Here is a 72,089-nt window from a genome sequence, read left to right as displayed (position 1 = left end):
TGGTTAGACAGATGGGAATAAAATGTATTTTGGTAAAAGGAACATGGCTATACTTAGATGAATGAATGAATGACCTCCAGTTACCCACTGTAGTACAGTCTGCCTAGGAGCCTACCATTATTTAGTTTCAGACCAGTCAGAAGCCACTTTAAATATAAAGCCAGTACTAAGCACTCTTCTTTAACCTATTTGACTTATGTTTCAATTTCTCAAACTTAAAGAGGGAGATGGCAAACTGCCTTCCCAAAACAACTTCAGAAATCAAGCTAATAAAATATTATAAAATACACTTTCTAAATATTTGCAAAACTATTTACAGGTCTTACTGCTCTTAATAGGAATTCCCACGCGAAAATAAGCAACGGACGTAGACCTTTGTTGCCAGATGGATGCAGAAAGTGTAAATTAAGCCTAACCTGATTTGAAGTCATTTGATTAATTGTTAAATATATTTCTTAATTAAACTTTATAAAAATTGAGCTGTAGGTTCTATTGTAACTTAAGCTGTAATAAGTACTTTGGTGATAAAAAAAAAATGTCAAGGTAATTTGGTAAATACCATGATGGTACAATGCTGTAGTAAATTTTACCTGTAACATGGTACTGTACCATTACCATGCCAGTGTACTTCCATAGTTCAACAATACCTTGATACTTTACTGACATGTTAATTACTGCCATTGACCATGAGTTGCTCTCCTCACAACAAAAGAGTACCTGTAATGCTGGGAAGGAGCTGATGGTGAAGCCGTCTCACCTCATGCAATGAAAATTGGGGTGAATCACCTAATAAAGTATCATGAGCCATAAAAGTGAATCAACACTTCACTGACATAATCTCAACAAAAGTGTAATATTTTAAATTTCACGATGTTAGGATTTATGGCTGGGTTCTTGTGCAGGGTGGCATTATATTGTTTCTGGACAGTGACTGTAAAATATTTGGACTGTAAAATGTATGTCTTTGAATTTGGCTAATCTTTTATCACATTGTCTATGCATCTTTTATCCTGAACAAGCTTTCAGCAAAAACAGTAGACTTTCTTATATAACAAGCAGAAGCTGCCCTTTTCCCTAAAATTAGTGTGATGATGCCCTTTCTAGTTTTTGCAGTGAACAGGAAAACCAAATGAAATGGTGACTATACGTACCGCGTATATCATCTACTTACCAATTTTTCACAATTATAGCACGGTAGGTCCTCTATAGGCATTTTGCTGTGTTATTTTTGCTTCCTGCTGTGTGTTTTGCAGTCTTCAGAGGCCATTATTTTTACTAAACCATGAGTGGGAAAGTTAGTTTTTGTTGAAGTCAAATAGGACAAAGGCCATCACCTGAAAAAAATAATGCCATTTTAGGTTTACAATTTTCAACGACTTGCATTACTCAAGTTTGACAACTTAATGAACTTCAAGAAGTTTGGGTACCGTTGCCTAACAAAGTATTAGGAGTATTAGCCCTGTCACAACAGATTAGGTTAGCTTTATCCACCCCAAAATATAGCTGTGACATAGTACCTTTAATCTCTAAATTAGCTGGTTAGTAACTTTAGCCTTTAGCCAACATTAAATTAACATTTTAAGAGCTGCATTATCTTAGTGTTAACATTTATAAGCACACGCTCTCTTAGCTAACATTGAGTGAAAACAGTCCCTCCATATTTTGATGGTAGCTGTAGTGGCCAAGCTTTTATGCTATTTTAAAGATCAATAGTCTTTAATCTAACAAAAGCTGAGATTTGTAAGATAATGCTACCGTCAAAATGTGGATGGGTTTTTTTTAACAACACAACCGGAATTTTCTTACCATGCGTTTGCAGATGGAGCTGCTCAGGGCCAGCTGGTTTCTCTTGAATGGTCTGGTTGTCAGCAGGACGTCAACAGTGATGGAAAAAAACCCTATACAAAGCTTAAGATTAAGGCCAGCAAACACCTACAGTTTACCAGCAACTTGTGGACCATTTTTTGAACAGTAGGCTATTTGTACTTTCTTTGTATTATTTAAACATAAAATATCCATGTTGAATTTATGCAATGATCAATTGCTCAGTGACTGCAAGGCACTTATGTTAGAGGAAGTGGAGGTATTTTCCACTCCGGAATCCCCCGAAGTGGACATTGCATGTGGACGACCATGGTGGTCCCAAAGCTGTATCAATTTGAGCCGTTGGCCCCAGCCCCAGTAATGCCCGAAGCCGAGGGAGTCGAGCATGTGGTTAGAATAGTACTGTCGCAAAAAATGCTGAATGCAAACGTACATAGCAGTGTGTTGCTATGGACCTGCTGCATTCTGCAACCACTGCTGAGCCATATGAGGGTCTGGAGGGAAAGAATGCAGTACGGTGGTGCTTCTTGAGCCATCAAAAGCGCAAGTCCGAACCAATGCACCAAAATTGACTGTACTAAGTAGGCGGTTAGCAAAAAAATGCCGTTAACTCCTGTAAATGATGAGTCTCAATCAGTTTATATTTGAAAATGAGCGCAATTTCACAGACTCCCACTCAAGGAAGGGTACTGGGGGTGGTGGGCCCCCCACCTCTGTTTAGAGGGCGTTAACATTGTTTTTCTAGTATAAATTTCATGACATAAAGAAGTCATAGGTTGACTCTATGTCAGTATTGGGCTTGCAAGGTTTTTTAAACAGTAGATGTCAAGATGCTCTTTGGCAAACGTCAGATGCGCAGGGATGTGTTTTTTGGAGAACAGCAGTTTCTGCCGTGGGGTCCTTCCATAGACACCATGCCCGTTAAATGATTTGCTTATGGACTCATGAAAAGAGATGTTAGCGAGCTGTAATGATTCTTTTATGACTTTAGCTGTCTCTTTAGCTGTCTCTGGACTTCTTTTTTACCTCACTGAGCATTCTGCGTTGTGATTTAGAGTAATCTTAGCCAAGCTATTTCTAGGGAGCGTAGTACAGTACAGTACAGTACTAAATTGTCTCCATTTGTAGACAGTTTAACTAACTGATCAATATCTAAACTATTTGAAATGACTTTGTAATCCTTTCCAGCTTCATACAAATCAACAATTCATTATCATAAGTTTTCTGAGATTTCTTTTTTGTGAGGCATGGTTCACTACAGTAGATGCTTCTTGTGGATAGCAAAATCAAAATGTTTGAGTGGTTTTTATAAGTCGTGATAGCTCTAACACACACCTTCAATCTTGTTTCATTGATTCGACTCCAGGTTTTCTAACTCCAGACTCCAATTAGCTTTTGTTAATGTCATTAGCCCAAGGGTTCACATACTTTTTTCCAACCTACACTGTGAACGGTTGTATGATGTATTCAATATGGACAAGAACAATACAGTGATTTGTGTCATTAAAAAAGATGTGTTTGTTCACAATTGTAACTTAGGTGAAGATCTGACCATATTTTAAGATAAATTTATGCATAAATGCAGGTAATTTGAAAGGTTTCACTTTCTTTTTATTACCACTGTACATAACTTGTACTGCACAATGAGCCTATCGTGGTAAAAGAAAATGCCATCCAACTTTACATCTAACAGTGCCATGATTCTCTTGGATGATGGTGGATGAACTTAAATTATACAAAATTGTTGTAAATAAGTGAAAGGTTAGCTTGATATTGCCAAAAAAAATCATAAAACAGTTGTGCAAATTTGTAAACTTGAACCTTTATAGCCGATGAATTACAGGCAAAAAGTTAAAAACTTTGAATCAGTTATATTTTGCAAAACAAGATGAACAACATATCTTTCTTAGACCGAGAGCTTACCTGAAGTCATTATAGGGGATACAGCACATACTTTATCTCTGTAGACTAAGAATATTTCTTTGCCCTAATGCTAAAATAGTCAAATACCGAACCACAACATGTGCCCATTCCCCATTTAAATCATCATGGATAGTCTCACATCCCCACAATCAGGTGAAACAGTTGGGTTTTCCTTGTAGGTCTATCAGTGTACCAGCATTCCTGATTTAGAATTTACTTTTTATCAAAGCATGCAAGAAAACTTTATTCAAGGTGACAAAAAAAAATTGATGCAATTTGGCCGACGTTTGGTCATAGTGGTTATAGACATGTGAAGGAAAATGTGTTAATCAATGGCAATAGTAAAGCATGACTTAATTTGAAGTGGAATTAATGAAAATTTTCCACTGATTTTTTATAAACCTTTCGATACATGTAAATAGTGGGAATTTATTTAAATAATCACAAGAATGTCATGATAAGGAGAATTTTATGTTCAATTTGTCATCCTTTAGAATTGATAAAGCACCAAAACCGTCTTTCATTTTTCTTTATTTTTATTGTGATCATTCTGGCATACAGTATATAATGCACAATTACGCGCAAGGATCAGGGTTGTTCAAGGAGGTAGGACAACAATCTTCATCAAAGATGTTAACATGTCTTCTGCTTTGTTAACTTGTATATATCAAGCTAGGTATAGGGATTTTCATTCATCATGTCGCTATTTTTTAGGCTATCCTTTTTTACCACTAGACTCCTGAGAGAGAAACTTCAACAATGCATTTGCCGTTTTCTTTTCATCCTAATGGAAAATACCTTTGGAGCCACAAAAGCCTGCTATTGTACGATAAGCTACAAATGTAGAGAGGTGTCTGAAAATCCATTTAGAATTAATAATACCAAAACCATTCTTGTTAATGAAAAAGTGTAATTTATCTGAAGAGGCTCGGAGTCATCTTTGAAATACAAGATGTCACTGAGCTGGTATAAATTTAGTCTTTAATGGATACATTGACAGTGCTGCGTTATTGTTTTTGAGAGTAGAAAATGATGTGAATAGCTTTTCTTGTCATTGTTGTGCAACTATTAATAGATCTGTAATTATGGTGGGCAAATTGTTGATTTTTTTTTTCCTCTGTGGTATTTGATATACTCAGCACAATGAGGAGCTGAATTAGGACTAATAAACAGGTCTCATGATTCTGTCTCTAATTGGAGGATCATTATATCTCTTCCATAGAGATGCCCACAGCTAAAGCCTTTTACAGCACGATTTCAAACAGGACACAAAGGGCTTAATGAATACTCCTGTGACTTTGCACCATCTCTCACAAAGGGAAGCACATATTCTGTTTTTATCTTACACATAGTTTCCTGTAATTGTTGGATTGAGGTGCAATATCAGCCCTACTTACCTTGAAAATCACAATAATTATACCAAGGTTGTATTTAGGTTAAAGACCTAACGGATCATTTGAAAATGTGTTTGCAACTTAAGATGGAAATTATATCATACTACATTTACTTTAGAGGAACACCGCAGTGTGTGTGTGTGTGTGTGTGTGTATGGGAGGGTGCTGAATATTTTTAAAAATATATCTGATATTGCTCTGCTGTAGTGTCAAGTGTTTTACAATGTCCTTACATGCATACTTATACGTTAACATTACAACACAATAACGAAAATATGGAGAGCAAAGGTAATGCATGCTCAGGGAATGTCTAGAAATCTCTGGGTGCCATTTGCTCCCATCAGTGTAGCTGATAGAGTCATTAGAGAGCTGCAGCGGCTCGGCTCTGGGGTCTCTCTCCTGTAAATGGCCCTGTTGGATGGGTGAACAACCTTCACATGGCTCTGTGGCCTCAGAGGCACTTCACTAAAGCTAATAGGTCATAGCTGCAGAGATGGGTGACAAAACCACGAGCGTTAACAACGGATAATGTGAGAATGGATTGCAGTTATCTAGCGCTTTCTCTGTCTCATGATTTGAAGTGTTTGACATTGCGTCAAGTGAATTTCAAGTGTAAGTCACATTGTTTTTTCTCTGACTGCAATGACAGTGAGGTTTTGGAATTTTTACATTACACATATGACCTCCATGCTAATGCAGGAGCCTCCTCTTTATCTATTAGTGACTAACGTGATCACCCTGGAAAACCAAAAGTGCTGAAATCGTCTAAATGATGAGCTGAAGGATCTGTGGGTTTTTGCATATCACACCTCCTCTATGGCTTTAAGAAAAAGGGTGAAAGAGGTCAGCTCAATATGCATATAATTTGGGGTTACATTCAAAGTTTGGTTTTTAAGCTTCTTGATGAAAGACAGCTATGAATAAATGTAATCTTTTCTCTCACATTTGGTCATTTGCTGAGGGCTAGGAAAAAAGTCTTTGTATGCGCTTTTGCTATTAATATTCCTTATTACTGTTCCTTGAGATTCATTGTCCTTCTTAAACACCCTAAATAATTGAGCAATGTCATTGATTTCAGCTATTTATTTACAGAAGTGAAGTTTTCACTGATGTGCGTTATCCGACATACAGTCAAAAAACAATATTGTAACTGTCACGTTTTATGCCCTCAGTTTGTCATGGATGAATGAATGGGAAAAGTTTAGGCCACACTGGAGAGGAACTTATTTGTTGAGCAAGGGAAAATACAACGAGACGAGGGCAGACTGTCAAAGGACTGAACGCCATTCATCTGCTAACCTGTTCAAGGTGTGCCTGGTTGATGTCCTCCTCCTTTGGTGGGGAACATATGTCCACAGCAGCTGTGCCATCGTGAATAGGCAGTGATTGTATGCTAGCTAACTGCATTCCTGGGAGCCAGGCCAAGTCTGAGTGGAGTGAGCTGCCCCATTTTTTGATACGAGCATCTCCTACATTCCACCTGATTTACATGTCTCTTTTTCCACAGAACTAACAGCCGTACACGCAGGCCAAAATAGCACCTAAATTAGAAGATCTCATTTTTGTCAGACCAAAGATGCTGAAGAGGTGATCCTCAGACATAACTTCTATATTTCATGTGACTTGAACGGCTACTGTAACTGTATCTTCTGCTTTTCAAGAGCTACAGTACAGGTACACAGTAGAGGCTCTAGTGGTGTGACTCTCGTTCTAATGATATATGATGGAAGTTTGATACATGCTAAGTTGTCCAGTCAGGCAAAACTATTTCTGTTTGCATGAGTGAAAGCAGAAGACAGAAATGGCTGTAGCTACATTTTTTATTATGAATATTTTTATAACTTTTTCAGTTTTTCAAAAACACCAATAAGCAGCTGAAAAACAAAAATAGAAAGCAAAAAAAACAAGTGAGAACAAATGATAACTTTCTCCTTATGCCAACCCTTCAACAAATGAGTCATCTATAGCCACGCTAGCAGCTCTGTGAGGCTGCACCCAGTCACAGCATGCAACATCAGCATGCTAACATTCTCACAATGACAATGTTAAATTAGAAAGCATACAATTTACCCTCTTCACCATCTTACTTTACCAAATTTCATGACAATCCATCCAGTTCATGACAATAGTCCAACCAACTCGGCGGTCCAACAAAAAGACCGACATTGCCACTCCTGAAGGCATGCTGCTAGCATGGCTGAAAACATATGTAAAGTTAATTTTTTGTATTGCTTTTATGCAGACATCATCATAAAAGCACAAAGTTTGTTGTGTAATTTCTAAGCTTTTAAGTAATTTTGGGTATATTTAAAAGCAGCTAGTGAAAGCGTGTGCAAGTTATGACTAAATAAAGCAGGTGACAAGCAGAGTACCTTAGCTATAATACTTACGTGACTTAATAACATCAAATAGTTGCATTAAAATAATCAGAGCTTGGTAATGCTGAGTACTTCATCCTTGGATGCAATCATTATTTTCAAATATGGAATTCATTCCGTCTACAATAAACTGAAACACCTGTAATTGTTATCAGACACTTGCACAGGAAAAGAGGGCCTGTAAAGGCAATCTAAATGTTGACATTAAAAGGCTCCTGCGAAATGGAAATCTCATTTCTGTTTGGACTGATGTCTGATCACAAATAAACAATAGACATCTGCAATATTTCTCTGTCCTATCACTGACCTCCATCCCATGAGGAACAAGGTCAACAGAAGAGCTCCAAATGGGATGGTGATCCCAAAATAACAATCCCAAGCATCAACAACCCCCGCTTCTCCAACAACACAATCACACAATCAAAGCCCAACTGCCTTTCCCTCATTGTTTAATTTCTGCTGGCTATCTTAGATATCTCTGAGGCTGTTCTTATCTTTGACCTTCAGCTTGTTGCTTTGTCACCCCCCCCACCACCACCAGCCCACCTACGTGCTCCCACCCCCACGCCAGTGTGCTGCGACCTTCAGAGGGGTGTCATTACTCCCTGACCCATTTGACGATCCCCTCATGTGGAATGTGCATATGCCGAATCGCTGCGGATCTGCGCAGTATGGGGTGAGGTGAAGTACTTACAGAAATATGACTTGACACGCTTTATCAAATGGGGAAAGATGAAGACGAAACAGCTGCTGGTGCTGTCGTAAGCAATCTGGCCGTGATTGAATAAAAGTGTCAGGAAAAGGGCCGCTTGATGGTCTTTTGTTCTCCCCCATCCAGCTTGATGTTAGTTTGAGCTGTCAGGAGGGAATCACAGCTGGGTGATTTATCAATACTTGGAGTGACCTTGCAGCCACACTTCTGTGTGTGTACAATTGTGTCTGAGCATGTGTATGTGTGTGTGTTTTTGCACATGCTCGTATCTGTGTGTGGCGCTCGTGGATTAAAAAGACACAAAGTGGAATATTTTCAAAATAGTTGGCACACACAGACAAAGATTTGGCTTGACTTGGAACAAAATTCTCTCTTCCCTTAGACACATTAAGTGGATTGTTCTGCCAACACGATAAGGGTATTTTTCTCAACATCAGAGCACTCAAAGTACCACTAGCAAATGTTTGGGAAAAGTGTGCCTCTTTCAACTAAAGCTGCTTTTGAACAGGCTTTTCCCTAAATCTCTTTAGTATTTTTTCCTAACCTGTCCACAATGACTCTTCACCTCAGTACTTTCTTTGAGATGTACTAGGACAGTCTGTTTTCACAGCAGCCATTGACTGTCTCTGTTGTGATTAAGCAGATGTTTTATTGCAGACTGGAACAGTCATTACTGCCATAAACCCATCTGTGGAATTACTTTTTATGCAAATTTACAAAGCATCTGCATAAATAAAGTTCTAATTAATACCTTTCTGCAAACCTCTGTGCTCTTTGATTCCTAATGTTCTTAATTGTGTACAAGCAGGTAGAAAGTACAAATCAATGCTCACAACATGAGAGAGTTTTGTTCTCCATGTACACTATTTGTGATTTATTTTTTTATAACTCTTTTGGTAGAACTGTGAATAAATAACAAATTAATGTTGATAAGCAGTATTTTACAGGTTTATAGATTTTTGAAAGCAAACTGTTCAGCTGTTATTTAAAGATATACAATATACAGTATTTAAACATAATTATTTTTTGACAACCCAACATGGTTAATTATTGACAATACTCTGATGAAGAATGAGTTTAAAGCCGTTTCAATCAAGGATAACATTTATGTAAAGTTGCAGTGAGTAGCATTTTTAGCTCCCGGTTTAGGTTACAAGGGAAATAAAACAAAATCTGCTTCTACTGGTTGATTGGGAACTACTGAAGAGTAAAGTTTCCCTGAGAACATTAAAGCTGCTTTATAGATCCCTTTGTTGTGAGGGTGCCAATGGAAGCTCATTAATTTCCCCAGGTTTTTAATGGGGAGTGCTGAACATGTGGCAAGAGTTGTCTTGGCGGGACCCTTATGAGTTGCACCTCTGCTGTTGAAAGGATGCCATGCTTTTTAATTGTAAAGGTGTCTCTTTGCTAAGTAATCAAGCGCATTTTATTGTTTGAAAAATTGTACAAACCAATTTATTTAAGCAGCATGATTGATGACTTATTTTTTAAATTCTAATTCTGTTACCTTTAATGTGCTATATTATGTCAGTCAATTTTTTTTTGCTGTACTGACCAGTTTCCTGTTTTGTAACTCTAGAAAACAGTATAAATAATTATTTTTCTGCTTCCATTCCCCTATTATTATGATCTCAGCAAACTGCATCATCCTAATGTAGCTTTGTTATGGATGTTCTTATGTACTAAAATATACCAAAGCACAGTAAATATTAAAGCTAAAAGGCATTTAGAGTGAACTTGAACTTCCATTCCACCTCTGAAATCAGAAGAAGAAAACTAATTTTGTGGATAAAGAAAGACTTTCTTTAATGATTAAAGGAGGCATCTGAGCCATGAGTGAGGAGGAGGGGATGTAGTCAGTGAGGTCAGGGAAAATGAAGACAGGCTTCAAAAAGTGTGGATGAAGGCAGGGTATTCTGCACTTAATTTTTATTTTGTAGTGATTAAGTAATAGCAGAGTTACCGAAGTGAATGTCTGTCCTAATTGCTTGAACTTCTTCTTGTTCGATTCATGTTGTGAAACAACAGGTCATCTTAAATTGATTCACTAGGTGGCAGTGTCACTTTTTTAAACACATTAGCACTTTAGTAACACAGTGTTTGTTATATTTGGTCAACCGCTGTGTGATTGAGCACTGGATTACTATGCTTAGTTAATTTGTATCGAGACGAAGAGAAACACAACCAAACATTTACAATTAGAAATAAATATCAAATTATAGCCTCTCAGGGATAAAGTCACTGTACGTAAAATTTGGTACCAGTCACTTTATTAACTTGGTTAAAGCACTCTGGTAAAAAGAAGAAAAAAAAGTGCAAACACTGCTAGAGGAGAGCCTGCTTTCATCAACATTGCAATGCAGAGCCAAGATTCCTCATACAGTACAGAATACAAACGCAGGTTATGCTACTCTTTCTCTCTCTCATCAGCCAGTGAGATCTAGCAACTTTTAGCATAATGAATTTAGCAGGGATGCCTTCTCTACACAGTCCATCAGGCCTGCCTTCAAGCAGATTAAATTATGTCTGTAAGCATTACAGCTTTGATGCTGTATTTAGGCAGCATGCGTGCATCCATTTGCAAAATTCTATATAACAAAATTAAAAACATGGACACCTATGGAAAATGGCTTGGCACCAGCACTTAAAGCCGACCACTCCAAACAGTCTGCTGACTAATGCATTTCTAATCATTTCTGTGATCAATGTTAGCTACTGTGCAATAAGATTAATCAGCCATATGCAAAGCTAGGATCACCTTGAACAAGGCAAGAAGAATGAAAAAAAGGGAGATAAAAGGGCTGAAAGAAGGTGTCTTAGCTATTATGTATGATAAACACACCATACTGAAATAAAGTACACCTGCATTATTCACGTTTTTCGTGCCGTTGGTTTTGTGTGTGTTTCAGCGGCATTACACCGTTGTGTTCCCCTCAGCTGTGCTTTGGCATCTGTGCATGGCCATCTCACTGCTGAATAGCTGCCTGATTATTCCAAATCTAAGGGAATATTCAAACAAGGCCGATAATGCATTCTTCCATATGATTCTCCAGAGCTGGGACAGCTGTTCAGCAGCTTTCAATGCCATGTTCAGAAAGGGACAGATTTCTCTGCTAAATTAATAGGCCCCATTAAAAATCAGAGAGAAGTTTGACAAATGAAGCAGAGATTCGGTTTGTCGTAGAAAGAAGGCTACCAAATAACTATCTGATATTGCTGATAAACAGCTACACTTTGACTAAAATGATTGGGAAATTAATGTTAAACTTCATAATCTATAGCCACACAGGATTTCAGTGGCCATGGAGGCACACTGGGCTGATTCATTGAATTTGCCTCTGGAAGCACACAGAGCCTGCACCATATGAGGGGTATCGTTTACATTTCCAGACAATAACTGTCAGTAGCTTCGTCATGAATGCAGTTGTCCAAATCACACAGATTACAACCAGGTCAATTGCACAAACCTCTCCAACAAAATGATAAAGCTTTAATCACAAGATTTTTTTTTTTATTTTTTTTTTCCAGCTGTATCAGACAGGAGGAATTACTGGAGATCAAGTGTGTCTTTGTTCACTTCACACTGGCCACACGGTGATTTGAGAATGCAGAGTGGCGATACTATGCCAGAGCCTTGAAAGTTTCAACTGGCAGATGAATTCTTTTCGTCTGGCTTTCTCCCGTCTCTCTCTCTCTCTAGAACAACGAGGATGTTGTCTGTCCAAAGGCACACCTGTAAGGTGCAGACCCTTGACGGGCTTACCTCAGTGGCCTCTCCTGCTGTATTCAAAAGGCAATTATTCCTCCCAGAAGATAGAGCACCATCAACTTCAAACAGAGAACATTCTTTAGGCAGATTAGACTAAAATTATGTTTTATTATTTGGGCCCTGAAGAATGAATTGGACTCTATTTGGCCGTCTTTGTGGTGAAATCCAAGACAGTTTAAATGGCTGAGGTATGTTTGGAGTCAGGGTAATACGCTGGTGTCTTTATGAAAGGGCAACAGAGAGGATCAGATTAGAAGCTGAACAGCGAGAGTCTTTCAGTGCGGCTGTGCTATCATCTCTGTCTTCTTGTCCGTGCCTGTAGAGAGGTTAAATTAAATGGCTGTAATAAATGTTTTGGTCTTGCTGATGTGGTATGGCTGGCTATCAAACGAAAACACTGTGGAGAAATGGCATGGTGGAAGATCAGAGAGAGGAACAAATGGAGGGTGGGAGAACTATGTCAGCACATTACCAACATTAGAAACGGACTTGTTTTCACTTAAACCTCAATTATAATGGTGGCTCCAGAAACAATTATATTGATGAATGCTTTCTAAGTTACTGTAATTAAATTATTCCATTTAATTAACGAATTATATTGAATTTCTCCCCAGAGGACGGCATTAGCCTCATCTGCTGTTTTACAAACAGGAGTACTCTAATGTTGTGTGCTATGGAAATGATTACTAATGCCTAGTGAAACTGTGTCAGATCAGATAAATGCTGTACAGAGTCAACAAGCCAAGCTTGTAACACAGCCAAACTTGAGACAAAATAATAAAGCCAAAGAAGAAATTATTGATTGCGTTTTTTCAAGGGCAAGCTTTGTAATGCTGACATCAAATAAATTATAATTCAGAGTGCCTACCCGAGGTTTCTGAGAGAATATAGAAAGTCAAACAAAATACGTATTAACCATGAAGGCTTTTTAAGATAAATGTCTTTGAATCAATACATATTTCATGATTTCATTTCATAATAAATATGATCAGTTTAAAGTGAACTTGTGTGTGTCTTCAAAAACACATTCAGACAACAAAATTTGAAAATTAATTTGAAAATTATTGGCACTGAACCAGTTTCCGCTTATTGCTTTAAAAAACATCCCACTGCTGTTTCCATTCACTGCCTATAGTAGGTAATTCTACACAATATAAAGCTGGAATGTGTAACAGTCTTACTTTGACGGTTCAGCAGTTCAAAGCTACAGTACTTAAATGCACAGACGAAGTTCAACTGCAGCTGACCATTGCCCTCTGGTGGGAGTGCCAAGCACCTGCTTGAAGATGGACTAAATATAGAGCATACGTAAGATTTGTTTGTATTGCTTGTATTACACTAAATGTCATAACATTCGAGATAACGCACAGATGAACAAAGATAGGACAGTCGTGCACAAATACACACTATTATTGAGATTACTTTCACAAACAACACATACCAACTACATTTGATCTGATCAATGAGAGTTATTTCACCCTGTCAAAATAAAAATAAAGAACGGCGCAGTGCTTACAGTAGCAATGTGCTGCATGTGTTTATTGTCCTATCCCCCCCTTGGGTTGGCCATATTAGTCCATGTGAGAGCGGAGAGGAGTTGTGATGCTGTAAGCACATACCATGCATTCTCTCTCCTCCGCTGTGCAGTTGTTGGGCATATTGTGAGGTTTTAATACAGGGGATATGGAGGAGGGCTCGGCTCACATTCGCTGTACAGGAAGAGCCACGGCCAAGAATGACAGTTGCTCCTCTTGGAGCTGAGACATCCATGGATTTAAATTGCACTTTGAAAGGTCAGCACATGACAGGCAATCAGTCAGCTCCTAATTGGATGATCAGCAGTCATTTGAATATGTTTCAGGTTTTTTTTACTGCATCATGAAAAAATATGAAAATGCCAACATTTTCTTGGTGCAGACTCATTCTGATAATATAGAAAGTTTTAAGATTTAAAATGAATAGCATCCTTATTATTATCATTATTATTATATCACCACACAATGAACATCAAATAAAAAGAAAAAAAAACAATATCCTATAATAATGATCATTTTCATTTTCAAAAACAACATTACAAAGTGTTTTGCAGGAGTAAATATTAAAGCTAAAATGATAAACACATATAACAAACTACAGTAAGTTAGGAGAAGACCGTCAGATAAAAAGGAGGGATTTTTAAGAGGAAAGATACTTTGCATAAAATCCTCTGAACAGCAAAGATCTGTCACATACTGTATGAACCCCAAATAAAGAGCACTGGGTGAATATGAACTTTCCGTGTAGAAATGATAATACATACTGTATCAACAGTTTTTCTTCAGTATCTGTGGACTTAACCTACCACCCAATCTAACCTCAGAGATATTCACCTTTAAAACGTGTTCAGTCAAGCCTACAGTGGGTGCAGTTGCGATTCTTTATTAAGAGGACAAAAACTGCCTGAAGAAAAACAGATGGGAGTGGCAGTAGAAGTCACATGTAAAAATAAAATAATAAAAACATCATTGCACACACTGATTTTTATTTCTCATGGTGACATGATTCTTATCCTCCACATCTGTGCCAGAGTTGTGTCATACCTGTGTTTCCAGTTCCAGCATGTTGCATTATCACTGACATGGGGTAACACTTCATACACCTGTGTGGGGGGGGGGGGAATATCTCGACAAGTCAACTCTGTTTTGTTAAGCTGAGGTATAAAGCTGCTGTCACTATGATCTCAAAAGGGCTGGAGGTTGGATTACTGATTTTTTTTTTTTTTTTTTGCTTAGCCAAATATGTAGATTATACCTGGGGATATAAAGAATAAAAAGGGGGAGACAAAACATCACATGTCAAAGTTCCTACAAGGTCACGACAAAAGGTAAGTAAGGCGTAAAAAAAAAAAAGTACAAAATGAATGCAGCGTTTGTAGTTTGGTCTATTATAGGACAGAGTTCAAACTACTGCAGGTAGTTTCGGAATCATTGTTGAATTTGCTCTAAGTATGACTGATACAAAGTGTATTTGAGTGAAATGCTGAGCTATTTTGATGGAAACATCTACTGCCAGTATATGTGTGCAGGCTTCACTGCTGGCTCAGGAATGTTGGCATCAAGTATGCAGTCCTGACAGACAGCTGCACTGCAGTGGCGTTTTTAACATGCCAGACCAGGACCCCAAGTGTGCTGGAGGCTCAAAGAAAATCAGAAACTGCATCTGAAAATGACAGGAATACGAACTTGATTCGCTGTGGTGGCGTGAGACATGCCAGTTTTAATTTGCCAGTGGAAGTCTTAGAGGTCAGAAAGGACTGAACTACCTTTGGAAAAGAAAAAAGAAAAAAGAAAAAAAAAGGGTGGGGGAAATTGCATTACTTTCAAGTTTTCATCACGACTCGTCTTTGGCCCCTCAAAGGGTCCGTGAGGCTTATGACCAGAATGAACAAATCCCGAGTCATACGAGAGTTGAAGAGCACACAGACAGCCTGTCCAACGTGACCCCCGAGGGATACCGCGCTGATCAAACCAATGGCTCACTTTATTTCGGACTCTGCGCATAAAACCGCTCATTTATGGACACGAACGCCTTCCTCAATTGCCCCCTCTGTCCCCGCACGTTTGGTGTTATTTCTGCTTATGCCACAGCCATTTTCACCTCATCACACCGCCACAGTGTGCACCACACGAGGTGTATCCCTTTCGCCCAGTTGTCCTGTTTATTTTGTACATGTTCAGCCCCGCCCTGCAGACGCGCCGATACCACGCAGTTGCGTAATTTGACAAGCCAGCGCAAAATAGGGAGAATGGACGTTTGACAGCCGCCGCTTTGCCTGTGCAGATTGTTTCGAAACAAAATAATACCTATGCTTAATTTATTTGTTAAAGATTTCGGATAGTTAGATAGCACCTCCGCTTTTATGGCCGCTGCCGTGAGGAATAATGTTTGGGTTGCTCCGGGGCAGGACGCGCAGTTTCTCCACAAAACCACCGCACCACTGACAGCCGACGGTCTGAGAGGTGAAGATCATGGACAAGTGCGCTGCAACACGAGGGACGCCATCCCGGGAACTTCATCTTTTCATGATTACAATTTGGTAGGGGGGTTGCATTTTTTTTTTCTTTTTTCTGTTGCATCTGCCTCCGAGCATCACAGTGTTTGCTGATGCCTGCTGGTTTGACGTAGAAAGATTAAATGTTGCTGATCAAAGCAAAACAGCCTCTCTCTCTCTCTCTCTCTTTTTTTTTTCTCCTACATTTATAGATGTAAGCCTCATATTAAAGGCAGGCCGATATGTTTACTCGTCGTAATATTTACGGCTGCTGCCCCATCCCGTGAGCGAAATCCCGAGCTTTGAACGTCTGTATTGATGCTGACATTCACCGACTGCGCTGAATCGAAAGCGGGGCACGGCTGGGATGTGAAACGTTGCACCCGCTCCCGAAACTTGTGAGGAAGGGGATGCATAGCGCTGCAGAGCAACTGGATGTTCTAATTTCAGCCATGTATTTCCAAACAGCTTAGGCTGGTGCGTTTCAGAAGGGCGTCTGCTGCTTGTAAAGGGGGGGGGGGGGGGTGTTGGTGGCGTCTTTGATGTGGCAGCGTGTAGACACAAGTGCAGGCCCCAAACGCATCCTTAAATACACGCACAGTAGCTGGTTTGGTCATTTTTTTTGAGTTCTGGCGAGGCTCTGGCGTCGGTGGATGCTAAAGAATTCCACACAAGACTTCCTCCCTGGAATCATTAGTTTCACAGGGAGAAGTGAAACCAACCAGTGGGGCGTTCAAATGTCCCTGACAAATTCAGCGCTGACTATAAACGCAAATCTCCCCGAGTTCACAATATCAAGTGTTAAAGGAAAGAGTATCGCAGAATGAGGCTCTTTCAAGCACCCACGTGAGAGCCTGAACCAATTACTGGACACCTGTGCTTTTCTAACACTGCTGCATTTAGATGAACGGAAACAATTTAACCGCGGCTGACCTGATCATTTCCTGTGCTTCTGTCTTTCAGGGTAAATCAGAGATGGACAGCTACCTGTCTCCGCACCCGCAGGACATAGCAAATTCCAAAATGCTGTGCAGGGATGGCGCTCTGATGCTAGAGCCGCCCTTCACCGAGGACTTCGCCTCCCCTTACAGTGTCAACATGAGCCTGCTCCTCCCTGACGTCACATACCTGCACCCTGGTCTCTGCAGGGCTATGAGACAGATTAAAACAGAGTCGACACACTCCCTGATGCACCCCACCTGTCAGGGCAGCGGAGTGCCACCAGCACTCCCAGGCGTTTTCAGCGCAGCTGACACAGCAAGTGGCAACTTTTTCATCAAACAGGAAGTGCCGGATTTCCAGGATGTTCCCCTGTTTCAGCTTTTGAACTCTGATTTGGAGCAGCTCGTTCATGGATCGCAGCTGAACTCCATCCCCATGGCCCCCTTAAGTCTTCCAAGTGGGAATGTCCACGTAGGCCCAGTGCAGAATTCTGCTAAACCCACAAGCAGTCCTCAGAGCGAATGTTTTCAATTCAATCAACACTTAGGCCATCAGCAAAGACCAACCTATTTGCCACCTTCTCCGCCAAACTCTGAGCCCCCGAGTCCAGACAGGGGGAAGGAGCTCTTTCACAATCTGTCCCCGCCACCCTCTTATGAAGCCAGCATCGCCTCCAAATTAACTTTTCAGACCCGTAACCCCATTGATCCAGGACAGACTTCCAGTGTAGCACCAATCCAAACTCCAGACCAAAATTCCAGCGTTGGATTGATCAAAAGCCCAGGTGCTGGACCAGTCCAGCGTTCAAGCCTGACACCAGTTCCGACGACGCCGGGCGTTGGCCCGCTGTCCCCAGTGTTGGCCCAGTCAGCTCCGGTCAAATACAATCGAAGGAATAACCCTGATCTGGAGAGACGGCGGATTCACCACTGTGATGTCCCAGGTGAGTCTTCATTTCTTTTGCAGCATTAAAACAAAAATGTTCCTTTTTTAATCATAAAATGAAAGTAAGTAATGAGTATTCTCTCTCTCCCCCTTTTTTTTTTTTTTTTTTAGGATGCAAGAAAGTATACACCAAGTCTTCTCATTTAAAAGCCCATCTACGGACCCACACAGGTAAAATGTTGGGAGTTGCATTCTTATTTTGGGGTGAACACGGTGACGTTGCCAGGCAGAAAAATGTACTTGGCATGCAGATGCATTCTGTCCACTGACAGACCTGGCCCACATCTCACTGCTGTCAAATCACATAAACCCTTCGGCTCTCATGAAGGGGGGCAGGGAGAAAGACAGGGCGAGCTGTGATTTATGGCTCACAGTTTTACGCGTAGTATCAGTTCTAGCATCAAGTCCTTCGTTAGTCTGTTGAGAAACGGAGAAATAGTCTGTGCCTTTAAATAATGCGATTTATTAAGGGAAATGTATCCAGATATGTGTTGTCTGTCTGTCGTTTTGTTGCTGAAGGAGAGAAGCCTTACCAGTGCTCCTGGGAGGGATGTGAGTGGCGCTTCGCGCGTTCTGATGAGCTGACCCGCCATTTCAGGAAACACACTGGGGCGAAGCCTTTCCAGTGTGGAGTATGTAACCGCTGTTTCTCCCGCTCTGACCACCTGGCCCTACACATGAAGAGACACCAGCGCTAGAGACACACCTCCTGCAAATCAAGTCAATCTTTTCTGTTTTTTGTTTTTTTCAGTCAATCTTTTTGTTTTTCGTGGACAAAGAACTAGCACTTACATATCAGCAAACAGACAAATTAAAAACTGTGGGTTATTCCACTCCCTTCCCAGTGGAGATATTCTTAGCAGTGGCCCACATGTAATTGTTTCTTTTATTGTAAAAAGATTAAATATTACTGTTGCCTTATTTTATTTCCAAATTTGTGCCCCGGTATTGGGGGGGGGCATTTCCCAAGGTGTCAGTCAAAAGTCATTAGGCAATGTAATGATGGAATAATATTTAATCTTTTATTTTCATTTGATTATGTTGCTAAGTACAGGAACAACATGTCAGGAAATATCAATCTCTCATTTTCAAGGTTTTCAGTGTACAGATTATATCTATAATGTGTTATATGGGCAATTGTTTGATTAACTTAATTAGCAAACTGCCATACTGTAAGTGCTTAGGTAGATCAAGTGTTGTTATGAAGTGGGAGGTCAAAGGATGTGTTGTTTTGGCCAGAGGGTAAAAGGACTGAGTGTGTGTAACATTGAAAGTAACATATCGGTTAGTTCAAGTTGTACTTAGACAAGTTGTGGATTTCATAAAAGACACAGTAGGAAGACACGAAGAGAAAATGAATATTGGGATGAGTACTGTCTGCAAGCTGGTGAGCCATGCGGTGAGCGCGGTGCTTACAGCTTGACTTCAACACTGCCAGAGTCATTGGATGCTTTGTGGCTGAGGATAACTTTGCTTAAAGTAAAACGAAATCTGTATTGATCTGAAATGAAAGGAAGAAAATGGTTATGGGATGTGAGGATTTTAATCATATTCCTTTGGACTGCATTGTGAAAGTTGTTATGATAGACAAGTTGACACTCGTTCATCTTAATTTTGCTCTGGCTGCAAATCATGTGTCCCAGCATTAGATATTTTGTTCTGCTCATAACAGGAATACAACATTATATCACCGATGATCTGTCTTCCGACGTGGTTTCAAAGTGGTGTCTGAGTTTGAGATTTTTTTTTTTTTTTTAGACTTAGCCTAAGCACCTGCCAGTCTGAACATCTGTGAAAGCTTTTGGTTTCTTTCACCACTATCCATGTATTCAAATACCTTTTGAAAGTGCCTTTAACTGCTTTTTTTGGATGAATGAGAAGCAATGCTGCCCCGTGGGGACAATGTTCTTTTATCAGGTACTCTACTCTGCCAAAATGATTCTGTATGTTGGCTGCCCCTCCTTATTTCCACAATACATAAATTTCTATTTATGACCAAATTTATTCATAATTTGAGTCCGGTTGAACAAAATTGCTTTTTGAAGTTTCTATAATTTTTTAAGATGTATATATTTTGTGTCTGCTGTTTGAGGATACAATCCATTGATTGTTTTTGGGTGTATAAAGATTTTAAACTTTGTTTTAAATTGCAGAGACTGTTTATTTTTATTTTTCTTGGCAAAGTCTAAGAAGGATCAAATTCTAGAATACTGTCACAGTCTACACTGTCATCACTCTCTCCAGCCAAAGTAGCAGCTCAGTGGAGTATATGCTAGTGAATTATTGCAATACTTTTAAACTATATATATATATACACACACACACAAATATTTTGACATGGTTGACAGACATGAAAAGTGTTACGATATTTTGTGTCATAGCTTCATAACATGAAGGTGTAACCTAAATTGATCAAATGTGTTATGAAGCCATGTGACTCTCATCATGCAAATAAAAGTTTTGTGTTGAATATTATAATTATGTCGAATATTTTTGAATGTCTGACTTTTGAAATATTACAGAATTTTGTACCCCCCCCCCCCCCCACACACACACACACACACGCACACACACATTATCTGTGTGTGTTTCCGGGTTAAAATTCCTCACTTTTTTGAAATACATTCTCCTGTTCGATATTAGATGACTACAGCATTGCTAACCTTTTGCATTGGTGCTTCCGTCTGAAAATGTTTCTTCAGCACAGTAGGGAGCTCACACCTTTACAGTATTTTTTATATCCATCCATACACAATATCTTATTATTAAAGGTGGACCTAGGTGGTGATGGTGTAGAAAAGGCATATCAGTCATGATAATGGAAAACTTTGCTCTACAAATATTGCATCTTTTATTATAATACCGTGGACGGATCAATTAATTATTTACTATTAATTAGCAAAGATTTAGACAGTTTCAGATGTCAGAGCTCATTAACATCAACAGTAATTACAGTGATTTGCAGTGACAGATAAAAGTTGTGTAAAAAGATGCATTTAAAGTGATTTTGCTGTTATAACTGCTAGTAAAAGAAGAAGCCTCGATAGACAGCCACTTTTCAAGAGGAAACGAGAATGGAACAAATAGCAATTTTTGTGGAATATTCACAAAATTTGGCTGATGTAGTTTTTGCAGTTTTAAATTCAAAACTGGTCCGCAAATTTTATTCATCTCCCAGTGTTAGATCGTCTCCACTGTTCCAGTTCTTTTTGGTTCTTTCTCTCGAGCTGCAACACGTGATTTGGCTTCAGTATTTTGTAATTATTCAGGAGCACACCCTTAATTCAGTTGTACTTAATATTGTACAAACACATCAGAACAAGATTACTTCTTTGGTTCTTAAAGTCTTGGAAAGCTTCCTTGACATGAGTCATAGTGAAGGTGCTGACAAAAAGTGCCAAGAGAAGCTGTACAGACCAGAAAAGATGTCTGAGCTTGTCTCGAGTACAGAGGTAGTTCCCTGCGTGCATTGTTACACTATCACTCTTATTTGCTTTTAGCTTTTCTTTTCACCGTACTTTGCTTTACTTGTACAGTACGGCTTACACAATATAGGCTGTTGTGCGTGAAAAATCACTCGTGATATATTGCACACCAAAATGCTTAGTGGAGTGGGAATTGAAACCTTGTTATTGTAATCATTGGAATCCTCTACCGGCAGACAGAAACATTCATCCAAATCCATTTATAATAGAGCACCGTACAGGATGTACTGGGCGTTTTCTTTTAAGAGCAACCGGTTCTCAGAAACTGTATCCACTACATGCTATGTTAAAACATACCTTCTCAGGCTTAAAATACTACTCTCTGTTGGTACTAGATAATGACAAACAATGCGGATTACTCAGAGGCTCATGATGTTTTACTTAGATGTTTAAATATTTGTGGGTGAGGATTTTCACATACCAAAGATTTTTCTATACATTGTTTTCTTTTCTTTTTTAAATAAGCGAGTAAGTCTATGGTTGTACAAAAATTTTTCTTCGTCCTGTAGAGATCAGATGTACTCTGTGTACAAACCACTGTACTGTCTATCAGCTATCATTTAAAATGGCTTCCCTAATACCAAGATTAGGTTTCCGAATGCCAGTGAATGAGAGTACAGTCCCCAGATGTCCAAGTGACATCGGAACCACATACCTTTTATCTCAGTCATAGATAGCAGCTAGTTCCATACCAGTGTGTTACATACAAAATGCAACTTTATTAACCTTCATGCCTCCATTCATATTAATATACATGTATATGTTTGAACTTATTTTAATTTCACAGCTCCATCCATATGAAAAATACAGAGAAAAAGGCAAAACACTGACTGGATACTTAAACAACTCTCAGAGAAAAGAAAAGCGTAACAGAAAAAAGGACACCTGTTCTTGAAGTTTTGAAAAATATCAGGATTAAAAATTTCTTTTACAGATGTGGAATTCCATGAGCAGAATCTCCCTTTTGAAGCGATGCTGAGCAATATCACATGATTTTTTATTTTATTTTATTTCATTTTTTTTACGGTAAGAATGAAAAGATCTCAATATATTTACACTACACTCACTTTACATAAATACAAGAACAACGATTACTGTACGTAATATCAGCAAACTTGAAACATAGGCATTGGCTTCACTACTTAAATTTTCAAAACCAGGAAATCAAAAGTAGATGTTACACAGAAAGTAAAATAGATATTGAACTGATTGAAAGTGTAAGATCAGTATTCATCAGCAAAGGCGTCACTGTACAGCTGGAATCCCAGCCACAAGATTTTTCTCCTGTGAGTAAGATTCCTCATTATCTGCCATGGAATCACTATGTTGAATTAATGTGCTGAAGCTGAAACAACAAGAGGCCTTTGTAACTCAGTTTTGTTCCCCTTAGAGGAAGTGACTTATTGCAAGCAAAGTAATAATGCGTGCTATAAACAGCCCATGAAAGTGTTATGGGAGGATGCTGCATTTGACACAATGGCATAAGGCTCAGTGCGAAAAGAAAGTTAAACATTAGAGGTCCGACTTGCATAATGTTGTCTGTGCTTTTTCCAAAATTCATGATTTTTCTCATTTGAAATTTATTAATTTGAGCACACATGCTGAAATCGAAACTCTGCACAGAGCAGTTGATATTACAAGTTTGTGATATGAGGCACTATTCATTATTATTGCATAACTTTGACCCTGGTTACCGTTACAAAATTATGCTTCAAAATGAGGAAAGAGATGCTGAAGGGAAATACAATTCACCCTGTCCCGTGGAGAACCCATCTTCAAGTCTAATTGAATTTTCTTAAAACTTGTGTAAGGCATGCAACGTAATATACTGAATAGGACAGTACATGTGTTGTTGATATGTGCTTGATCAATATAACTTTTTGTCCGGGTGCAGCAAAATAGCAACACAAGGAATCGAGTACCTTAATACGGTCGATGTATATAAATAATTTGTTGGTTATAGCAAACACTGGTTAAGCCTTGGGAATAAAAATGATTTGATCATGAACTTAGTTAACCACAAACCAAAGAAGCAAACTGTTATATAACACCACATATGATAATTTACATGATGGATACCATTAGCCCCATTTCACTGTATATCAAATTTGATAAATTACAGTCTCTGAAAAAGACTTTACATGTATAAATGTATTTCCTGCATCTACTAATCAAAAGCCCTATTTTTCCAATGTATATACAGGCTGTAGAACTTTGTAATAAGTTTTATCTTCACTATCACATATATTACAACATTTCAAAAGATCCTTTTTACAGAAGAAAAAGAGTTATACGCAATGACGAAGTGCCCCTCAATCATAAAATGATCTTATACATTATATGGATGATAAAATATGATGATGATTATTTGTTTATAAATCGACATCTGAAATAAAATAATTTGAAAACCATACTAATAAACAAACAAGGTGCTGATATGCTTTTGCCAAAATGTTAATACAACTGGGCATAATGACGTGCACAAACAATATACATAAATAATGATAACATACATTACCATTCTCCATTCCATCAGATGGGCATCACATACTTTGGGTGCATGTGTAGAAATGACTTCCTGGATTTGGCTACTTTACTGAAATACAGGATGTTCAATGCAAGTGTGCAGGCGTGTGTATGTGCACGAGAGTGTGTTATGTGTGTAGGTGTAAGGTTTTCAAGGTGCTATTATCAAAAACGTTACCATTTCTTTTCACTGGCTCCGGTCCAATAAATACATTTAGCAGCGCTATCAAATAATATGGGTTGGCCTCTGAGTGTATGTCTGCAGCTCTTCCTCAGCATAAGAGCACTGGAAAAACCTGCAAAAATGTCTGTTATTAAGTGTATAAAAATATTTTTTTTTAAATTACACTTCCTGATTACGGTTAAGTGATGTTCTCTAAGAGATGTATCTGTCAGTAACTGCATTTAAAATGTAGCCTTACTGCACATACATAATGTATTCATGTATGTACATGGTGTTGTGTATTTTTTATATAAGTACTATGTGTGTACGCATATATGATTGCTCCCATTTCCAGCATTATATGTAGCCAAATCTCAGGTAAATCAGATAATAATCTTAACATATATCTGATCTGAGGTGATTTCATTTCAAATGACTTTCTTTATTTGAGGACAAGCAAAATAAAATAAAATAAAAATTATTTATAGTAACTCGGTAACTGAGACACACCAGAATTGAGTCTTGTGCTGGAGCTACAAACCAATCAGTAACAGAGGGGAGTCATGGTACAGAATAAGGAGTTGGCCCGGCTAGAAACTTCTCCTCGCAAATTGACATCAGCAAACAGAACAAAGAGGAGGTTGACGTTCCTTCTCATCACTTTGTTCAGAATGTATTGCTCTTCTGTATTGTACATCAGGTACCACGCTATCCCTGTAACACTAGCCGGTCTCAATGTCAGCTTATGGTCAAGTGCTGCTGTGCAAAACCACCAACACAAATTCCTTTCACTGCCAAACCCAGCTGAGAAAACAGAGCTGAATAATAAAAACAGATAGATCAGGACAGAATGAAAGCATGAGTCTGTAAGGTGCCTCTATTATTTTTTTCACATACTGAAATTCTCCTCTGATTGTTTCAAAGTTCACTGTACATGAGGGGTTGTATTTTTCTGAGTCAAACATAAGCAATAAGCAGGCTTTTTTTTTTTTTTAAAAAAAGAAGAAGAAGCAAGATTCAATTAACAAAACGTTGTCATACTGAAAGTATATTTATCCTTTAAGATTGCACTTTACTGATTGCTAATCACAGCACAAAATCAACCAAAGATTTCAAGAGGCTCAACATAAAGAATAGCACTGATGTTATTTGGGGTAATCCGGCCCTGTGAGTAAGTCATAAATGGTGTGTTTCTTTGCTGGTGGGATGATATGCATGTCTATTTTCCATCGTTTGAAATGAGCCAATGAATGTCTGAAACAGTGGAGGTGTTGCTGAGGTTGATCCATTCAGGGCTGTGGCTATTTGAGTCTTGCCTTTTAATGTTTGCTGGCTATGGGAAAGGTGAAAGTCCAGCCCTCTTTCAGCTTTTATATGGGATGCCTCTGACAAAACAGCAGACTCCAGCAGGCGAAAAGAAACCATCCGTGATGAAAGGGCGTCCTCTGCTGGTCAGTAATCGGACTCACGGGGAGGCACCGCGAAACAACGCTGCCTGTAACTCCAACTAGGCCCAAATCCTTTTTCTGTGATCCAGTCCAGGCATAACTTCTTTCTGCTCACACAGAAAAATCCATTCCTTACAATGGGGTCTTTCACATTATGAATGCTGGACAAGCAGCCATTTGAACACTAATGAAAAGAAAAGATACCAAAACAGAGACTGTTGCGATTGCATTAAAAATATTTTTTTTTTTGTCAAAATGAAGAGTGCGAGTTCATTTTAAAAATCAAAGTGAAATATTTATGAACAGTGCTGTAAAGGCCAGTTCCCTATTATACTCCAAACAATGACGATAAAAGATCCTGCCGTCTATTCCTTCCAACCCAAAGAGGATCCAGAAGTGACCCTGTGTTGTGCTCCACAAGCTCTGTGCACCTCTACGTCTTCTCTCCTCATGACGGATGAGAGTGTGTGTGTGCGTTTATGTATGTGTACGTGTGTACGTCCAGGCCAGCTGAAAAACATTCACAGGGAGATCCCGCTCCCCCGGCTGCCTGTGTGTGTGTGTGTGTGTGTGTGTGTTTGTTTGTTCCATTGATCTCTCTCTCTCTCTCTCTCTCTCTCTCTTGCGCTCTCTCTCTTTCTTTCTTTATCTCTCTCCGTCTGATTCACACCAGCATATGTCTCCGTCGGTGCAGAGCCAAGTGGTCAGATCTGGAGAAGCTGCGGTCACAGTCTGCACACTTGAAGGGCTTGACCCCCGTGTGTTTTCTGTAATGCCTCGTCAGCTCATCGGAGCGGGCGAACTTCCACGTGCAGCCGTCCCAGGTGCATTTGTATGGCTTTTCCCCTGGAGAGGAAGAGAGGAAACGCAGTGCACACTCAGTAGCTTGTAGATCACATTGTTCAGTGCAGTCACTGGCATACTTTGGCCTTGGTGCTTTATAAGTGATGACACGTCTCCCATAAAGTTGGTAACTTTGTATGAAGTTCACATCTATAATGCAATATTACATTATTATAAGAATAGCTAATAGCTGTTATAGAATATCGTAATATCTCATATAAAGCAATCATAAAGTATTCTTTAATCATAATATTTTATAAGGTCAAACATTAAAATTGCTTCTACAGTAGCCACAATCTATTTGGCATGAATGCTTTTAAAACTCTGGTGCTTTCTGTCACCATAACAGACCAGCAGTGTGGTGATGCTGTTCCATAGCATCTTTACGACACCTCGCGGTCTACTCAAATGGCCAGAGTGGTCACGTACTGTATACTTTACATTTTGGCTGGCTATTTTCGGCACTTTGGTCCTTTAAGGCTCCATGCCATAATTTAATAGCAGCAACCTGGATAGAAAGTCAGAATCTGCGACTCCGGTCTGTTGCACTTTTGATGACGCTGGACAGTAAAGAAGTGTGTGCCGTCTGCTGCAGCAGTAACATTCTTGCATAATTTCCCGTGTGATACACGATTTTGTACCAATAAACTATCCAATTCACTATTGATCAGAGGAAGCAGTTTTGAAGTAAAGTATAGTTGTACTATACTATACACTGTATCTATATGTCGTCAGTAGTTAGAGATCCTTTTTAAAGACTGTAGTTCTGTTTCCTCTGTGCTGTAAGCTTCCACTTTAAATGTCTGCTATGTAGTGATGTTTTAAAATTGAGCGTGGAAAACAAATGGAATGATGCCTTTTATCAATATGATTATGCACCTTTTGCTTTAAGCAGAGAATGAGTCAGGGAAGCCTTACGCCAGCCTTAACCACAGTCTCTGTCTCTTAAGGTTACAGAAAGCCTTGTGACATTCATAAGAAAGTACAGAAGTGAATGAGCTATTACGGGGAACTGAGATTTTTGACCCACTAAAGTAAAATCATACCTAACGCCGTAAAACGAGTTCTTCCCACTGACTTTGACTCAAAAGTGGTTTTGCAGGTGGAACTAGTACAATATTACCTGGGTTACATATTTGTTGGTGCAGATCATTGGGGCAACAGGATTAAGACTGGGAAGTGTTTAATTGGCATCACCGTTGGGCAACTTGAGCAGACGCTGCAGCAAAATAAAATCACAGCACATTACCACACACACACTCGGTCTTACTGACCTGTATGCGTCCTTCGGTGTGCTTTTAAATGGGAGCTTTTGGTGTACACCTTATTGCAGCCCTCAAAGTCACATCTATGGATTCTTCTCTTTTTAGAATCCGGTGACTCTGACCTCCGTGGGCGCCGTATGCTGTCAATACTGAACGGGGACATGGAACTGTAACAGGAGAATAAGAATCAACACAAAGGCATTATTAGATTGGGACGATGACTTTGCCCCACTTCAGTGCATCCAAAATCTATACTACATGCCGTTTCTGATCAGTATTTGATATATTCAAACAGGAAAAGTGACAAAATAAATTATACTCGAAACAGTCAGGATGCACATTTTAAAAACCCTCGACCTTTGAGTTCATTGTTGATGGACACTATTCTTACACATTACAATGCACAAAGGAAAGCTGAGGAGCTGCACACAGCTGCAAAAACAAAAGCAATTTTGGATGTGATGAAACAGCTCAGAAAACAAGAAATAAATATTAGATTTTTTGGAGGAAAAACATTTTATTATTGTCTCTGTGAAGTTTAGTTGGCAGGAGAGTGAAGCCTATTGAAGCATAGTACAGCATTTCTGATTCATTTCTGTAAACATACACTGTAAGGTAGCACAATCCAGGCCGCAAAGAGGTGCCGTTCCTTTTGTTGAAAAGGAATCATGCAACAAAATCAAAAAAACTTCAAAGACAATAGTGTTACTCGCTGTGATGTTATCGGCTGTTAGTGTGTTTTTAGGGTCAGGAGTGTGTAATGTTGGGAGACAAATCAGTGCTCACGTTGGTAAAGAAAACTGCGTGAAGCGTTTGGAAAAAGTGAACTCAGTACGGAGAAATGTGCAAATATATGTACAAATATTGTACCACTTCTTGTTAAGTGTGTTGATGTCCTGGATACAGTAGGTACTAACTGCAAACACAGTGTACTGTAAATATTAATATACTCTAGTAAATACAATTACCATGTAAAGTGGCAGGATAGCAGCTTAGCCAGCAGGTGGCAGTGCAACACTGACATACATGACAGAGGAAGCAGATGAAGTAAGAAGGCTGGTATTCATATTGCTCCCAGACTGTCATTAATCAAAGGTGGAAACTGTTTGTTTCTCAGTGTTGTCCGTTGAGGTTAATGACTCCTCAGTCATTTCTACCATCAATACATTTTGGCGTGACATTTCCTCTCCGATAAGTTTCACTGTTGCGTATATAATTTGTCACTGCTAACAGTGAAGCCAGTGTATATGTGCTTTTGCAGGCATGTCTGACTTCTCAGCGTTTGTGTCAGTATTTGCCGAGTAGTATCATATCTCTGGTATTTCTAAATTTGCCTACACATCGCTTCCCTGAATAGTAATGCTGTATACAAACACACACACACACACACACACACACACAAATACATCCAAGAAGGAACAAAGAGAAGGTAGGGTGGTGGTACATGGTCTCACCAGTGATTGTTGACCGTGAAACAGCAAGCACCTTTCACACAGTGATAAACACATGACTGCTACACACACACACACACACACACACACACACACACACACACACACACACACACAGCAAATTAACAAGAAAAGGGACGATACAGTAGAGGCAGAAAACAAGAACATCTCTGTTTACTAGAGAGGAGGAGTAATATCTGTGGGATATATTTAACAGGGTTCTCTCAGCAGTGGAGGAGCACAAATGATTTTCTCTTAGGTCTCAGAGTCTCTGTTGTGGATATTGAGAAAAAGGTTAGAGGGTTAAGGGGGAAAGGGGAAGGAGGGAGAGTACGAAGGAACAGCTTCGGTCGTGTTAGAGGGATTTGAAAGAGGAGCATCAACTGTCAGACTCCAGTGTCCAACTGGAGGGCCTGTCTGACAACTGTCTCCACCACACACATCCCACTTCCTGTCTCTCTCTGTCTTTCACCAAAGCCTGCTTTGTCAAACGCAGACTCAGACATACGCATGCAATCAAGAGATACACGCATACACACGGGCTTACACAAATACACGAATATACAGGAAAAACACAAATACATACAGATCACCTGTTGCTCTTGGCCTACTGCCAATCTGAAGCTGTACAGGAAATGAGCACACGGGTCAGATATGAAGTGAACTCTTAACTCCCTTCTCATTTCTCTCGCTCTCTTGCTCCCTCTCTCTACTGCGTGCCTCCAAGTTCAGAAAATATCACACTGCAACGTGATGTCAAAATTGAACATTAAGACAAAGAAGTGTATTGATAAAAGCTGAAGGCAGACTGCAAATCTTTATACCAAATGATTGATGAGATTACTGGAGCAGACAACAATCTAGAATCTGAGGTACTGTAGGCCTGTGTGTGTGTGTGTGTGTGTGTGTGTGTGTGTGTGTGTGTGTGTGTGTGTGTGTGTGTGTGTGTGTGTGTGTGTGTGTGTGTGTGTGTGTGTGTGTGTGTGTGTGTGTGTGTGTGTGTCCAGGAAAGTGCAGAAGGATTTACAGTGGAAACACTCTGAGCTCAGACTTTGAGCAGATGAGGCGGATGTTTACATTCTGACTTCATCCATGAACTTCATGACTTCACTCATGATTATGATATAATTTAGAACGATCAGAGAACAACAGCTCCTAAAACAAAGAATAAACGACAACTCATTACTGATATTAATTAATTTTATGCAACTGCTTTTCTTCTGGTGGGGATAATTCTCTCGTCATTGCTACACCACCTCAAGAGCCTGGTGACAGATTTGTGATTTAATCTATTTTCCATATTCATATAAATTTAGCGATCTCCAAGTTTTACTGGACCACAGATATTACACACTCGTGGTCACCAGAGGTAGGTAAGGTAAACAGTTACGGACTTCAAAATCCAATTAGATGAAAGTTCAAATATCCCTACAAGGAAATTAGTCACTACAGAAAAGTAACCGAATTCAGCAGGAGAAAATGAAATATAACCATAAAAACTGAAGAATAAAACAGGCCATAATAAAATGTAACTCTAAACTACTACAAGCTTGTGTGGACGTAAGTTGGGCTGAAACAATTACCCAGTTAATCAGCTTGTCAGTTGAAAGAAAATTTATTCCACACAATTTTCATAATCAATTAATTGTTAATGTCGTTTATCAAGAAAAAAATGCCAAGCACTTGCTAGTTTCAGCTTCACCAAAGTAAGAACTGTTTTATATCACAGTAAACTGAAAGTCTTCGGGATTTTGATCGTTGGTCGAACTGACATATTAAAGCTAAAAGATTTATCGATTAATTGAACTAATTGGAAACAATTATTACTCGTAGCCCTATATGCAAGTAGCAATTTCAAGAGTTCCCATGTCGCTGTTGTCCCGTAAAAAATCTCATACCTCATCTACTAAACATCTTCAGCGTTTTTACGTTTCAGTTGCAGTTGGAAGGATTTTCATGCTTCTTCTGTGGGTTGAAAAGATTTCGCCACCATTGGTCTATTTCGCTTAGCTCCTGAAAGATGCTGGTTGCAGTGTACGTAGCAATTTATACGAGCAGGTTTACTGTATGTGTAAATACATAGTAAAGGATCTCTGCGCTCACCCTTGTTCAACTGGTGCATTTAAACCAGCAATGTCCAACTACGGACTGACTGGTTGACACTCACAGTAAAAAGTATTGTTATGTATGCATAATTACAAAATAGGAAACTTATGTTTAAAGACTGTTCTTTTATCAAGGGCTTAGCTGAATAACTTCATCAAATAATGGAACACAAAATGTGGCAATGTCCGCAGAAAACAATAAACACAAAGCTGTGAGTAGGGTGTATTTGTGCACATAAATAATACATCTTTAGGTCCTCAACACCATATATCTGGCGATATGGATCATAGCTGGTGTGTGAGAATCAATTTGTTGTATTTTTTCTCATGTGAGCCCAGAGGCACATTCACACTGCCTTGAACCCTGTGTCAGCGTGGCATCGCGGCTGTGTGAATGTGTCTGGTTGCGTCTCCCGAAGCAGTAGAGAGAAATAGGAAATACAGCTGAGAGCAATTTTAAACAGAGCTGACCTCTGTTTTGGTTCCTTTGTTTCCCTTTTTTTTTTTTTCTCCTCTTCATCCGCTGCTCTCCATGCATATGACAGCGAGACAGAGACACAGAGAATGTGTGTCACCTGTAACAGGGGTTTCCCGCAATGCAAACACAATAAATATTTTTGTAACTCCTCATAGGGAACGTGGTCATGACAATGTGTTTCAACTCAGCCAGGGCTCTACGTGATTCTTAAACAGAACTACAGTAACAGTGGAATTATCAAGAAAACAGGAAAGGGGATGTGTGAGTGTGTGAGCACTGGAAGATTGCCCACTGGGCATTCCTGTACCTGTCCGAGGATACTAGCCCTCACCTCACCCCTTTCCCCTCCCTCCACCTGCTCTGCTCCATTGCCCCCAGGTCCATGGGGACCAGCCAGACAACAGAGACAACCCTTCCAACAAAAGCCCCCCCCCCGCCCCTAAACACACACACACGCACACACACCTTCTTTCCCTCTCCTATCTCTCTCAAACTGTCTTCCGCTCTTTCGTTTGTGCTCTCCCACAATAGCCTATCCACCGGTCCCCAGGGAAACGCATGAATATGGAGGAGCCTGCACAAGACGCACATGACACACATACACACACACACACACACACACACACACACACACACTCTCTCTCTCTCTCTCTCGACCTCTCTCATTCTATCTCACTTTCTCCTTTCACTCATTTATTTATATATGGATACCTGGATTGGAGGCTGCAGGCACTCCTATTCTCCGCCCTTACACTTCTCCTCCCTGATGCTCTCTGCTCACTGCTTGTGTAAATATGGACACTAAATTACATAAAGCAGTTCTTTCTACACTCACAGTGTACATTTAAATGAAAAGAAAAGAAATACAGCAACACAATAGAGTGACAGGCCTAGAAGTGCCGTCGGCTTCTGTGGCAGGGCAGATGCCCATAGAGCACATGTGTTGTGTCAATACAGAATGCACATTCTTCCAGCATGTAACTCAAGGAGACTACAGACTTCTTTGTTTTTCACAGACAAACATCCAAGTCTGTGTTCCTGTTGACAATGCCTGACCTCCTTCTGGAACCAGCTGTTCTGTCCACTGTGCAGAAACCCTCGCATGCATACAGTACAGACACACATACACCGGAGGATTAATAGTTAGAGACGTGAACACATACTTTTTCACACGCACAGTCACATACACGGCCCGCACACAGGAGCGCAGTTTTCACACAGCACAGTGTGCACTTTGCACACAGAGAAGGGAGTGTGTGGGCAGGCCCTGGCAGGGCATTGCTAAGCCTGGCTGGTGATTTATCTCCATAGTGAAAGCTTGGGCAGTGAAAGGTTGGGTCCTGCCAACCTCTGTTCTCCTCTGACCACCCGGTGGCCACGTGTGGCACTCAGGGGCATGCCTGTCCCTTTCAATAACCTGCACCGAAACCTGAGTCCTCCAGTGCATGTGTGTTTGTCTGTGTGTCTTCCTTGAAACATGGGAACCTCTGCTTGTACCACTCAGCAAGCACAGCCACACAACTAGTTTTTACCACAATGTGTTGCACACTGCCACCACAATAACTCATTTAGTTTCATTACTGTAGATTTTCACACAGGCAGCTGTGCACAGACAAAGAATGCAAAATGCCCTGTACGCAATGTCAGCCCCGTAAGCTGGAGTGTTGGCACCAAAACATAGCCAGTTGGGGTAGGCCTACCGTCAGCCTGAGTCTTGTCAATGTTGCTACATCATTAGCAGGATTCTTACAGAGGCCTGGAATACTTTCCTTACAGTTAGTTTAAATAAAAGTCCTTTGGGTATTAACTTGAGTCTGGCCAGGCTGCTAGTTATGACTGTTCTGGGTTTATGGGCAGCACAGGCGGAGGGCAGGGCCGGGCCAAATGTTTTTCTGCATCTGATTTCCTGTTTCTGATCAGAATACTGTCATTCACTGGAGAGGGAAGTCTTCTCATTCAACACAGATGGACTGGCACCACAGGAGTTGTGATGTCTGTGGGCCAGACAGGGCATAAAGTATGTCTGAGCCATATGCAGTCATATAGATGCACTCCCACGCGGATAAATCCAAACGTGGAGGAGCAGTTAGAAAAGCACACACAAATTCACAATTATCAGTCTTACACTAGTTCGTATGTAAACAATGCTCTCATCCAGGGCGTCAGGGAAAACATTTTAGACCCCAGTCCTCTGAACTCTGTCTAGACTTTAGAGTTTTTTGCAAAAAAATGTACCTTTTACTTTTTCAATTTGTGCAATACGTTTATGCTTTTTTTTTTTCTTTTGTTCTTAATATTTTAAGCCCCGAAACCTCACTAGCGATAGCAATGACTAATGGCTACAGGAAAAAGTTACTATTGGCATTTACTATAGACTGGAAATAGATGCATTGAAGAGGATTACACATTCAAAGGAAAAGCTCTTAATAGAGATCTGCACACATTCTAAGATGTTAGAATATTTCTCTAAAAAAATAACTGGATTAAACTGATTGCACTGTTAATACGGACAGTGACATGTTATATTCCTTTGATGTTTTTCTTCCTGTTTGGTTGGTGAGAAAATTCAAGTTGCAATAAAGCATTTGTTTCAATAAACGCTGCGCTGTAATGTAACTATGTACCATTTGGGTGAGTAACAATGTGAAGGAAAGTTAGTTTGAAAAAAAAAAAAACACTTTCACCAACACTAACAATTCTATTTAGCAATACTCCACTAACAGTGGAGTAAAGTGAAACTTCCATAATACCGAAATTAAAAAGCAGCCAATGGTAAGGCTCAAAGCCATACTTCCCAAACGACTTCCTGTGATAGGACTGGACGAAAAGAGCAGCCTGAGACAGACATATGTGGCTTTTTTTAAAGCTTTTAGGGTCAGTAGAGGAGAAAACGTCAGCGTGAAGATTTCCCGCACACACGTGTACAGGTCACGATACTCACTCTTGAACGGCGCGGGCTATAGACAGCGCAGTGGAGCCGGTCTCATTAACACTGTCCAAGGTCACGTTTGGCAGGTCGTCGTCATCGCTGTCACTTTTGATCTGCCTTGGCGACAGGCCATTGGGGTCCGTGTGTGCTGTGCGGACGGGACACAGACACAGGAGTCAGACACATGATACTGGAGCCGGCCCTGGAAACTTATAAGGCATATCACGTAGTATGTGTTGGAAAGTGTTTCTAATTGTAATGAGGTAATCACCTTCGTACTGTACGTTGCCAATTCATCCATAATTTCTTAAGGAGGAATTATGCTACAAAGTAGGTTTTGTTATTTATGTCTGCAATTATTTAATGGACATAGTTGTGTGTGTGTGTGTGTGTGTGTGTGTGTGTGTTTGTGTGTATCTGTGTATCATGGAGGTCGCCTCAGTGTTGGTATTTTTAGTTAGTAGCTGTCAATCAAACAGAATTCTGAACTTGAGGAAAGAGCGGCCAACCATGACACTGTACCCAGTAGTTATATATGCACAGAAGAGCAAACAAATAGATACGCACAAATGCATGCATGCATGCACACATGTACACACAGCACACACACACATACACACACATATTCTTTATCAGCCTCCAACCATAGAGATAAGGAGCTGGGTGGAACATTGTTTTGGTGTGTTTGTTGTCTCTGCATGGGAACATTTGTGCACTTGTTATTGAGTGTGTGTGTGTGTGTGTGTGTGTGTGTGTGTGTGTGTGTGTGTGTGTGTGTGTGTGTGTGTGTGACTACTGTATACGTCCAAGCTAAAAGTACATGTGCCTGCATGAGCGCGAGTCTGAAGACCACTCTGTTCTCTGTTCCCCTACATGTGCAACTGACAGAGAATCATATCCATGATAATGACAAACTTTTACATAAAAAGGCCTGGAGAGAACACAAAAGTCTAAATCCCTCCATTCACTGCTGTATTCTTTTCACAGAACATCCCGATAATTAGCAGGCTAGCTTTGCTGAACGTTTGACTGGCCAGCATGCTATTAAACCATGATCCTCTGAGCCAATGAGCGCAGGGGTCTCTGTTGCTTGGGCTTCATGACAAAGTTACATCTATTCCACAAGTTGTGACAACTTCTCCCCTGGACAGCTCATTGGATATATTGCCAGAGCCTGCAGCCATTCGGTCCTCTCTGTCTTCATAGACACAGGCTGCGTACATCCTCAGTAACTCATGAGATGAATGTCAAAAAAGTGCAGATCTACCGCAGACCACTTGTTAAAGAAAAGTTGCTGGAAATCTACAGTACGGGATTAAACATTGATTAAGTAATATAATAATTTGGAAAAAAAAGACATAATAAGGAATCTAAAACATGGAAAAAACATGGCTAAGATATTATAAAAACTATTCTTCTTTCCAAAGATGTTATCATCACAAATACTGAATATATTAAGATATACAGTATTTTCCACTGAGTTCTTCAACACCCCATTCTACTGTAATCCTGGTGCTTCTATAAGGTATCAGGACTTCACCTCCTCTGTCCACTCAGCCGCGACTGTGGCCATAATGGCCCATAATAAGGGTCTAGAGTTAGCTGCCGACATGGTGTTATTACTGGGGGGAGCGCTGAAATGATGCCGTGACTCGGTTGGAGCTTTTGCTTTTAAAAGGTTTTCTAACTGTTGTTGCAGACTACGACATGCAGAGTGGTCACCAGCTTGCCTACCCTATGGAAAACCTGTAATTAGTTAGAAATGCATTGTGTGTTGGAAAGGGGTATTTTGAGCGAGGGACACAAAGGAGGAGTGGTGGAGAGGTGGGCAGTGCACCGCATTTCTTTCTTTCTATCCTGTTGTTTCCAGTCAAGCCCTGTTTCCATGGCAACCTCCTGCCGGAGACAGGGAGACAGCAGTGAAAGGAAGGGTACCCGCCCTCTCTTAAAGAGGATGGCCAACCTGTGTGTGTCTGTGTGCGTGCGTGTGTGTGTGTGTGTGTGTACATGTGGTAGAGTGGATGAGTGTGTGTATGTGTGTGCATGCAAGCGTACTTGTATATAAAGGAAAGGGCTTTAGTTTGTAACTCCCCTGATGTCAGAAACTTATTCGTTCAGCCATCAACCAACAGTGACACCTGACAGGGAAAACTCCAGATAAGGCAGGACCAAAAAAAAAAAAATCAACTCACATCCAAACAGAAATATGCCACGATCTCTTGTAGCTCTACATGATTTTTAATTTGAATTTGACTGTGGGAAATTTTATGTATATGTCCTCATCAAGTCATAGCTCAAGAAAAAGCTAGATGTTGTGTTTGTCTGCTGGTTGCTGTCTCATTTAAAGTGACTGCATCCACCACACCCAACATTCTACTCTCTTTCACCCCATTTCTTTTGTGTTTGGTGCCCTCAGAGCTGGGCAGAGCTAATGTTGGACTGTGCATATGTGCTTGCATGTGTTTGTGTAAGTGCCACCCATCTTTAATATCCATCCACACCCTCTTATGCAAGTCTTGTTTTTCCTGTCCTTCCTTCTTTCCTCTCCTCTCCTTGGGAGCAGACATCCAGCACTTAAAACGCCCATCTCCGAGGACCACTCCACCCAGCCAGCCAACTGTCTGTCTGCACACATGCTCTAATTACACATCTGTTTGTTTGCTTACATGTACAGAACATGCACGTGACTTAAAATCAAAGTGTGTCTGTCCATCCTGCAGGGAGTGACAAGAAGCAACCTCTTTTATAATCAACAGTTGCCCTGTGTACTGCTCAGAGAAACACCTACTGTAGGCTCAGTCATAGTGGTTGGCAATAAAACCACACCCAGAGAGAAAAACCAATAACACTGTCTAGGTTGGGCCAGAGAGGTCTAATACTCAAACTGCCCCAGATGTTTGCTCCTCTGTAGATGGAAGGGTAACAGCTGGTGTGCCCCTGGTTACCTGCACCACACGGCCAAGCAAAATCTTATTCAGTAGAAGATGGGAAGACCTTTGAACCTCATCTCCACTCTGAGAGGGTAACATTATCACCTGAGGGGCTGTCTCTAAAAAGCATGCACACACACAGTTAGCCTTCACAGCATTGTGTCTGCAAGTGCTTTGACTAAAGACAGCAGAGGACATCTGGCCAGACAAATATACCACTGTACACAGCTTGTCATTGGGATATCTCATGCTACATCACACAGCTTGGCAGCCACTGCTACATTGCCTAATGCCAGCCAAGACCTGTCTGTGTCATTTCTGGTTTTTGCCCCCAAAATAGACAAAACAGATATGGACTCATTCTATTCCATTTCTGAAAAAGTTCTCAGTTAAAGTTTTTGGGTGTTTCATTATTTTGGGGGCATTGAAGCACTCCTTAGCAAGAATATTACTGTACTTTACTGTACTTTACTGTAATGTATGACAACTGATGATTAAAAATAATCAACTATTTTTATTTAGGTGAATAATTTATGCGAGATAATTGATTTCTAATTGATATTTCTCTGTAGGTGGAGAAAGTGTCTATTAAAGCTGGAGGCTAGAGCTTCTTGGAAGACACATCCAACAGCGTATGTGGCTATGTAAAACTAATACATGTATATTCATGAGGCACTAGCAGAAAGTCTGAATCATAATGCATCATCAATTCCTTTACAGATCTAACAGTGCTTGAATAATTAGTGGAGAAATTACAGTGTATCTAACTGAAAATGGTGAAAGAGGTTTAATAGATATCCCAAAAAACAAAGTCAATTGTATGAGCATGGAGTACATTTGGAGAGCATGGTCTCACCTTTGCCCTGGCTTTTGACCTCATCCAGCAGAGGTAGCATGATGGCGTTGTTGAGGCTGGAGGGTGATCGAACGGCAGTGGTGTACATGAGGGGCAGTGACTGTACCACAACTGGGATGCGGTGAACATGGCTGGCTAGCTTCCCTGCTCCCTGCAGGCTCAGAGGGCTGGATGGAGGCGGCGGCACAGAGTGCAGGATGTGCAAATACGGCTGACCTCTCACCCCAGTGCCAGGGGCGACCAGAGGGCCTGGTGTGAGCACCGATGAGGCTGAGGTGATGACTGATGGAGAGGAGGAAGAGGAGGAGGAGGAGGAGGATGACGACGATAAAGAAGACGGGGAGAAGGCAGATCTGAGAGGGGATGATGATGAGGTCGTGGTGGTAGGGATGGTGGACGAAGAGGAGGGGCGGGGTTTGTTGATTGACAGGTCAACGGGCTCGGTTTGTGTGTGGAAGTGCAGATCGTGAGCAAGCAGGTCTTCTGGAGGTTCAGGTTTAACTCTGCTGAGGAAGAAAGGGACGCCGTCCATCGCAGAATAAGGGCGCACTTTAGGTGACTGTGGGAGTAAAAGAAACAGCGATGTTAGATTTTCTTTAAACCCATTCCCATTTGTCATTTTAATGTCTTACAAATGCAAAAACCTGCGACACACCAGGGAAAAAAGAAATAAGTGAAACAATTTGCATACAAATGATGTATTTATGGCACTAAATTTCATATTTTCACTGTGTCTCATTAACTGAAATGTGATATGTTGATAAATTAAGGTCAAGGACAATTGTTCCTATATAAATAATCAGCTTCAGACACAACAATACTGCATGATAAAGATATGTCAGAAAGGTATAAGAGTAGTGACATATATTGAGAAAGGATCAGTTAATTTCCTCATGTTCATTCAAGTATTCAACTCCTCCTGTGAAGTCCCCTCGTTTAGCATGATGTCATACGCAAATGAAATATAGGAATAAAGACAGTGTCTTTCACGCCCGCCTCCTTTCACTCTCTCTCTTTCTTTTTCTTGGCGTGGGTTGCTCTCTCTCTCTCTCTCTCTCTCTTTTCCTCCTGTTTTCCATCACTCCCACAGAAACGCAGCTCTCTTGGCTCCCCTTGTATCTCTCCTAAATCTCCTTTGTGACGGTGGAAAAACATCATATGGGCTCAATTTCCTGACCGTCTCTCTCTGTCTCTCAGCGATGGGCCTCCTAAGGCCAACGCTGGTGGCTCAACGTATCTTTCACTTAACACCAAGCAGACTGTAACACAACCGCTCCATCTGTCGGCACAAGTTTCAGGAACCTGTTTACTTGGAAAAGATAATGGAGAACATACAAAGTAAGAAAAACGACACTCACCCTGCTACTATTTGTTTCTCCTGACTCCCACAATTTGGACATTCTTTGATATCACAGTCTTTGTTATAATGTCAAATTAACCACGTTACATATGATGTAGCTGATCGGGACTGACTATGTTCGATGTGGGAGGGGTGCTGGAGTGTGTGGCGAGTGGTGTTGATCCTCCCAGTGGAGTCTTTCAGAGGCTGACTCACAGTTAAGGCCTTTTTTTTGGGGGGGGGGGGGGCACATCCAGGATTTTTACTAATCATACAGGAAAAGCTCATTAAAGTTAAAGGATATCTCTGATCGCAGCAGCAGCAGAAATGAAAAATCTTGTGTACTGTGGATTTTCATCCTCACTTTTGTTTTTCAGACTTACATTTCTTTCCCCTTATGTAATGCTGGCTGAGAGTGGATCTGTGGTGTATTACAAATTTTTCTGAGTGTTGTATGTGTGCGTGTTCTTTTATGTAGTAGCCTACTATTTTTACTCCAGACTCGATTTCAGCCTACAGGAAATGTTACGACCCCATGAATCAAAAAGTGCTTCTTCCTTTGTAACTCCTCCTCAGTTGGAAAACAAACCCTACCCCGTGAAATATGCCCTCTGATGACCTCTAGACCCCGGTGGGGTTCAGCTCAGGGTCAGTGGTGTCAGGTCAGGGTTCACAGCACATTATGGTCTGCTTCATAACACCACCCACCAAGCATTTCAGTAGAGTTTCTACAGGTCTTTATGTATATAATTATGCTTTGGGGAAAACAATTTATTTCTTTAGATTTAGGGCTTTTATATGTATGTGTGTGTGTGTGTGTGTGTGTGTGTGTGTGTGTGTGTGTGTGTGTGTGTGTGTGTGTGTGTGTGTGTATATATATATATATATAAAATTATCTTTTATGTTGTCCTGTGATGAAGAAATCGTTATGCCTCCTTCATGGAAAATTATAGTTGAATTTTTCCTAATAGAACAGTTCAGTCAAAGATACTTCCCTCAAGGAATTGACCATGTATAGCAAATAGTTATACAGTTATGTTTGGCGGAAAGGACACCGCCTTTTGAGGGAGCGCTCTAACAATCAGAGCAGTAATAAGGGTTCTGCTGGGTGAACTAATCCCCCTTAATAAACACATACATAGACAGTTATTGGATATAGTAAAGTCAATAATACCACGAGCTTCAATAGGAGCGGTTCTGTTTATAATGGTTGCCTTCTACACCTGTATGAATATGATTGGATTTCACTTGTCAGCTGGCAGCCAAACAGCTAATGAATGAGACACAGTGACGGTAAAGCATTACGCTGAACTACCGCAATGCTCCATTTTTGAGTTTGTCCACTCATAAAGTTAACACCGTGTCTATGAAGGAGGTGTAGTGTGAACAGCATGTCAGCAGAGCAGCTTCAGTGCTCCATCTGTACCTACACAGCATGCGTGCAGGCACAGTCTAGAGCGTAGGTCACAGAATCTAACACACAATCGCCGTATGTGCGAAAAACTGGCAAAATAGACTTGAAGTGTAAAAATATGCTTCGGGTCACATCTACATGCATACAGCGCGAGTAAAACGCGAGCCATTCCGCGGCCTGTGAAGACAGCTGGATTGATTAAAACAGAGGCACTCTGTATCTGTTCCATCAGATCCATGTGAGATGGTCAACTGAAAAATGTGGCTAAAATGCTTCCTGTGTAGACATGCTGTAATGCAGCCTTGGGGGTGACTGTAAGTAAATCAGAGTCGCTGTTGACCCTCCTTGTTAGCAGAGTTTTGATTTAAGGAAAAGATCCCTCTCATGGACCATCTAAGTTCTCAACGGATTTTGTTTCCTGGCCATCTAATGGTTATGGTAATGGCTCCATGCTTTTAGCTTAAAAAACATTTCAAAAGAAATATCACTTAATTGTCAACATGTATGTGTCATGTGATGTCAAACATACTCTGTGCTTCTCTTGCATCAACTCCTGATGTAGCCTTTCTTGACAGAGCCTCAAGCTATTCTCCAGCTGCTTCTGCATGTGATCTGTCTGTGTTTGCGTGCTGTGTATAGGATGTGAGTGTCACAGAGTGCCTGGAGCTATACTGCCTGAAGGCTTTGAAACCATTAGATCCATTGGGGCTAATATCAGTGTTTTGGAAATCTTGTCTTTCTCAATAAGCGCTCTTAGAGTGTGTCGGCTACCAAAGTTTCTGCATTTGCCAGTTCTGTCAGCGAAAGAAGACAGGAGAAACTAGAATTACTGCCTCGCGGTTTTTAAGCCTCCGCCAACCAGTCAAGTTGCAGGAAATATGGTCACAATCCCCGTTTCTATTCCTTAGTTATGGCGTCGAAGTTTTATATCACAATATATCACGTTTACAAGAATGGGACGGACGTGAGGTCACAGTGACCTTGACCTTTGACCACAAAAATCAGTTCATCCTTGCGTCCAGGTGAATGTTTGTGCCAAATTTGAAGAAGTTCCCTCAAGGCGTTCCTGATATATCGCATTCACGAGAATGGGACGGGATGGACAACCCAAAAACAGAATGCCTCTGGCCACAATTGTCGCCAGTGTAGAGGCATAAACAAGAAGAATCTGAAGAAAATATAACACGTGCCAGCCACCTGTGTATCCTGAATACTGCTCCGACATTTTTTATGGTTAACAAAACATATAGTTTCAGCCCTAAACTCTGATTGGCTAAGCCATATTTGAAGCTGCTGTGGTAAGTATACACACCTTTGCATGTGTGTCAGACAATAAGTGTGAGTTAAGTTAGAAACAACATCACCATTACATAATTCGTCCATTAGATGGCACTTAAGTTGATTTTTCAACTGTAAAAACTTTTCCAATACATAACACAAATTTAAAAGGTTCCTAAACTTGTGTTTTTGTTAAGCACATATGTTTAAAAAAAAGAAAAGAAGAAAAAAAAACTAGTTCGGACCAATAAAGATTTTTAAACTCACAAAGATCAATATCTGTATCAGCTATATTCTGCATTTGGTCAGGAGTCAAATACCAACATACAAGTTACTAGAGTTTTGATCATTATCGTAAATATCTATGATTTATTCATTGCAAGTAGCTGCTTTCATAAAAGTACTAAGCCACTTGAGGAAATGTTACGTGTGGCATGTGATTATACTGAGGCTAAAGGCTACAAAGGACAGACATTGTTAGCTTTTGTACTTGCCAGCACCTGACTTCTTGGGCTGTGGTATAATCAGTGTTATAAAATGCATAACTGTATCTTCAAGTGGTGTTCTCCTTTGAAAGCAGATGATAGCAAAAAGACACCAGCATTCAACAAGTCATGTGCCTCGTTGCTTAGATCGAGAACTTTTTTTCCTGAACAGGAGCTACTTTGACCACTAGAGGTTAACAAAATAATAGCGCACTTAATTTCCCATGTTGTCATACAGTTTTTCTTACAGAAGTTATCGTTAGGCAACTCGACTGAGAGTTAGTTTAGCACAAGACATCAAACGTTTCCTTTAGTAATGCATTGTTACCAATGCAGTAAAATCGCTAAGATATGTATCTGTGATTAGATCAAACAAAGCGCAATGGTAGAGGACTCCTAAGTTAGCGAAGTGGACCAATAATATCTGTTCAACAGCAATTTCAAGTTGACAATATTCAAAAATGTTAGCTACGAATCAAAGGTGGGAAAAAATATAATATCTGATCGTTAGTGATCAGTTCAAATTCAAAATTCTTCTTAATGTACTCCGGGTCTCTCTGACCCTTTGCCCTATCAGTAAACTAGACTGAGGTTGTTTTTTTGGTTTTGTTTTTTACACAAAATAGAGAAAACAAGCAAGCTGTGGTGAATGGTAAATAATGACATCAAACCATTTGAGAATTAATGTGAGAAACCTTTTTCCACTTTTCATTTGTATAAAAATACCATTAAAAAAATGTTAGGGACACTTAGCTAGCTACTAGGAACCTGTTAAAAATTGTGACCCCTGTGTAAAAAGGGGGATACTTGTATGTAAAGGTCAAAACAACAGTGTGTAGTGCTACACAAAAGTGAAAAACAGAAACTTATTTGCATTTTGGGGTTAGGTTTTCAAAGAGAACTCAACCAGCACAAATGGAAAACTAAAGCCACCCCCACTTTCATTTTGACAGATACAAACACACGTATGCACTCAAGCCTACACATATTCACACACACTGACAGACATATAAAGATATGCTCGACCCGCCTGCCTGCCTCTGTCCTCATGCTATTGTCTTTATTAGGGGATACTGGTTAGCGGGGCAGATTTTCCAGGCCCTTGCGGGCGAATTGTCTAACAAGGCAGACCATTTCCAGCAAGCCCTTGGCCCCCCGCCACCCAAATGAAGACCACATTTCTGCAGCAGCCTAAACTGTCTGTCTGCATCTGCCATCTAAAGGGAAGCTCAGTCTGTCAGGGCAAGATTGAATCTTAGTGCACTTCAAAGCTGTGTGGGCTGCAGTGCTCACATCCTGTCTGTGACTGACATCAGCACACGTATGGACAATGAGTTCAAAACCCCAGGTATTAGGTAGCAGTGCAAGAGCACAGCTCTCAAACCCCTTGAGCCACGGATGAAAACAGGACACCCAGAAACTAACTACCTGCTGCCTCTCTGTCAAGTCTTTAGATATGGAGAGACAGTCAGGTCTTATCAACACACAGCACCACCACGGCAAAACAATTCTCTACAAGACCTGAGATAACCTGATGGGTTATCAGCAGTTGGTAATTTTCTCATCCATCACGGGCTAATGCTCTCAGATTTGTCTCAAGAGAAACTACTTTGCTCCTCTCCTACCAATTGCTCTCAGTGATTTATTAGGGGCCCAGATATTATCGATATGTTATGAATGGAAATCAATAATAACTGAACTCTAATTCGTCATGATTACAAATATTAAGTGGCCTGCACCCACTGCACACACTGCCGTGGCAGCAACACAAAGCCCCGGTAACCTAGCAACAGCTTCACCATAACAAGACCACTTTATTTCTAGGTATGTCAGACCAGAGAGCACTGATACTGTATATGGGCCATGAAAACCCTGCACGAGGTAACTCCAGTATACCCAACATGGTCAGTACACACTGTTTAATTGAACATTAAAACCCCAAAAATAACGTCAGTGGTAGTGTTTTCAGAGGAAGAGAATACCATGGTGTGTTGTGTTTGTCAGTGTGTATTTGCGTACATGCACAAGAGAGACTATTCAACTGTGTTTGTGGGAAAGAAGGGTAAGGGAGGATGAAGGGAAATTGAGGGACGTAAAGGAGCAGGAACAGACAGAGATAGATAAGATTTAGAGTTTCCCATGTGACCCTCCTCCCTGGAGCAGTGACTACATCTGCACAATCACCCCCAGCCAGGACAGACTCTCTTCTGGCCCCAGTCACCTCCCCGAAACTCCCCCAATGCATTCCTGCTCCAGCTGTGGCTCTCCTCCTCTTCTTGGTTCTTCTCCTCTTCCTGCTTACTACCATGCTCTCCGACCACTCCTCTTAGCCCCCAAACTCGCTCGCTCTCTCACTCAATTGCTTAGGCCTGGGAGTGATTATCGCCCCGTTGCCGGGAGGAGGAAAGAGGGAAAGGAAAGCAGGAGGAAAAAAGGGAATTGTCTGGAAAACAACTGCTCTCTTACCCCTTGTTCCGATTCCAGGGGCTCAGCTTTGACTCGGACTGCAGGCATTCCGTCAAGCATTAACATCCTGTTTCTGAGGGTGCCTGTGAAGGGACACAGAGGAGGGTGTGAGACGGGTTTTTTAGCGTGACTAAGCAGGTCCCACACTCAGTTATTCACACATGGACATTTACAATGTTGTGCTTGCACCCACTGAGAAAAAAAGCACATTTTAAGTAGACACGAATTACTCTTTCAAAACCATCAGAAGCTGAAAGACAAAAGATGCGCACAAACGTATAAACTCAGTCAGTGCACAGCAGGACTCCTGCTTCACCATAATAAAGATTTTCAGTTGCCTGGTGGGCAGCTATGGAGCTAATAAGAGTTCATAACACTGAATAAAAGCTTCTTAAGGCTTCAATAGAATACAAATACTTGCTTTGATATGCGGTTACTCAATGGCAATGGAAACAGCACAAGCATACAAAGTTTCATCTCTGACCACTGATTAAAAAAATTTTGAAAATTGACACATAAAATTTCATACTCACAATGAAATATGAAATATTAATGCCACAATACGGCACTTGCATACACACACACAATATCACACTTCTTACTACATCTCTATATCCATCCTTCCCTCCGCTGCCTCTGAGCACTGTGCCTCTGTAAAGTGGGCAGCAGCAGTGCCTCCTCAGCTCCGTGCTGTGGCTTTAAGAGTGATACTCAGATGGAGCCAGTGACAACAATGCATGTTCCGTATCCCTCAGCTGGGGCCGACCTGAAGTAACCCTCCCTCCTATTATTTTAGCAGCAGTGCATGGGGGAATGCAAGCGAGGCAAATAGACTATAAACATCTCTATTACTCTCCACTGTTGGCACCAGCAGCTGGATGTGTGGCCCAGTCCTTGTAGTCAGCAATGTCACGGCATCGTGACTACTCTTGTGCAGAGAAGAAAAAAGCTCAGACAATGATGAAAGACATATATTATTTCTATGCAGCTGGTTGCTGACCGTCTAACTACACCAAACGTCTAAGATCAACAACATCCATGTGGCCTGTCCAATAGTCAAGTTTTTGTACTCACCGGAAAATCCACTCAAAATAGTTACCGAAAAACATTTTACAGATTTCATTCAAAATTACCACAACAGAATCATTTAATACCAGGAATTGTTGCACAACCTCATAGATTCTCAAGCAAAAGCTAATCCTGACTGTGTTTGTGTGTGAGGGAGTAAGAGAAAGAGGGAGGATTTACTCGGTCTGCAACCCCCCCAGATCTCGCCTCTCAGGTCTAAGTCCCTCAGGTACCCTGGCTATGCTGCTATTGTATTGTTGTCCAGGATGTCCTTCGGCTTCAGGTCTTGGTAGGCCCAGATAGCGTTGCCATAGTAACGGCTGGGCGGGTGGAGCTGCAGCCTCGGTCCAGCCTCAAGCCATGTGTTGAGGAGAAGAAGAGAGACTAGTGTACTAAGAGAGGCGGAAAGTGAGGTTTGTTTTACTCCAGATGACCATCATTCTGGCAGAGGCATTTTTTCTTCCTCAGAGAAAAAAAAATTTTTTTTAGAAGAAGGCACTTCAGATAAAATCAAGATATTCCCATGATGTAAATTTCACTTTTTAAAAAGCTTCTTTTTTTGAGCCTCAAAAAAAATACATTCGTCCAAACTTAATTGTTCTCTCTGATAAATTGCACACTACTCTTACTGAAAAAATAAATGTCAAAACACCTTTTTAATTTTTCCCAGCATACCACGGTCAGAATTGCACAAGCAACAACCTCTCCCCTTGTGTCTACAGTCCAGTTAATCCAGTGGTGTGTGAGCACCTTCCTAATGAACTGGCCTGCAGCAAGCTATTCATAGGAAATCAATGGCAAGTGCATACCTCTACTTGTGACTGCTACGACCAAAGAGCTAAGAGCAGTGAGAGAGACCTAACACTGAGTAATGAGCTAACAGAAGGGCGCTGTTCATTGAGGATTTCATGTCGAAATACTGTGACTGAAGTCAGCTGTCAACTGCTTTTGCTCCCCTGAAAGGATCATGACCGCCAGTTAGAACTTGGGGATCACAAGCCATAAAAATTAAAAATAAGAACAAACACCGAGTGACGAGGATTTGTTCAAGATAATAAACCAATGTGTATCTAGTCTTCTCTATCACTAAATTTGGTGCGCTGGCACCGGGCTCATGCAACCAGCAGTGTGCTGTCCATCAGCGGCATGAGGCTCTGTGTGTGGGAGATGGAGAGAGAGGAGGGGGGGTTAAAGGGAAACAGGGTAGATTAAGATCACCTTTCCATTTGCTGCACTCTGAAATGAAATGGCCATCCCAGGTGTGTGGGGGAATTGGATGGAGAGGAGGGCAGTGGAGTGTTGAGGCATCTCATTTTTCCCTCCTACTCGCCCTCCCGTCCCCACCAAATTCCAGAGAAAAAAAAGGTAAAGGGAGCAGGTGAAGATTGAGGCCAGTTCTAGCAGCAAAAAAGCTCAAAATAAACATATTTCAGTGTCTGCTGCTCTCTTCACTTTTCCGTTTATGCTTATTTGTGTGCCTGTTAATGCTTTTCGAAGTATGAACTGAGACTCCCACCACATATTGGCATCTATGACCCCGGGACCACTATCTCCCAGCTCGCTGATGGCTATCGGCTCTGTGCTGACTGAAGCGATTGCAACTACTTGGAGTGAAAAGGATATAGCTCAGCCAGACCAATCCTGAACAGACTAGCTACATCAATTAGAGGTGACAAGCTTCTCCACAAAAAACATCTGACCTCCTGAGACCACATGCTGACCTCGTATACCAGTGACATCATCCACTCCTGTACACACTTGCAGATGTTTACATACGCACCACAGCAACCCCAAAAAATTTTCAAAAAAGGAAAATCTAACAAGCCTACAAAACTGCGATAACAGCTCTCTGGCTCGATTCACGACATGCCTTTTAGCTTTAGCGTACCTTTACTGCCAGTATGCTGATACAGTATTAAATGAAGATGGATTCTCCTCAAGTAACTGTTCATTGTTAATTGCCGAGGTTTAAACAGGAAGTACTTTTATTGGACAAAAGCTCAAAGGTGTGTGTTGATTGAGTGGGTGGTGTAAATCACCGTGAGTTCGTGTTCTTTAAGCACATGCGAGTGTGAAGACAGATCCTGTTTAATACTATCTCTTGGTGTTCGCTCACACAGCAACAAAAACACATTTTTTTCTTAAGGTGAAAGTTAAGCTTAAACAAATTCATGAAAGCAGCCTTGGTATCTGGCTGTGTGTACTCTTTCCTGCTTCCTCTCCCATCTCTCTCTCTCTCTCCCATGTTCACATACTTGGACATGCACACACAAACACATGGGCACCACACACCCTGAAACACACTATAACAGACGGGCCCCGCCAATGCTTTGTTCCCATGTCGAGCGCCCAGAGCAACTGGGTGCATCTGTGTCACAGAGGCTGGACCTGCTGTCACAGTCTGGGATGGAAGGGAATTGGGGGGGGGGGGCAATGAATTAAGGTTGATACGAGAGGAAGGCTTAAGGAAGTTGACAGTAAGAGAGGTAGGTGAGGCTGGGGGCTTGTTGAAGAGCGCAGAGTTGCTGGCAGGAGCAGTGGTTAGGGAAGCAACCAAGGGGAGTTGAAGAGGCTGGGAGGGTGGAGTGGTTGAGGGGGTTTGTAAGCTGGGAGGAGGAGGGGTGGTAGTCAGAGAAGCGAGAGAGGGTAGAGAGGGGATATGGACCAGAGCCAAGGCCCGGTCGAGCGCAAAGCACACAGTGCAAGAATGCCAACAGACCCCCTCCCACCCGGTCCTCTACCAAAGAGAAGAGAGAAAGAAAAAGGGAAAGCAAGAGAGAGAAATTGCAAGGAAAAACATTTTAAATGTTGCAAATCAGAAACAAATGACTAGCTGAAGCTACAAGTGCATATGCATAAAAAGGGCAGTGCTTTAGGTTATGTGAGATGAGCCTTTCCTGTGTTTTGCCTATATTGTGTGCCACTGGCCTCTTTTCGCCAGCTCACTTCCCTCTTCTGTGCCCCTGGACACCCCAATGTGACACATTGGCCGGATAACCAGCCTACAAGTGCTAGCTCACCAGCACACTCCTCCACTTCCTCTCTTTTGAGTCACATAGTGCAGAAACTTTTGGAAAGGTAGTGTAAGCTGGGAACGTTCACAACATGCTCATTAGACAGGTAACAAAGAAAACACTTGCTAGAAAAAGGGAACCGGCTGAGCAATACTTCTTTAGACCCTGGAAAATAAAGGTCCAGTATATGTTTGGTAAAAACCATATCTGTCTTGTTTGCTCACAGCGTAGACAACTGAATCACAGCCGATTTTGATCTCAGTCTCAGTCTGCTTCATGTTAGGCTGTGTCTGTTCATGACCTCATCTTGTTGGCCTCATTCTGGTCTTGAGAGCCACTCAAACAGTTCCCTGCAGAGTTACTACTTAAAGAGTGCGCCCAGCCAAATAACAGCGCTCTGTGTGGTCACCGACACTACATATTTTAGTCAAAACCAGAATCTGACTTTTTGACATGTGTGTTTTGTAGCAATTATAAAACAGGTAATAACCAAACCAACTTTTCTGACCTGTTTCTTCAAACTAAAAACCTTGTACAGGTGCACTCCAGCAATGTAGCATTGCACTTCCATAAAGTTTTCGGCTCACAAAAGACGAATTTTAAAAATTCTGTTCAAAATCAAGGTGACAGAGGCCATGATATCTTGACTTCAAGTCCCTAGTAGGCTTAAAACTCACACTCAAACACACTTGGTCCTACATTTCCCATAATGCACCCACTACTTTTTTTTCATGAGACTATCTCTGACTGCTAATTATGTACATCTTGTTCCAAACTGATGTCCAAACTCTCTTAGAAATTAGTTGCTAGCCTCTGATGGCGTCATCAGGGCTTACTGTGACAAACTATGCCCTGTAGAGCCTCAGAGGACGTTTTCACAGGCTGAATGGCACAGCCCACAATAACCAACCTGTCCTTTGTGTATAAAATTGGTGGAGTTCCCCTTTAACAACTTTCTAACTCCAACCAGAACATACCAGATAAACAATGTTGACACTGTTTGTTCTGTTTGTGTCTATGTGAGAAAGGTGGGGATGCATGTTTTCCCTAAGACTTCACTCCTGGATTTACTGAGATGGACATAGTGTTTTTTTTCTAATCATTCCTGGCACTCTGTGAATGGTCTCAGAATTTCCATTTCATAAGCCGTATTTTCCTTGGCAGGAGCAGCAAGTGGAGTCTTTTGGATGCTTCTGGGACATTTTTGAACGGGACTCAAGAGAGCAGAGTGCTGCTACCTCTCTGTTCATAGAAGCGTGGGCTTCTCTAACCCCCGACAAGTACAATGGCATCAAACCAGTTTATGTTCACTACCCTCTGTAAAAAGAGGGAAAAAAGTTCCCTTTAGGGTTAAAAATCCCTTAGAGATGCACTCAACTGATGCACTTTACCTCAAAATGCCCTGTCCTTTCCTCTGGGAATAAATCAGTTCCACAGAGGGACAACACAGCTCTCTTCATGAGCACAGCTATTATTAGACAGAATACACTTCTCATGTGTTGGATGTTTTCATCTCTGGGACATACAGTCAAACTTGAGGTGTTTATCAGGTCACATCTATTTGAAGTGAATTATCAGACTGTATCTGCCTGATTCTATCCAGGCTCCACCTGTTGTGGAATTTGAAGTGGGCACTCAGTCATTTAGCCAGCAATTCAAAAACCATCTAATGGTTGTGTTTCTTGAGCTCACACAACGGGGAAGCACGATAGACACATAACAAAGGATAATCTTATCATTTTGTTTAAATAGCCTGTCGACAAAATATGGCACTGACGCTCACGAACTGACTCATGACTTAATGGATATGCCTTGCATGACAACTCTTAAGGCTGGTTGTGAGGGAGGACATTAATGACAAAATGCATGTCAAAAAATGCCATGGACAGGAAAAGCTGAGCATTGAGAAAAACCAAAGACGCAGAGGGGAATAGACTGAGACAGCCCCAGAGATGAACACCAAAACCATTTGCACAGGCTGAATGGAGATGGCAAAGGGTAGGTATTGAATTGATTGATCTGTACTTCAGAATACAAATCAAGCTCCATTGTGGTGAAACGCAGCTTCAAAAAAGCTAGAAAAAAAAAAACTATTTTTGTGGTGACCCAGTGTAGAAAAACAGATACATTCAAGGACTCTTTCCATAGAGCTTAAATTACACACCTTTGTATTTAATGTTTTAAATACTATATTTTATAATAGTACACCATTCAAGGTATTTTGTAATCAAATAGTGCATTTTGTACAATGCAGAACATAAGGTTAAATGAGCATGTAAGTTTAAATGAGCCTGGGTTCACGGGGTTTGATGCAGTATGTGAAAATATGCTCAGCAACAATGTGATGTGCCATTTTTTTTACTCCTGCACAATGACCTCATTATGTGAGTTCCTGTACACATCTAATACAAAAATGTTCCTTCATATACAGTATACAGTCTAATATAAACGTTCCCTACAGCTGGAGCAACAAATGAAGAGTCAGATAGGTAAGATAGAGGAGGGATAATTTGTCTGTGTGTGTGTGTCTGTGTGTGTGTGTGTGTGTGTGTGTGTGTGTGTGTGTGTGTGTGTGTGTGTGTGTGTGTGTGTGTGTGTGTGTGTGTGTGTGTGAGAGAGAGAGCGAGCGAGAGAGAGAGAGAGAGAGAGAGAGAGAAAGAGAGAGCAACAAACTCATGTTCTTGAGCCAGGGAGCCCAGCACCTGGGAGGAAACCAGCTCCATTTATAGAGTTATACCCATGTAAATACACAGGCAACACACACACATAAACAACACACACTCGCGCACAAGCAAGGCCCACGGAAGTTCCCATATTCTGGTGGATTGCCCTTGGGTCCTTGCTATTTCTGCCAGGGGCAGGGGGATCCTGTGTCAGTAATCCTGTCGGGATGAGGGGGATGAGGTCACCGGATGCAGCTCAAGTCCACTGCCTTCACCAGCACACACAGATACACACACACACACAAACACACAAAAATAATTTGTAGGAACACTTTGCTAAGTGAACACTACATACAGCACCACCACTATTACAGTATGTTTACACAAGAAAACAAACGTACAGTTTTGAATAAAAAAGGTGTCAAAAAGTAGGCAGAAACACAACTACACATACTGAACACATTTTTAACAACTCACATACTGGCATTGTCACACACTTTAAAAATCAGAACAAACATATTAACTTGTCCAATAAAAGTTGTGCCAGTAATAATACTTCAACCAGATACAGTATGTCTCTAGTGACTGTAAATCGTTGAATGTTAGGATAAAAACTCAACACCTAGAAAGATTACTAAAATATCAGTTTACAATAGGACAAAGGCAAATGTTTTATGAAATTTATTTTATTTTTTTCTGTGACTTTTTGTCTTTGTGAAAGATCCCCACCTCCGCCAATACCGCCTCCTTCCCCTCTAAGGCCTTGTGAAACTGTGGGAAATGAAGAAGCTATTTATTCTGAGAGGAAACACTCAAAGCGAAAAGAAGAGTTGGTCGCTGTCTGGTTTGTCTGTGTCTCTGTCTGCGTGTCAAACACAGTTCTTATGAAGATGACTTCCTGAGCCCCTGCTCTGTTTTATAATCTGGCTACCGCACACACACACGCACACACACAAACACACACACACGCACATACACAGACATACACACAAACCTTGTGACCTTTGCCTGCACCCACAATGAACCATATTTATCTTAGATTCAGAGACAGACACACACAAAACTCTGTCTCTCAATATTGCAGCTCTGCTTGTGAAAGAATATAGATGCCCATTCAACACAAACAGCCACCCCCACACACCTACAGTATGCACAAACACACACTCCTCCACAGTGCTCGAGAGAGAGGTAAACAGAAGAGTCTGACATCCTCTTGCATCATGTGCCTCAAATGCAGCAGATACAGCTAAACAAGCTGTGACTGTGACAGCTCTAAAGTGAGGTGGCATTACTCAAGTGAGCTTTGACTCAGAAGTCAAAGCAATTTGTGACACCATTCTAGGCAGTTTATATCCAACTGGAGATCATTTTGATGTAATCATGCAAAAGAATAAGTTAAATATCTGTGCAATGGCTGGATTGGGCTTCGTGTTTAAGAAACGACGAATAGACACCACAAAACAGCTCTTATAAGAACCAATACACTATGAGGTCTTCTTGTTTCAACATAATCGGGTGACCTCTCTAGAACCCCCTTCACACACACAGACACACACACACACACACACACACACACAGACACTCACCACAGTAAATGTAGTAGGGTCAGTGGCTGTGCATCTAAAATAGCCTCTGACACAAAAACCTCACTTGTACCGAAGGAGGGGGAGGTGGAGCTGAGCAAACCTGGATAAACACATGGAGTAACTGGCACAGCCTTTCAGGAAGATACTGCAATATTCTTTGCATGTTTATTGGGGAGGTTTACACACTGTAGGTCCATACTGTATGTGTGCATGAGAGACAGGGTGATAGAAAGAAAGAGGTTAGTGCCAGTGGATCAATAAAAAATGCACTAAGTGACTCCGTTCTCGTCTCTTATTTACTCTCAGTGCACTCTCAGTGGTCCTAGGCTGAGGTGACCAAACTGCAGTACTTAACCATTATCTCGGACGGACAGAGGTGTATCGTAGGCACAGTCCTGTACCGAATTCACAGTAAACAAAATACTGGAAAGTTGTGAATGTTTTCCTCTGAAAGCATTAAGGAAACCACAACAAAACAGAGAAATATCAAATATTATAGACAGTGTGTTTAGAATAAATGCCCATAAGAATATACATGAAGGTACAAGCCAGTGAATCACAGCACTCAGTCATTGCTTCTCTCATGCAAAGGTTATAGCTTCTTTCTGCTTACTGAAAGTGAGGGTCAGTGTGAAACCTTGCTCTCATCTGCTGCCCTAACAGGAAGGTGGGATGCATTAGATTAGCATCCTCACAATAACCTGCATCCGTCCCACCACCACTATCACAGCCAACCATCCACATACCCTCTCTCTCTCTCTTCTTCCCCTCCCAAAGGGATGACCGTACACTCCTGCCCTAATGGGGGATTCTTTGAGTAGGCTACTGGCTTTTATCCCCCTAGGCTCTGATAGTGTATGTGTGTGTGCTTGTTTTCTAACATGTATATCTGAATGTGTGTGTGTGTTTGTGTGTGTGTGAGCGACCCCCCCCCATCCCCCACATATGCACTGTGTACATACCACTCACAATGGCTTGTCTACTGAATGCATCACAGCACATGTGCACTCACATGCACTACAAAAAGGCCGACCTAAATGTTTTAAAATAATTGTACAATGCAAGCATGCAAAGGCGCCAATACACGGATTCATCTTTAGCATCTGCTGCAAAAAACTCACTTAAAAATAATATCGGCACAAACACTTAAACACACACTCTTTTTTCAATCCCCTCCCTCTGCCCTTTTTTTTCTCTCTCTCTTGTGATACAAACAAACGCATGCATGCCGGCATAAACACTAGCACAAAAGCACAAGTGCATTTGCTTCAGTGTTTAATAGTCTTGCAGAGTCCTCTTGATGCAGCATCACAAAAAGTGCCTACCCTATCTAACCTCTCTTTGTGCTGACACAACCAAATTCACCGCAACACACGGCATATGGAAACAGACAATAACGGACCAACCAAAACATTCCTTCACACAGACACTTATTACATCAAATATGTGCGCAGTTATTTTCGCTCACTGAGTTTTTCCCCTTGGTTTGACCCATTCCAGCTCTCCGACACCACTCAATAAAATCCAGCAGCTGTGTTTACCTCTATTACTCATCTACTCATGCCTTCAGTTTGATTATTTTTCCTCCCTTTTTCAACTGATGCTGTGCCGCGTTGATACCTGGTTGAGGCAGCAAATCGAGAGGAGTTATGGCGCAAAACATGAACCGACATTCGGTTTTGTGGAAGCCAAAGAGCCCACGGAATGCCACAGGCACCCCAAATGGATTCCACATGTTGTTTGCATAATTTCCTCTCCTAACAGTTGACCTACAGTGCAACTCGAAACAAAGTTCATGCAGCATCCCTGTGCAGGTCTGCTGAAACCATCTGCACTGAGCCTTGAGAGATGCAGAGATTCTGTAAAGGGAAACGCTTCCTCTAACACCAGCTCAAAATTGTCCAAAACAATCTGAAAACATTGACTTGGAATGCTCTTCCATTCTCTTTTCTTCACTTCCTTCCTTTTCTCCTTCCTCCTGTCAACCAACTCTATTTGGCTGACGCAAAACAGATACTTGGTTGAAAGAGGAAACACCACCACAGACAGACAGATTGACATACCTACCCATCGTAGCCATGCAAACATGTCGAGCACCCTTAAATCAGAGTCTGGGAGCAGGCGCTGCTATATGAGTCATTTCCAGTAAGCACTGAGTGCGCAGCTCTTGCGATGGTGTCATTCCTAGAACAAAACTTGGATCAATGCACTGGTCAGACAACATAATCTTAAAATCTACCTCCCCTTACATCTGTTTGTCGTTTGATGGCAGTTTCTTTCCTATCAAAAGATAAACTTGGTTGCTCTAGAGCAGCTCTTAATATCATTGACAGAGAAATGCGGCAAAAATTAAAAAATACTCACACTGATGTTTGACAGGCTGCAATCATCCATGTTAGATTGTAGTTCTTTCTGTTTGTGTTCACTATTTAGACTATCAACCTCAGAATCAGTGCTTTTGCTCAATACTTTCCGTGCTCTCGCCCTCTCTCTCTCTCACTTAGTCACATAACACACATGCTCTAGCACTCCATGTACACCCTTAACTCAATTTTGGTAAACAAATGTGGGCTGTACACTGGGGTCAAAGGTTGAATCCACAAGAGAAAAAGCAAAGGGAAAGAACATTTTGTCATACTCTGATATGATGAAATAACAGCACAGGGAGTTCAGTTCGCAGCTATCACCTACAAATATTAGTCTTATTTCACGCACAGGAAGTTCAACTTAACTATTCCAAAATTGCTATTTGGAATAAAACGGCAGCAAAGTAGCTGCAGATGTTTTGGATGTTTAACCCTCTGCATCTATGACCTTTTTGTGCTGTTGATTTAGTTAGCTTTGTAACCAGGTACATCTGTCAATATGCAAAGTCATCTATTTGGCTGCTGTCTGTTTCACACATTGTTATACAATGTGTGACCTTGACACACCAGTCTATTGTAAGAACCTGTGGGTAGGCGTGTGTAGCTCTGTGTGTGTTTCAGGGTCTTTGCATAAGGAGGTTTCCTGTTGCTGAACGTCCAGGTTTGACAGCTCTGGAAATGCAACAGCACCTTTATAACCAGGGGCAACAGGATATCCCACAATGCACCTTGAGCATACCCCACCTCTCTAATCCTCGGCTTACAGTCAGGGGCCCAAATGAATCCGGCCTTACCGTGCAGTGCAGTCTATCTGCAATCAATGACGATACACTCCATAACACCCACCTGGATCAATGATACAGCAGTCAGTCAATATGCCAGCAGTTAACCCCGCTGATGAGGGGTAATACAGGGAATTTCACATTTCCTTAAAAAAGACAGTGAGCCTACATATTGTTGGAGTGCACATACATGAGCTCAAGCCTTTTGCCTGAAAGATTAAATCTGTCAACACGCACCCAATTTGTGTGTTGTGATCTGTGTCAGACGGATGATGCCTATAGTGGGGGAATCCTGCCCAGCAATTAAATGCGCTGGGCAAAGTGGTGTTGATGGACAGATAGAGTCTATCCGCTGGTGATTGGCTTTTTAATTGAGTCCCCCCACCTGCACTGATCCCTATCATAAGCCCTTGGACTGTGTCTTGGGGTGGGGGTTGAGCTATTGAAGGAATCAGAGTGGCAGCAGCAGTTTGATGCAGTTGTGGGGGAGAACAACTGGGAGTATGCCGCATCATATTGTTTATGACAATGCCAGTACGGCTTTTAATGTTATAAGGACTTTTTAGAATCACTGACCGGCTGTACTGTAATGACCAAAATCGTCAGAGTTTGTTTAGCTAAAGATGCCAATCCAAACCGTCTGAAAGAACGGCTTAAAACAACTCATTAAAACACTGCATGGAAAATGCTGTGAGAAAGCAGCAGTGATTCACTTTGCGCATTCAAATCATCTCGTTGAGTCCCGTTCAAAAATTTGTAGTCACTGTCTATGTAGTTTGTTCACTTTTTTTCAAAACGCGACAGGGTTCAAATGCACTTCATTTTGTACATCAGTAAGCGAACACATCGGCACTCATGCTGCCATGATGTTCAGTGCGGATTCTGACTGTCTTCAGTACAATGGTGCATTCAATCTGTTGCAGGTTGAAGCTGTTAGTTCAGTTAAATACAAAACAAGTACTACCCATGGTCTGTTTCTACAGCTAACAGCACAGCAGCCAGTTTTTGCAAGAGTTATCACACCATGTTTGTTTCTGTGGCTTTTGCTGTCTGTCTCATGGCTGAGCTGTCAAAGGTGCTGTCAGTCGCAATGATGATCCTTTATAGTCAGTTCTGTTTAAAGATTCAGTGTTTAAAGATAGCTGCGCCGTTATCTAGTGCCGACTACAACACCTCAACCACATATTGCATACAGTGTTTCAGCAATTAACATTAAATTATTCAGCAGCATTTTAACATATCATCCTAAATAGTTTCGTTATCGCAAAAATACCCTGCAGAATTATGATATTATTTTCAAATATTAATACCAGCCTTAAGTGATTTGTTCGTCCATGCCAGGAAATATTTATATGTTGCCTATTTCGGAGCTCCAATATTATCCTTCCTCACTGTTCAAGCACAGTGTACTGTAGAGTCTACTCTACATGTGTGGTAATATCAGCCTCCTTATTCATGCACAGGGAGAAGGTCCCTTTGTAAATGGATTTAAGTGGAAGTTTAAATGGGCACTAATCTCACTCGCTGAACATCCGTGAGCTGCAGGGGGTATCGTCCACACACATAACCCCACCCCCCTCATCTTTTTTTTTTATTCTTTCTCGCTTTCTTTTGTGGATGGCACCCCCACTTAAACGCACACACACAAACACACACCCTACGGCTGTTACACAGCTAAAGGCAAAGCAGGGCCTCTCCACAAAGCGGGGGTAAAGTCACAGAGGTCAGTGCTCAGTTTCCACATCAAACCCAGGAGCAGAGGCCAGAGTCTCATCCCCCCCTCCAACCTTTCTCACTCCCTCCCTCTCTCCTGCTCTCTTGCTCCCTCACTCCCCTCCCCTTGCCACCACTTCCACCCACACACCCTCCTCCTGCCCCTCGCTGGATGTACAAATGCCTTTGCTGTCAGCTCTGCCCCGGTCCCCTGTAATTGAAAATAACAGCCAAGGGCCAGCCCCCGGCCACTCTCCCCAGCCTGGTGGCTCTCTGCCTCTCTGACAGCCACCCATCAATACCAATGACTATTACCCTGGAAGTGAGAGCGCTGCCGATGACATCCAAGACACCACCCCTGCAACACTCCTACACACACACACACACACACACACACAGACACACACACACCTCCCCCCCGAGTGTCCTTCCTCCGCTACCCGAGCCTCCTAATGTTTAACCCGTTGCTAACAGGCTCCTCTCTCTGTCTCTAAGCTGCTACAGTAGGCTACAGTAGGCAAACAAGCCTCTCTCTCTCTCTCTCTCTCTCTCTCTCTCTCTCTCTCACTCACACACACACACACACACACACACACACACACCACAATGCCTCACACAAATTCACATCCACCCACCCACCCACTCACACGCACAAACACACAAAACCCTCATAAGACAGGCACAAAAGTCTGACAAGCAGCAAACTTTTTTTCCCAGTGAGAAGTGCTGAGAGAGAGTTTGGGGTAGTGCTGTCTAACTTCACACTCTCATATTCCCCACCAAGATAGTCAGTCAGTATTATTCTTCAACAGTGCTGCACTGCTAAGCTTATATGTTTTGAGGTCGCTCTGGAGGTAAATAAGTGACACTTAAAGAGATTTCACAACTGGTGCCGGCACCGTAAAGTCAGGATGCTGCTCAAGCCCACAGTCATTCGGTGTATATAGTCACTTTTTTCCCCCTCTTGTCCTGACAGCTTATGAATTTACGTGGGGAATAAGTGTTGCATGTCCAGCCGGCACCGTGCAGGGTCTCTTGTTTCCCCCCACTGACAGACACCAGACACAATGCCATAGGTGATCTGAGTTGTCATCTGCTTTGACAGAGCAATGACAGCTGAACGAGACGCACTGAACACAAGCACAAAGCCCGGCAACGTGACAAATGAAGCACACAGCAGCAGCCAGCAGAGGAACAGGATGAGAAAAATGCACAGACCTTGTCAGAAGCTGCAGAGCCGTGGAGACTAGGACACTGTTTTCCTTTCTACAGTCCTCTCTGTCTCCTCTCCTCCTCTCCCTCTCCTCTCCTCTTCTCTCCTCTCACTCTGCGTGTATGTACGTGTGTGTGTGTGTGTGTGTGTGTGTGTGTGAGTGAGTGAGTGGGTGAGTGAGTGTATGTGAGTGAGCAGCTCCCTCCCCTTCTGCCTCTCAGCTGCTCAGCTTAGGCAGTTCTCAGGAAATGAATGGGAGCGCACAGAGAACTGTTGTACTTGCAAATGACTTACCCCGAGTCACATGATCCGCTAAATGTAGGGTGGGCCGGTGGGTGGAGGCTTCATAAGCAAAGGGAAGACAATATACTCTAAGCTTTAACAGCATGCATCGAATTACACGGGGCCCCTCCGGGGAGGTTTCCGACGCGTCCGCTCTCAGCCAGCCCGAACTCCCTCTCTACCCCCTCCCGGAGAACAGCGGAGAGCCCTGGACTGAGGGCGAGCACCGGAGCACCTCCCCGTTTAAAGGGGACGGAGAGGAAGGAGTAGGTTGAGAAGGGGATTTAGTGAATCATTTCGACTCCGTTTGATTTACAATGTATCTGTTGAGTCGTGTGATATTTACAGAGAGCTAATGATCTGATAAGTCTTCCTTCTTCAGTGTTTTTTCCTAAAATAGGCCTGCACATGTATTGATAAAGAGAATGTCAAATGTTTCCGTTTGGAAGTTAATGTAAATATAATTAAATTGTTTAAGATATTTTAATAAAAACATTTTATAACATGTCATTTATTTTCATTGGAGCTGGAAAAAGTAGATAAGAAAATGAAAGGGCAGCTTGATTATTCGTTTAAGTCATTTTTCAAGCAAAAATACCTATGATGGGATGGCAGCTTTTTGAATGTGTGGATTTGCTGCTTTCACTTGTTTGTTAGACAGTAGACCCCCCCCCCAAAAAAATCGCAATTTATTCACGTCACATTGGTCTCTAGAAAACTGTGATGGCCATTTTTCACACACACACACACACACACACACACACACACACACACACACGCATATGTATATGTGTGTGTGTGTGTGTGTATATATATATATATATATGTATATATATATATATATATGTATGTGTGTGTGTATATATATATATATATATATATATATATATATATATATATATATATATACATTAAGGAGGAAACTAGCCTTTTATTATTTTTATTATCAATTTAATTATTTTAGATTTTAGATTTTTTTTTTCCATTCATTAATAGTTTTCTCCATAGAATGTCAGAAAATAGTGCAAATAGTGCATCCAAGTTGATGTGTTCAAACGGCTCATTTTGTCATGGAAGTCCAACAATATCGGCAGATATTCACATCTGAGAAGCTGATCGCAGTGAATTTTAGACATTTTTTGCTTAAGAAAATGACACAAACAATTAATTGATTATCAAAATTGTTACGGATTAATTTTCTGTTGATCGACTTATCAGTTAATCAACTTATCATTCCAGTTCTAACTGGCTGAATTCCTAAATCTCACCAGATATTTGTATGTACAGTATAAGTTTGTATGGACAATAGAGCCATTGTTTTCCTCTCTGCTGGGTTGTAGATTCTGCTCCTACAGTAAAATGCCACATTTCTGCCTGCTGTTTAAGTGAATAGCCTTGAATAACATGCTGGAACATTTCCACATAATGACTGCTTTTAAATTCTCTTCTGTATAGTGCCTCAGCCACTGTACCCATGTCAGTTTTCCTCCTGGTGTTCTCCGGCTCGATGAAAGGTATCTCTGTGGTATGAGAGGCTGATGCTGATGCGGCTGAGCGCCCACAGCCAGTCCCCTGGGAGCTCTAATTAAGGTAAAGGAAGCAGGACTCATCTGCATGGCTGATGGAGCTCATACCACTTTACATGGTGCAGGCTTTATCATGGAGTTGGAGAAGCATCACTGAGAGAGCCAGAGATGATATAGAGAGTGGAAAAAAGACTATTTACAGTAGTACTGTAAGCCTGATCCAACTGCTTCTCACTTAATATTCATTCTGTTTCATGCCAGATACTGTGTGTCTTCTGTTTGCAATTGATGGTGGATCAAATGGTTGGGTGGAGACAAGAAGATGGAACAAAAGGGATGGAGGGAAGGAAAGACCAGATTCATCAGGTTGCATATGTTTGACAGAGAGGTGGCTGGGTGAATGGGTGAATTAAGAAGTATTTTCTGGCTGCCTGGATAGGAGGGGATCTATAAGTGTCCAATGGGAAGAGGGGTTGGTTGAATGAATGGGTGAATGGATGGGTGGGGGGAGATGAGGGATGATCTGCCCGGTGATGAAAATTGTAATGGTGTGTAATTACAAACTCCACAGCTGTTCAGGGTTTTATGACAGGTAATGATTTTAGACATCATTTTCAAGAGATTATACGTTTTAATAAATTTAAAGAACTATATTACAGCTGATACCAGGATAATTGAGAGTTTTACATCAGTTTCACCCCTTTTTTCACTGACTATGGGTGAAATAAGTCTTTGTTAAACAATTTCTACCATCAGTGAACCTCGAGAAAGGCTATGCTTGGTCTGGCTTCCATGAGACTAACTACAATACCCATAAGCACATCCACTTACCAAACATCACATGATAAGAACAGTTCTTAGGGTCAAAAAATATAAACAGAACTTAAATGATTATGACCTGCTGTTAAACATTCAGCTAAATGCTCACTGCATTTTTTTTTTTTTTTTTTTATATATATAGTTAGAGTACTGGAATGGTCAGTAGACAAATGCTTTCATAACAAGACGACACTTGAAATCAGAGCAGATGAAAGACGTGAACAATGATAACATGTTGGAAGAAAGAAAATCAAAAATAAACCACAAGCATGTGAAAAAAACATGCACATTTATAAAATACTCAATAATGTGACGTATTGCAGACTAATAGAAAGGGACATGCAACTGAAGCCATGTGAGAATATAAAGTCTTTGCACGTTGTGGCATTTGAGAGCATTGCATAATGATTTGGTTGCAAAACACTATCAGACTTCCTCCACTGTCGGTCTCCTTTCAGCACAATTTGACATATGTGTTGTCCCATAAAATTTCAGTGAATATGAACACTGACATACATTTACATAAAAATCACAGACTCTTCCAATTCCAGACATATGGTTATTCGTCTTATTGTCTCGAGTGTATTGATACATGAGAATGGTCAATTACAGATTAATGTGATATTACCAATCTCTGATTTGCAGGATGAGAGGGCTGTTTAGTTAATAGGTGCTTTGAAGGCTCTGAGTGTGATGGAACATTAATGTAACATCGGCCGTAAGGCCTGGTGATGATCCTTGTAATGACGTCCTGAGGAGCTCTTTCATATCAAAATCCTCACTGTGTAACTGGTGCCCGAGGAGTCCTGGTATGCGTTGAAGGAAGGCAGGCGGAGTGGGGCGCAAACAAGCGCTTCGAGGGAGGTGGAAGGGGGAGGAGTGTGAATGGAAAAGGGGGGAGGAAGCTACGGAGATCTGTTGAGGAGAGTTTGAAGAGGAGGAAGAATGAGAAAGGATGATGGGAGATGGTCTGAGGGACATGGGGGAGGGGTCACAGTAGGGATGGATCAGGCATGTGAAGGGAGGAATCTGAAGGGGGTCGAGTGCTCGAGTCAGGGCTCCCGGATTCATCCTGTTGCCCCCAGTAGGGCTCATAAAACACCTGAGATACAAGCACCTCTCCCACGGCTACGCCAACTCCAGACAGTTTGCTAATGCATCACCCTGGGGTGGGAGCAGTTCAAAGACAGCATGGGCGTGTGGGGGAATCATTTGTGGTGCGGCATAATAAGCTGTAAGACATGAAGAAGAGCATTATCATTTCACACTTTCCCCTTGCATCATCTGACCCAATCTCATCAAATTATTGTAACACCATTCATCATTTAGTCACACACTAAAAAAATGTCCACACTGAGGGGGCGAGCATTCTTACTGTGCAAAGAAAAGCCTGTATATGACTTAGCAGAAATGAAAAAAGCACATGTGTGTGTGTGTGTGTGTATGTGTGTGTACTTGTACTTCTATCTTTGTGAGGACCAGTTATAGACCCTACGGAGTGAGGCCATTTAGGGAAAGCGAGGGAATTTTGGCCAATCCTCACAACTTCAAAGGGCTGTTTGAGGGTTAGACTTGATTTTAGGGTTCATGTTAGAATTAGGTTTAGATTAGGACAGGGTACGAGTTGGGGATAGGCATTTATTTGTGATGGTTAGGTTAGGATACGATGCCAGAGAATGCATAATGTCATTGACGGGGTCCCCACGAATATAGTGAAACAAGGATGTGTGTGTGCGCGTGTGTGCATTTGTTGTGAAATGCTACGGGTGAGTGATGTGATGCTCCCCTCCTGTTGTCTCTGGCTGAACTTTAGACTCTGGACTGAAAGAACAGACATGCCAAACGAGGAAGTAGGGAGCAGAAAAGCTAAACACAACCTGTTACCGTGCAGTCAGGAGGGAGGGATTGAAAACAGGGAGAAAAAACACTCAAGCAATGGAGGATGTTCTGTTTTTACTGGTTGGGTTAGAGTCACTATAATCAATGCATATCTATATTAAAAAAAAAAGTGTTGTAAACCTTTCCTTGCCTTTACTTTCTTTTCCTTTCCTTTCCCTTTTTAGGGAGAGGACACAATTTATGGCTCACTTTCAAATATTTCATAGGCTTTGAATATAATGATAAAAGAGTGCTAAAACTGACAGGATGTGAATAGAAAGAATGAAATGCAAAAAGTGAAGTGGCTGTGAGAAACCAAAGAGCCAAGAATCAACTTGAAACCATGAAATTAGGATGGACAAGAATATATATTCATACTGTCAGGCAGCCCTGGTTTGTAGGCAATAAAGTGCTCACCTCTGGAGCTTCTTTTTATGCCCCTGCAGTTGCACTCTGTTCTCACTGTGAATGCCCAACACAAATGGGATACATACACGAAATGAGAAGTGCTTGCTCTCAGCTTCACAAGGTTTTCTCTCCCTCAAAATGAAATCTGAAAAGTATAATGGACTGGCCCCAGCCTGTTTGTCTCTCTGCCTTCCTGTCATGCTCAGAATCTTTGACGATTTTCGGCAAAACTTTGGGGGGTGATGCATGTCGTGACTCTCCCTGTGCTGAAAATTACACAGATTTTTTAAAGGAGGGTTCGCCTGCCATAGAATACAGAATATTTTTGATGAAAGGCTCCACTCCAGCACTTTGTACTACTGCACTGACAACATTTGTGTACTTTTCCTGAACTCTGTATCTCATTTTTGACTGCATTTTGAGAAAACCTGAGTAAATGCATACAATCCTATTCACAATTCGTCTATAGGTACATTTCACAGCAGGGTTTCAGGTTTGTTGCTGCCTTGCTCAAACAGGAAATAACATCTTTGCTGTTACTTTTTTCTTGCACCACATTACCATGTGTCACATTACAGAAACATTAAAAACTGTCACTCAAAAAAGACAATTGACAATCAGAGATATTCAGCAGCCTATAAAATCAGCATGTAAGATTTTTTTTTTTTCATGTCATCATCTTTGAGGATTTTAGAAAATAATCTGCCTGGAATAATAACTACTTTAAAAAACGGAATCTAAGAATATGCAAGTGTTTTTACAATTTAAAAGTTGCACAGGCGGTTTCAGGTTTCCACATCACACTTGTGTAAGTTGCATATCAGAGCACATTGGCTTATAAACTAGTTGAAATAGGGGGTGACTTTAAAAGACTTTTTGGCAAAAGCCTAACATTTCATCAACTTCATCAGGGAGTGAAAAAAATAACTGTCTGTTTTTGGCTTCAGATAATGTCTTAATCCTGCATTTATTTTATATTATAATACTTTTTATTAGATTGTTGCATAATAATTCTTGTCTTGTCTGTAAATGGTCCATATTGTTACCTTCTATGCTTTCTTACGCACCCTCATATGCTTATTAGACAAACATTTTCCTTCTCAGTGTCTTCACTGCATAGTTAACAAGAAACAATGTATACAGTATACTATCTATGAACGGGAACAATTTCCTGTCTTTTTCCTTACTGAAAATGTCATGCAAGTTAATATGCTTTCAGGTTTTTTTAAATAAATGTATTATTAATGATTGCCTTGGTCCTTTAATTTGTTTTCATACAGGTTGTGTTTTGTTCTGTGCTGCAGCTGATTCAGAGGTGCCACCTCCTATACGATGCAATACCATGGTGACTTAAGTCATTCAATGTAATTTTGATGACTTGTTTCAATAGATTGCTGAATTTCCACACTCGTTGATGCCAGCTGAGGGTTTGGACAAGGAGGTGGTTGCAGTGTATATAACTCAAAAGTATACACTCCTCCATATTAGTATGTGGCTGATCTTAGGTTTATCTTAGGTTTATGCCTCCACTGGGACCTCCACGTCATATGTATCCAAGCTCCCAGATGAACTGGCCTCTCTTAAGTCACACAATATTCTGCTACATGGATATTATAGCAATGAAAACTGGTGAAGAGAGCTATGAGGAGTAAATTATTGATTCATACATACATTTATACATCTATTTATTCACGTGCATCTGTTATTAACTAATGACAGATGCACCTTCCAACCGTGTAGCACTGTGTGGTCTGAAACATCGGATGGTTCATTAAACTGAGAGACAGAAATATTTGAAATGATTTTGGGCTTAAAAGTGTGATTTAGCCACGTCACCTTTTATTTCCCACTATGCACCACTTCAGTAAGTGGGGGGGGGCAGTGTTAAGTGAGTGTGGTGTTAAAGTACAGGAGAAGCCAAGAATACAGTAAGATCAAATCAAATAATCCAACAAATCTAAAGGAGATAGAAGAAAAAATCAGAGTTAGCAATGAGAAAAAAATAACATGCACTAAATAGTGAGGGCGAAAAAAAGGAATGACTGCGAGAAATCCAGAAGAATGATAACACAGAAAAATGGAGCGTTAGGACATCTGCTTGCTCAGGGGGCCTCCAGTGGTCTAGTGGCTATGCATGCAAGCGTTTATGTGCTTGTGTGTGTGTGTGTGTGTCTGCGTGTTTGCCCAGGCGTCGGTACACCTGCACAGACTGAGTGGGTTGGCTCAGTGGGTTTGCTCAGTGGGCTGGCGTGGACCTCCGTGGATCCCCCTCCAGGCCAGCTCTCTGTCAGGCCCTGCCAAGGTCAGCCTCCTGCCAGGGGCGTGGGGTTGGTGGGAGGTGGGGGGGTTCAGCATGACCACCGGGCCCTCAGCATGCTGTGTCTAATAGCAACCGCAAAGCACTTGCGCACTCACACACACACACACACCCCTAGAATGAACTTTAACACCAATACAGAGACACGCACACACACACACACACACAGAGTCACAAAGGCTGTGATAGACGTGGGGACACATTCAAGTAAGGAGGTGAATGTAGCAAGCCTCTCACATTTTTTACTCTGTAAATAAGATAAGACAAAAAATTTACAAAGAGACGGAAATTGTTTGGATTAGTCGACAAAGTAACTATAGCTCCTGAGCTTAAGAGGATGAAAGAGCAGCTAGAAAAGTAAAACAAGGAGACTCGTGTGTTTTAACACCGCTAGCTTCGTATTGTGTCCATTCCACAGCTATCCATTACCTAGATCGTCTTACTCGGTAGCTAGACCCAGGTCGGAGCCAGCAATACTACAGCCATCCTGAAAATACCTTACTCACCTATGCACACACAAGAAGTGCTGCAAGGAATACCATGAAAAGACTGTAATTGAAATATCAGGCATCAACGAAACCACAGAGTGAAAATGCAACACCTTGACACGTCATGATGACATGATGTCAGTGGCAGCGACCTGAATCAAACCTGTTAATGTGTGATGATGAGATTATCAATCTCACGGTCTGCTCTACGTTGCCCTGAGTTTTACCCGGAAGATACAGTGAGCAGTGGCTGAGAGATTAGCCTCCTCATATGGGCAATGGAGACACCTGAATTGTATGGCAGCACTGAAGCAATTACCCACTGCCACTCCTCCACATCCCCCCACTGCTGTCAAGCCTGTCATCAACACTGGTGTGTGTGTGTGTGTGTGTGTGTGTGTGTGTGTGTGTGTGTGTGTGTGTGTGTGTGGGTGTGTGTGGGTGTGTGGGTGTGTGTGTGTGTGTGTGTGTGTGTGTGTGAGGAGCAGGATCTGATCAGCCACCAGAGCCCTCAGTGTTGCTCTTTTGTTGCTCTTTTCCCAGCCAGCAGCCCTTTGGTTTTGTGGCAGAGACCTTGTGTTGTTTCTTTGGCAGCTCGACCCCTCCCAGACCCCGAACCACCCCCCCCCGACCACCACCCCACCACCTTCTTCCTCCACTCACCTCCTTCTCCCTCACCTCCCTCCCCTCTCCTCCCTCCCAGGCGTTGGGTAGAGAGGGAACAGCCAGTGCTCTCCAAACACAAGGACAGAAGCTGCCAGCACGTAGCCATGGCAACAGCTTCTCTCTCACCCGCCACTTCCCTGCTTGGTAAAAGGGAGTGTGGAGAATTGCAGGGCCCCTCTCTCTTCTCTATGCTCTCACACAGCCCAAATTAGACGGGTCACAGTGTTTTTCTGGCACCCGTTTAAATAATCATAGAGATGGATGTGCGTAGAGAGAGAAGGAGGAAGAAAGGGAGGTGAGGCGGGGGCACGTCAAGGAAGTAGAATGGGGGTGTTAATCAAAAAGACGCAGATTGCTGCACAACAAATGAATTTTTTTTTTTCGAGACATAAGACTGTGGTGGGTGGAGACAACGATGCTTGTGATATTTGTGAGCCATGGCGCAGAACTTATCTCGCCAATGCAAGTGCAGGAGGGAATTCTCCAGTCGTAATAATTTCAATTGCAGCTTCTCAGGGAGAGGATGTGAATGTCTGGGAGACAAATCAATTCCTTGTTCCAAGCTCACTGTTAATGTGATTTTGAGGGTTCATTTCCAGATCCATCTCTGTAACTTGTAGTTTAGTGTCTGAAGCATCGGCACAGAGTACATGAACAAGTGCTTATCCGGGCCTCTCCAACTCTCATTTGCTTATACATTGCCCCTGGCAGATATACTGTACAGTAGGGGTCTTGCACACTTTTTTTGTGGCGCACGTTTCCATACACTTCTGAAGTAGGCTAATGTAAAGTGCATGGTGTCCTTCCGAAAGTTTATGTATCTACCAAGAGGTGCTGATATTAAGAACAAGAAATTGTATGACGGAAAACCCTGAATTGTTTTCTTTTCATGAACTGCTGCCACGGGCCTCCTCTGGCTTAATAGCATGCTGGCTTTTGAAAATAATTCAACCCGGCTTATTTTCTACTTGATTTACTCTGTGCAAGCCTTCCCTCATCAGGCCAGGGTTTTGATATTAAGCCAAAATAAATCAGTTTCCCTTTTCAGCAATACATTGAGCCTGCACCAACAGCAAAAAGAAAAACTTCAGAATACAGCCATGGGATTACATCACAGCCAAACAATGTCTATTTTTACCCCGGTTAAAGTTTTTCTTACTTTCAGGAATGTCCAAAACAGGAGAAATCTGAAAGAATGAGCACAGTGCTACAAAAATTGAATTGAACTGCAGTCATAAAAGCAAGGTCAAAACAGGGATTAAACATAGTCCAGGTGTGTTTGGAGTTTAGGTCTATAGGGGTTAGGAGTCCTTGTAAAGGTAACTAGTTCCAGGTGTCTGTGTTTCAGAAGTTCTCCTCTGATATATAAACTAACAAGACAATAACAAGAAAATAACTTGAAATATAATTGCATTGATATTGAGTTATTGTGAGTTACAGTTTACTTTGGGCCTGTGTAATATGTAAAACTGTAAAAACCCTTGCAACAAATGCTTCCTCTTTAACTCTTTGAAAGTTTGTTTTATGGTTTTAAAAAGAAGGCAGTTCACGAATAATTCACAAAGACAAGTGCAAATGCACAAGCGAACACATTATGTCATCACAGGAATGTTTTCATCCAGTAGACATGGTGTTTGTATGAGTCAAGCAACAGACAACTGAACGCTTAACAAATCTGTCCAAGCTGAACGGTGTTAAAGATGAAAGAATGCCGCACTACTGGGAGGCGAGTGTTGCATATAGGAGACTCTGAATGAAAGGTCACTGACATGACGTTCAGGTGCTACCCTGAATCGCTTGTAGATAGAACAAAGTCATGTCTGCTGTCTGTGTGTAGATGTGAATGTGTGCACAAGCTTGCTTGACTTCCCCACATTCATACCAGATGGCCCTTCCCATCATGGCTAATGGAGGAATTCAGCTGGCAGGACCCCTTCTTGTTCATGGTCAGTGTGTGTGTGTGTGTGTGTGTGTGTGTGTGTGTGTGTGTGTGTGTGTGTGTGTGTGTGTGTGTGTGTGTGTGTGTGTGTGTGTGTGTGTGTGTGTGTGTGTGTGTGTGTGTGTGTATGTGTCCCTCTCCGTGCCCCTCCCCTCCCACCACACACTGACCTATTTGTATTCTGGGCAGAGCAGATGAGGCTCCAGGCCCGTTGCCCTGCTCCCCTCTAGCCTGTCCCCCTGGGAGGGCATCTGTGGGTCTGCACTGGACAGATAGGGCAGACCCATCATGGCAGCACTTTAAAGACCACCTCACTGGTCTGCAGAGAGGGGATGTGTGTTTGGATTTGGGTGTGTGGGTCTCTGTGTTGGCCTGCCGAGATGTCTCTCCTTCCATATCTTTGTCTCAAGCAGTGTTGTTTCATTTTTTCTTGACCATAATTCTGGTGACAAAAGAAATCACTTGACTCCAGTATGAACCTGAAAAACTCAGGATCAAATGTTAAAGGGGAACTCGACAGTGATTTTACATGTGTGTTATACAGCTCTTTAGGAGTACCGCTGCATTCACACAGAATCGACAGAATGGGAAGAACAGGAGAACACCCCTTATTTCAACTTGGGAGTGGTTTTTCTAAGGTGGTTAACCCCAGTACTGATCATGTAGTCAAACCAGCTATATAGCCTAAATTAGCTACTTCTGTTGTATTATGTTTTTGTAGAACCTTGCTGCCAAGTGAAATCAGAAACAAACAGTGTATAGGTCCTAAAATTTGCCGAATCAATTGTGTAAGTTTTAATATTGGATTTTATTTCGATGTAGCTGCCAGCAGTGGTGAATTTGCAGCCATTCGGCTCACGGTTTGTTGACATGTCTGTAGTTGTTTTCACCAAGTGGGAGCTATTGTTGGTGTCAGAAATCCAAGATACCTCCGACATGGAATAAAAAGTCGGAGGCTGACGTAAGAGTTTTCTCCCACTTGGCTGCTCATAATTGCAGATTAAACAATATGACATGAATGCAACAGTATTCCATACAGTCTGTGAAAAAAAGTTGTATAAAGACTTTTGTGGCTCCTGAAGGAGTTGCCTGAATTCTGACAAACTGCCTCAAGTGATGTCACTTGACTCAGCATCTGCTGTGGATGAAGATTACAAGTTTGAAAATGGAAAAAATCTTGGGGTGTGGAGGTAGAAAGAAGTGCATGATTTCCACACCAGAGACCAGGGTTCGAATCCACAGAGCTTATGCAACAAAAGCACTTTATTTTTGGTTAGGTAAAGATCGTGGTTCTGGTTAAATATGTGTCTGAAGTCACCATGAACATTTTCTGTATTAAAAGTGCTATATGTAAGTTTTTGCTATTGGTCCACAGCCAATGTTAGCATCAACAGCTGTTTACTTACCACTCTAGAAGAAATATTTTGAATTCAGCATCAAACTTCAGTCCTTTACTGGTAAGTAAACAGCTGTTATTGCTAACGTTGGCTGTGTGGTGGAAACAAAAACTTACCTGTAGAACTTTTAAACCAGATTACAATCTTTCCCAAACTTTAACTGAGTGTTGTGAGTGCCCAAACATGACTATAAAAATGTTTGATAAGGCTGTAGTGACTACAAGTGGATATTGTACTGCCAGATCAGATATTTTGGCAGAAGAAAATACATTGTCTTTGAATATTTTACTGATACCCTCTGCATCAACATATTTGCAGCTCGACCAAATGCGTAAATCATATCCACCTTACATTAATAGAAAACATAATCTGATCACGTTTCCCACAAAAAATATTCGCTGTTGCAGTTTGACTGTATACAAACGTAATTTCTAGAAGCAGGGTTGATATTATAGAAGTCCAACACTAAATCACTGGAGTACTCCTCTAATAGTAGCTCACTATTGTCAGGACCAATTATCAACCATGTTGATAATTCATTGAACTGTAACACATCTACTGCAACTACAATATTTTCCGAAGTGAA

The 72,089-nt window shown here is 41.4% G+C and overlaps 2 protein-coding genes across 9 annotated transcripts; one reads left to right on the top strand and one right to left on the bottom strand.

Annotated features, from left to right (window-relative positions):
* Positions 1–15,549: 15,549 nt before the first annotated feature.
* Positions 15,550–20,387, top strand: klf5b (Kruppel-like factor 5b). 4 transcript variants are annotated; one of them, XM_040149272.1, is made up of 4 exons: positions 15,550–16,075; positions 16,994–17,915; positions 18,029–18,088; positions 18,437–20,387. In XM_040149272.1, the coding sequence occupies exons 1-4, from the start codon at positions 15,899–15,901 to the stop codon at positions 18,613–18,615; spliced, it is 1,338 nt and encodes a 445-aa protein (XP_040005206.1). In that variant the 5' UTR covers positions 15,550–15,898; the 3' UTR covers positions 18,616–20,387. The 4 variants fall into 4 exon arrangements, with proteins under 4 accessions (XP_040005206.1, XP_040005209.1, XP_040005208.1 ...); XM_040149275.1 differs by lacking the exon at positions 15,550–16,075 and adding an exon at positions 16,319–16,428; XM_040149274.1 differs by lacking the exon at positions 15,550–16,075 and adding an exon at positions 16,428–16,507.
* A 1,733-nt stretch (positions 20,388–22,120) lies between these two features.
* klf12b (Kruppel-like factor 12b) lies at positions 22,121–60,195 on the bottom strand. Of its 5 annotated transcripts, XM_040148449.1 has the most exons (7): positions 56,074–56,177; positions 55,777–55,893; positions 45,379–45,461; positions 38,397–38,955; positions 34,623–34,758; positions 27,657–27,814; positions 22,121–26,385 (listed from the first exon to the last, which is right to left on the bottom strand). In XM_040148449.1, exons 2-7 carry the CDS (start codon positions 55,787–55,789, stop codon positions 26,204–26,206), a joined length of 1,131 nt encoding a protein of 376 aa, XP_040004383.1. In that variant the 5' UTR covers positions 55,790–55,893; positions 56,074–56,177; the 3' UTR covers positions 22,121–26,203. The 5 variants fall into 5 exon arrangements, with proteins under 5 accessions (XP_040004383.1, XP_040004382.1, XP_040004385.1 ...); XM_040148448.1 differs by lacking the exons at positions 55,777–55,893; positions 56,074–56,177 and adding an exon at positions 60,078–60,195; XM_040148451.1 differs by lacking the exons at positions 55,777–55,893; positions 56,074–56,177 and adding an exon at positions 59,789–60,040.
* Between the last annotated feature and the right edge of the window lie 11,894 nt (positions 60,196–72,089).

This window comes from Xiphias gladius, chromosome 16, assembly GCF_016859285.1.
Source record: "Xiphias gladius isolate SHS-SW01 ecotype Sanya breed wild chromosome 16, ASM1685928v1, whole genome shotgun sequence".
NCBI lineage: Eukaryota > Metazoa > Chordata > Actinopteri > Istiophoriformes > Xiphiidae > Xiphias > Xiphias gladius.
This window is presented reverse-complemented; position numbering and strand designations above follow the sequence as displayed.

Coding starts and splice junctions, on each gene's coding strand:
- klf5b (XM_040149272.1), top strand. CDS start 15,899: ATGGCCGCTGCCGTGAGGAATAATGTTTGGGTTGCTCCGGGGCAGGAC. Junction 17,916..18,028: donor TCACCACTGTGATGTCCCAG/GTGAGTCTTCAT, acceptor TTTTTTTTTTAG/GATGCAAGAAAGTATACACC. Junction 18,089..18,436: donor CCATCTACGGACCCACACAG/GTAAAATGTTGG, acceptor TTGTTGCTGAAG/GAGAGAAGCCTTACCAGTGC.
- klf12b (XM_040148448.1), bottom strand. CDS start 60,171: ATGCTGTTAAAGCTTAGAGTATATTGTCTTCCCTTTGCTTATGAAGCC. Junction 45,462..60,077: donor AGCGGATCATGTGACTCGGG/GTAAGTCATTTG, acceptor GTCCCTTCACAG/GCACCCTCAGAAACAGGATG. Junction 34,759..38,396: donor GGTCAAAAGCCAGGGCAAAG/GTGAGACCATGC, acceptor CCGTCCGCACAG/CACACACGGACCCCAATGGC.